Source organism: Rhododendron vialii, chromosome 1a (assembly GCF_030253575.1).
Source record: "Rhododendron vialii isolate Sample 1 chromosome 1a, ASM3025357v1".
NCBI lineage: Eukaryota > Viridiplantae > Streptophyta > Magnoliopsida > Ericales > Ericaceae > Rhododendron > Rhododendron vialii.
In genome coordinates, this window is record NC_080557.1 from 40052489 (window position 1) to 40118491 (window position 66003).

Here is a 66003-nt window from a genome sequence, read left to right on the forward strand (position 1 = left end):
TTTTTACACTTGTCTTTTGTTCACACTCTAAGTATGAGGTGTAAGTATTGCCTCTAATGAATCCGATTATTTTTTTTCCCTTTTTTTTACTAGATACATATTAAAAAATATAGTTAAAAAAATAAGTGTTTCAATTATCAATCTGTTTGAACCGGTGCAAAGATGTTATTTTTCTGATCATTTCATCCTAAATGGTAATAATAAATTTTTGGCTCCAATGCTTTTCAATGGACACCTTAAGAGAGCCTTGAAACTAAATAATAAGTCTTAGGGTGTTTGTTGAAAGGCACTACACAAAAAAATTTATTATGACCATTTAGAATAAAATAATCAAAAAATACGATCTTCGCCCCTGGTTTAACTGAATTGAAAATTGAAGCACTTAATTCTTGAATTATATATTTTAATATAGGAATATTTTTATTTATAGAAGTTAAATCAATAAAATAAAATAATTAAATAAAGAAAGAAAGAAATTAAAACGTGGGGTAATTTATTGGGTTGGGGAAGGGGGGAGGGGAGGGGGTTGCAAACAGATGGTTTATAATAAATGGGGGGCGGGGCGGGCGGTTGTGTCAAGGGGGATTAGCAATTTGCAAACAGATGGTTTATAATAAATCAGAAAGTCTACGTTTACCGCACCGCTGTTGAGTGGCGTGGTGGGCCTCAGCTATCAATCACATATAATGATAAATTTATGGTAGTTGACTAGTTGTATGCACTTGTCATCGATCTTACTTAGATCTCCTTAGGTGTGGGTGGGAGTTGAGTTTCTAAGAGTTATTAAAAAAAAAAAATTCATAGAAATTATTAACATTTGCATATAATATAGATGGTTAGATCCCTTAGTTCCCTTAATATGCAAGAAAATCTAACCTCACCCTAATTATCTAATACTATTACATAGTACGTATATGCAAAGCCTTATGCAACCACGTATATGCAAAGCCTTATGCAACCTGGCCATCAACCTCCACGTTCGTGCCTTCAATTACTCCTTATATTATTTTTCCCTTAATGTGCTCCTTATTTATTCCTACACATGCAATAAATTATTAGGTCCACAAAGAGAGCACTAATTATAAACAGCTCATCTAAATGAAATGATTTTTGCTCTAAAAACCCAATATATCTGACGAAGATTACCACTAATAAAATAAGATGTAGAAGACAAGATAAGACATAAAAGTAAATTAGATGAATATTTAAAAATTACTAATAACTTTCATATATTCCTGATTTCACTCACACCACTACTAGAAAATGACATTTTTGCATTCTGAAAAATAAGTAAGTCATTGCATGATTACCTTTATTTCTGGAACAAAAAAGAGGGGGGAAAAATGTATTACTACAAGGATTTGAAAGTGAATGTCAAATAGTTGTAGGAGTAGTAAATAGAGCACAAAGCTAAAACATTGAAAAATGAAATAAAAGAAAAAAAATGTAAATGGCAAAAATAATTACTCAATGTCCCAGGACATTGTCACGTGGTGCTCCAACTCATCTCTCCACAGCACATTTAAGTAGTCCCTATCACAAAGTGTTAGTAGCCCACACATTGTGCAAGGGGAGAAATTTTTGGCTGCAAATCGGTACCACGTGGCACCTGTGCAGCACATCTGAGCCGTCCAAACAATGCAACCAACGGCTCAGATTGAAACACTCTTTTTCTTTCCTTTTTTTTTTTTTTTAAATCCGTTCGTTACCTTTCAATCTGAGCCGTTGATTGCATGTTTAGACGGCTCGGATGTGCTGCACGGATACCACGTCAGCCGTACCCTATTTGCAATTAAAAAAATTCTTGTGCAAATATTTCCGTTTGAAAAAATATATATATATCTCGTGCGAGGGAGAAATTTGGGGCAACACTTGACAATGCCTTTAAAACACTAATCTATCCTTTTTCTTCTCTTCATAGTCAACTGCAGGTTCAAGGCCGCTTGATCTAACAAGAAGAAATTTTTTTTTTTTTTTGGTAACTTTAACAAGAAGCAATTTCATTCCTCTATCTATCCTCAACACTTCGCCTAGCTACCAATCAAATCCATTCTTACTTGTCCTTCATACAAACGCAAACATGAAAAGAGAGCCATTAGGATGGCATCGGTTGATCTCTGTGGAAAACATCGACAATTGTGAAATTACCGTAACAGTTAGATATCGACACATTGTATCCGCGATTCTGACTTCTGCCTGTCTGATCAATTTATCGCTGGACTTGATTCTTTCATTTGATTTGACTATGTATTTAATTAACTTGTGTGCAATAGATTTTTCCCTAGTTATATTAGAGGCACACGGTTGATTATAATCTTTATTGTTATTAATGAATTTCTAACGTGTTCCAGAAAAAAGAGCCCCAAAAAAATTTTTTGAAAAGAAAGGAAATGAAAAAAAAAGGAAGGAAAATCTGTACTCCTATTTTCTTTTTCCCAATCATTTGTGAGAGTTCCCTTTTCCCAATTAATTTGTGAACAGAAAACCCGAACAGAGTAGGGAAAAAAAGTGAAAATTTTTGGCTTTCGTTTTCATTTTGAAAATTGATTTTCACATTTCTTTCTTTATATTCACACTCCCTTCTTTCAATCTTTCAATTTTCGCTCGGAAAATTCAACTCTGCTTCGGTAGCATTATCCGCAAAAAGTCTTCCTTCCTTACAGCATCTTCCCCGGTGGTCCCATGTGCGCACACGGCACTCCCGCAGTCCCACCTTCAAAAAAGAAACAAATGTACTCTGTTGTTGTTTCCCTTCCAAAATCCAGAACTTCAACGAGCCCAAATGGAGACATCTTGTTATGGGCGAGATGGCATATACAGATCACCTCGCTCTCCTCAGCTTCTACCAGAAGATCCAAACCTCTCAATTGTCTCATTCCTCTTCCGGAACTCCTCCTCTTACTCCGATAAACCCGCCCTAATCGATGCCGACACCGGCCACACCCTCACCTTCTCCCAATTCAAATCCACCGTCGCCAAACTCTCCCACGCCTTCCTCCAACTGGGTATCAAGAAAAACGACATCGTCCTCATCTTCGCCCCCAATTCAATCCAATTCCCCATTTGTTTCTTTGCTATCATTGCAATCGGCGCTATTGCTACTACTGTAAACCCGGTGTACACGGTAGCAGAGATTTCAAAACAAGTCAAAGATTGTAAACCAAAGGTTATTGTTACAGTACCCGAATTATGGGATAAGGCTAAAAGGTTTGGATTGGATTACGTTTTCATGGGTACTGAGAAAAATTCTGACTTGATTGGTACAAGCTCGAATTCGAAGGTTACATGGTTAATTGATTTGGTCAAGGATTCTGGGTCGGAGTCGGATTTACTTCCTGTGGCTGAAATTAAATCGAGCGATACCGCTGCTCTGTTGTATTCTTCGGGCACGACAGGGTTAAGTAAAGGTGTAGTTTTGACCCATAGGAATTTTGTGGCATCGGCTTTAATGGTTACTGCTGATCAAGATCTGGCGGGGGAGATGAACCTCTTGTTCTTGTGTGTGTTGCCTATGTTTCATGTTTTTGGACTTGCTGTGATTATGTATGCCCGGCTGCAGAGGGGGGATGGGATTTTGTCGATGGCGAAATTCGATTTGCAGATGTTTTTGAGGGCTGTGGAGAAGTATAGAGTGACACATTTATGGGTTGTGCCTCCCATTGTGCTGGCACTGGCTAAGAATAGTGCGGGGAGGAAGTACAATGTGTCGTCGGTAAGGCAAATCTTGTGCGGTGCAGCGCCTTTGGGGAAGGATTCGATGGCAGAATGTGCGAAGAATTTCCCTCAGGCTGTAGTTATTCAGGTACTTTTTGTAGAAACTTTACATCCATCTCAAAACCAATTGGCAATGAGTGGAGAGGTCCCAGATGTTATTAAGTGATCACCCATTCCACTCCCAAGCAATGTGGGATTCTATTTCCTTAACATCCCCCCTCACGGGCAGCCGCATTTGAGATCTGTCACGTGTGGCCACTTTTTGGGTCCTATCATCGTGCAGCCTTTGTGCTGGTCTGTCATCGTGGGGTGTGGATTGTTAATTTTTTAAAATGTGGGGTGGAACGGGCCCCGCTCTGATACCATGTAGAAACTCTATATCCATCTCAAAACCAATTGGCAATGAGTGGAGAGGTCCCAGATGTTATTAAGTGATCACCCATTCCACTCCCAAGCAATGTGGGATTCTATTTCATTAACATCCCCGTGCAGCCGCATTTGAGGTCTGTCACGTGTGGCCACTTTTTGGGTCCTATCATCGTGCAGCCTTTTTGCTGGTCTGTCATCGTGGGGTGTGAATTGTTAATTTTTAAAATGTGGGGTGGAACGGGCCCCGCTCTGATACCATGTAGAAACTTTATATCCATCTCAAAACCAATTGGCAATGAGTGGAGAGGTCCCAGATGTTATTAAGTGATCACCCATTCCACTCCCAAGCAATGTGGGATTCTATTTCCTTAACACTTTTGGTCTGAATCCAATAGGGTCTGAAGTTGAAATAGCTCAAATCTTATCCAAATTCAAAAAATCAGACATCGGTTTCGAAAATCTGAATCCTTTCGAATTATATATACTAATGATTTTTTAGTCTAAATCCAATGGAGTACTTATTTTGGAATCATCTATACTTAATATTTGTACATTTAAATGTCGAATTTGGATTTTATTGGATTGGATTGGAGTTATCAGAATTTTTCGGATTGAATTGGATCAAATCCGCCTATGCAACAATGTTTTTCTTTTTAATTCGTATCCGCATAAAATTGTATATGTGAGTGAAAGAACTTAGATTTATCTACTGATTTTCAAATCATTCCATTTTAGCATCTGTTTGTCATTGTTAAATTATTCTCTCAACTTGAGCTATAAGAGCATCCGCAGTGGAATAAGCAAAAGTGAATAATCAAAACATGCCATAGCAGATTTTGATTATCCATTTAGAGGTTGCTAAAAGTTAGCAACGTCAAGTCTCACATTGGTTATTTTTTGCTCATAATCAAAATCAATGGGACCATTGCTTCCATCCCTGAGTTTTCCCCAAACTTTTCCCCCTCATTTCACGTAAATCTTTTGAAAAACTAGTTTATATGAAAAACAAATTTTTTTTAAAAAATATTTGTTCTTGAAAAAAAATAGTTTATCAAACAGTTTTTGGAAGAAAAAAACAGTTTAAGTTAAAAACAGTTAAATAAAAAATAGTTTATGAAAAAAAGTGTAAATAAAAAGTTTTGTGTAAATACAATTTTTTTTAAAAATAGTTTTAAAAAAATTGAAAAAACAAATAGTTTTAAAAAAATTGAAGAAACTGTTTTTATAAAAAAAATAAAATTAAAAAAAAAGTTCATATAAAGACCTTTTTTTTTTTTTAGAAAAAGTTTCTAAAAAGAATAGTAGGAATAGTTTTTTATAATTATTTTTTGAAAATATTGTTGAGAGAGAGAGAGAGAGAGAGAGAGAGAGAGAGAGAGAGAGAGAGAGAGAGAGAAGATTTTTATGTGATGATGGGTGTGCTTGATTGACAAAATGTGGGGATCACTAAATTTGATTTATCGCCAAAATGCTGCTAGTTTTGATTATTTAAAAGCCAAAATTTGATGAGTTGCTAAGAGCATCCACAGTGGAATAATCAAACGTGGATAATCAAAAGTTGCCACATCATCTTTTTGTTATCCATTTAAGAGTTGCTAAGGTTAGCAATGTAGATGTTCACAATGACATAATCAAAATTGAATAATTAAAACTTGCCACGTCAAATTTTCAACCTATAAAAATCAAAAAATTGTCACCATATAAAACAATTTTTTTTAAAAATAGTTTTCAAACTAATAAAAAAAGGTTATTAGAATTTCAAAATAATTTTTTGAAAACTTTTATTTTGAAAAAAAAAACACTTTTTGGAAAAAGTTTCTAAAAAAAGACAATTTTTTTTAAAATAACAATTTTTGAAAAAAAAATAGTTTTAAAAATAGTTTTTGAAAAACAATTTTATTGTTTTGCAAAAAACACAAAAACTTTTTTTAAAATATTCTTCTTAAAAACATTGGAGAGAGAGAGAGAGAGAGAGAGAGAGAGAGAGAGAGAGAGAGAGAGAGAGAGAAGGTTTTTGGTTATTGGCAAAATATTGCTAGTTTTGATTATTCAAGGGCCAAAATTTGATGAGTTACTAAGATGTTGTCAAATTTGATTATGTCACTGTGATCACTTATTTGAAAAAACATTGTTAACTTAGCAATCCTATAGTTTTGGTTATTCCACTGTGGATGCTTTAAGAGGTTATTAAGTTTGGTTATTTCAATATGAACTCTTTTTTAAGCAAATATTGCTAATTTTAATAACTTTTTATTTTGCTTATTCCACTGTGGATACTCTAAGTCCGTTATGAGAAAACAATGCTCATAAAGACACCGATGAATGTTTTTCTTGTTATTTAACTTCAGCACAATGCAGTGGTCATATTTTGAATTTTGGAATATTGCTCTGATTGGTTGTCATGACTCATGAATGACTTTACTACTTGCTCATGCGATTTTTTTGTGCGGATTGGGATTGCCAAATGTGCTCTAATGTCGAAAGAACTCTTGATTTTAGGGCTATGGAATGACAGAAACTTGTGGGATTGTCTCAATTGAGAATCCAAAGTTAGGTACTCGACATTCTGGTTCAGCAGGACTCCTTGTTCCAGGAGTGGAAAGTCAAATAGTTGGCATAGATACTCTCAAGCCTCTTCCTCCTACACATTTGGGTGAAATATGGGTTCGGGGAGCTAACATGATGCAAGGTAAAGTATTGCTAAGTTTTGCAGTTTGGTAATTAATGTGCTCTTAATTTGAATACGTAGACAAAACAGTCTTCAGGTGGTACTTCCGGTTGAGAAGTTACTTAGAATGCTGTCAAGCTATCAGTATCTTCGGTTTCATAGTTAGGAGCACAAGGAATAATTCATTATGAATTAAGACATAAGAAACTGTACTACAAGACGGAGGAGGAACTTTAGGACACCCTTAATTGATTGTCTAAATCAAAAAATCAATATTTCTATTATAACAATTGCAAAACCTTACAGAAACAAGAAATAAAATGACCATAATTTTAGGTATTCCTATTGAATTTTAATATCTTGAAAGAGGCATCAATTTTGAGCGGATATTCAGATCCTTAATGAGTTTTACAAAGTCCTTGCAACTGCTGTTTTGCTAGTACGCTCAATGCATTTGCTTGCGTTTACATTCAAGAAAAGTTATTTCTTAAACTGCAAATTTTTTTAGGTTATTTAAACAACCCAGAGGCCACCAAACTTACTATAGATGAGCAAGGATGGGTCCACACAGGAGATCTCGGATATTTTGATGAGGAAGGACAATTATTTATCACTGGCCGACTTAAAGAGCTCATCAAGTGCAACGGCTTTCAAGTAACCTTTTTTTACTACAATTTACGCATCATTCGGCTTGGTAGTTTTCTTTTCTAGTGGTATCAAATACTATCTTTTATCGTCCTTGTCGAATCCGGATCCTCTGTTAGCATTTACCTGTGAGGATCATGTGAGGGTTTTGCTGAAAGGCTGACAACACATTAATGAAAAGATCCAATGGTTCACAATAGCCCTCATTATTTCTAAATAAAACGTCACCGTTTAGAGGGTAAAATCCTAACGGAGAAAATCCCCTGATGTTATCTTCTCTTCTTCGTTCCTTCCCACAATGATAGCAAAGAAACTCTTCTCAGTTCTTTCCCAATGCTGATCGGTACCTCCATTGTTAAGGTTCCATTTTTTGTTTTGTACACCAATCCCCGAAACCAGTGTTAGGGTTCCATTTTTGTTTTGTACACCAATCCCCCAAATCAAGGTCTCTCTTGCCCTTTCCCTGTTGAATCTTCGAACGGTCGGGTTCGAAATCAAACCCCAAAAATGGCAAGAAAATTATAAAATGTTCCAGCCACAAGCCGTGGAATGCAATTCGCGGAGTGGAACGGAGGAAGACACTAATTAGCGTTGGAAGAATTGGTTGAGAACGGAGAAGAAGGTTCTCACCGGAGAAGAAGGAATTAACGGCTGTGGAAGAAGATTTCAACGGTTCGGATTTTCCTCCGTTAAAATTTTATCCCCTGAAGCAGCATTGTTTTGTTTACAAACAAAGAGGGCTGTTGTGGACCATTAGATCTCCTCATTAATACGTGTTGTCACCTTCTCAGCAAAATCCTCACACGATCCTCACAGGAAAATCCTCATGGAGGATCTGGATTCGTCCTTGTCTAGCTAATTTGCGGGAGGACCTACAGTAATTGAGATTGTTCTTTTATGATGTGTTGTATAACGGAAAATGATATTGGCACTCCAAAAATTGATGGAAGCACTCCAAAAAAATAAAGGAAAGTGGCTTTAGAATTACACTAGTTTTGGAGTGCCGGCATCAATTTTTGGAGTGCCAATGTCATTTACCAAATTAAAAATTTCATGATAGTGAGAAAAGACGGAAGCACAGGTGGGCTTATGGGGGCGACAGCCTCCCAGTTGTTCCGAATTTTCATAATTATCCAAGTATTTTGTTGTTTAAATATCAAAATTATACATGGTGGCGCCCCATCGAATAAAAATATATAGTGAACCAAAAAGGACATTTTCAATTATGAATATTGTTAAAATGCATATTTCTGATGGAGGATAGGTTTCTCATAAATGTTTTACTAGTTATATTTATTGAGAAGAAAATTACAGCAAAAATTAGTCTCAACTCAATCATAGATAACTTTTGGATTTAAGGTTTCATTAAATTACATTTTGATACATGCTTGAGCTACAACGTATTGAGAAACTTTTTATTTTTTTTCACCTTTTAGTTGTTTTTGATTTGTTAAGATCACCTAGATTTATTGTGTTTGTTAGCTCCAAAAAGCCGTTCTCTTTTGGTTGGCAATTTCATAGACAAATCACACATTTATTTGTATTTCGTATTTATTGATTATTGGGTACTATTTGGTCATTTAAATATATTATATTTTTGAGCATCAAAATTTCAAAATCTCTTTGTTCATGTTGTGGCCGGCTCCGTCGCGTAGAAAATTCTGGGAGTAAGCCTCTTTTTTTGCTTGTGTGTCCGTGTTTCTTTCTTCTTCTTTCTTAAAAGCAGTATTGTCTTTCTTTGCATGTACAAGCATCAGATTGGGTTATACTTACAGGTAGTCCTATGATACACCCCCTAATAAGGGGTGTACCATACGCACCATGATTTTAAACCATTAGATTTAAAAATGAATAATCTGGACCACCCATTTATTAAATCAATTAATAAAATAAAAAAATGACTTAGCAGGTAATAAGTTATTCACTCTTCCTTGACTCTCTCTCCCTCTCCCTCATTTGTAAAATACTGCAAATTATATAATATAACCATAATTATTATGATAACACAAAAAATTGGCATTTTCTTAGCACAATGTGTCGTACCAAAAGAACATTTAGAATTGTGCATTCAATATATATAAAACCAATTTCTCTGTTGTAATTGAATGTACGGTTGACTTGCAACCACGACACAATAATGACGATCAAAATCATTGATTTCGTTATATTTGTTGATTAAATAATTCACGTAATTTTTTGGTTCAATAGGGTTTAGAAAGCCCTCTCATTGGCACCCGAATTCAATAGTAAAAAGATTTTTTTTGTCTGATTAAGGCTCTAATGATAAGCGATCAACTTCATTCTTGTATCTGGATACATTAAATTTTTTCGATTACGCAGTTGTCGATGTCTAATATTGGTGACAATATTGAATATCGTATGACTTGATATTCTAACAGTTATGACCGATCATTCTAAAAATATACTCGCTAACGACGTTTAGTTATAGTATGATATTTTGCCGATTATAACTATCGTTAACTGAATATTCTGATTGAATTTTTTTATACGACACGTTGTGGATATGAAAACGTTAATTTATGGTGTTGTCATAACAAATTTGATTATATTACTGAATTTATGGTTTGGTATTTTGTTGATTATAACTATCGTTAACTGAACATTCCGATTGAATTTTTTTCATACGACACGTTGTGGGTATGAAAACGTCAATTTATGATATTGTTATAACAAATTTGGTTATATTATTGAATTTGTGGTATGATATTTTGCTAATTATAACTATCGTTAATTGAACATTTCAATTGAATTTTTTTATACGACACGTTGTGGGTATGAAAACGTCAATTTATGGTGTTGTCATAACAAATTTGGTTATATTACTGAATTTATGGTTTGGTATTTTGCTAATTAAAACTATCGTTAACTGAACATTCCGATTGAATTTTTTTTAGATGACACGTTGTGGGTATGAAAACATCAATTTATGGTGTAGTCATAACAAATTTGGTTATATTACTAAATTTGTGGTATTTTGGTCTTGTTACAGAATATTTTAATCAATTTCCTTTGCTAGTTGTGGGCAAAAAAATGCCAAATTATGGTATTGTCATAACAATTATGGTTTGTTATATAATTTGTAGTATTTAAATATATTTTCTTTTGATACGACACGTTGTGGTAAGAAAATGACAATTTTAGGTGTTGTCATAACAAATTTAGTTATTTTACTGAATTTGTGGTATTTTACACATGTATTTTGTTTGGGTATAACAATTGTTGATTCTGGTACGACATATTTTGATTTTGTTACGGAATATCATACGTGTCAAAGAATTTTTAGTACGACTCATTGTGGTAAGATAATGCCAATTTATGGTATTGTCATAACATTTGTGGGTAGCATTATTTAATTTGTGATATTGTACACATATATTTAGTTAGGGTACAAGTAATATGGTTTCTGGTACGAATAATTATGGTTACATAATAACAATATTTTTTAACTATAGATAACCTACTAATGACCTGTTCAACAGGCAAATTTTAATGTAGAAGTCGTAACTAGTATAAAAAATATGCATTAGAAAAACAAAAAATCGTCATAATGAAAATCACAAATTGTCATAATTGAAACATACGGTATACTCTGTGTACCATAGCTTTGCCCTATACTTACTTCATTAGCAGGAATGAAATTGCAAGTACTACCAGTTCCACCCAGGATTGGGAAATCCTGTAGTGCAAAGTCCTGGCCTGCAAGACACACTCTGTAGGGCGCATATGGGTCATTGATCTTTACAATGAATGGTTGAGATATAATTTTTAATTATGATCAGTAAGAATCATTTATTACTGGTTATAATTGATTTTTGATCTGGACCATTGATTGATGAGATCGATAGTTGTGTGTCGCTCTACATGCGCACTACATAGGAGTGCACCACAGCACCCCCGGATCCGTTCAACCCATAGGATATAGGCATTGCAACCTAGCGCTGTAGTTGTAGCTCAAGCGGTTGTGAGTGGACACTTTGGTGTCATTATGTGAGGTCTCAGGCTCAAATCGATGGAATGACGTTGGTTTGTCGTAGTAATCTATCTCTACTAACATTCTATCGTGTGCCAACAAAAAACAAACAGGCATTGCATAATTATGTTTTAATTGTATTACATTTGTTGTATTCTGATGCAGTCATTCACATTTTGTTTGGCTACTCGTAAAATTACATGATCATGGATTTATTTTTTTTTTTTTGACAAGTACATGATCATAGAGTTGCACTCGAATAATATGTAGTTCATCATGTTTTCATGTTCAATTTTACTATTGCCAGATTGCACCAGCAGAGCTCGAAGGGTTGCTCGTTTCTCACCCCGAAATACTGGATGCAGTCGTTTTTCCGTAAGCAAACATACAAATTTTCTACAACTGCAAAACACGTAACTCATGAAAAATGTAACTTTTAATCCGGTACTTCTTCCCTTTAGGTTGCCCGATGCTAAAGCTGGTGAGGTCCCAGTTGCAAATGTTATCCGCTCTCCCACCAGTTCTCTTACAGAAGAAGATGTGAAGAAATTCATTGCAGACCAGGTAGGATTACACCACTAGATAATCAATATGTCATATGCAGTAGATCACAAGCCCAAGTCAAGTGGTGATCACTAGAGAGATTTCTTTGGTAGGACTAATTTGCGAAAACTTGACACTTTGGTGATCTGCCTCAATTGGTTAAAATTAAAGACTTTAATGTTGGAATATGTGTGAAGTTAAACCCCCACATCCCTCCGAAAGAAAATTTAGTGGCTCATATACAAGGCTTGGTCTTTTGAGCGAGTATGAGTTCCGAGCAACATTAGTAGTTTCTAAGTACTCTTTGATTGAAAGGTCCCAGCTAGGCCTTCTAAAGTACACATAAAGATGGGATTGAGAAATGGGATTCAAGTTCTCAATATTGTTTCTTAGAGTAGGATCACATGGACCGGGGAGAATTCAAGGCTGAATATTTTGGCCTCTGTGTTGACTAATTAAACATTTTAAAAATGCGTAAAGTAAGTTTATTTGTTGTTGTTCTTCTTCTTCTTCAGGTTGCACCTTTTAAAAGATTGCGTAGAGTTAAATTCGTGGACAGTGTTCCTAAAAATGCTGCAGGAAAAATTCTCAAAAGAGTGCTCATTGAGGAAGTTCGGTCCAAGCTATGAAATCCTTCAGTATTGCCTGAAACAAAGAATATGGTTCAACTGTGTATGCTGTGATTGCTTGTTGGTTCCCATGGTCTTTAAAAATCCAAGTTTCACCTGTTTTGTTCAAGATTGGTGTATAAGGTTGTATAACCCTCCAATAAACTTTTACTGAAGTTTGTGACCACTTACATTGTTAGAATCATTGCATATACTAAATTATATCGTGATCATATCGTAATATTGAGATTGTGATTTGATTGTAATTGATTACGATTTCATTATAATTAGGATGATTCCCTTCCGTAGTTAGGTTCAATACTCTTGTATAAATAAAAGCCTCATTGTACGGTTTCATTATTGAATTCAATAAATATTTCTTCTCTCATATTTAACATACATATATTTTGCAATGTATGTAAATGAGTGGGCTAGTCCGGTCCAAGCCCATCGGATTCGGCTGAAATTCATGCTAGAGCCAAGCCTGCCTATGTGAAAAAATATAGGTCCAGACCCAATCCACGATCCTTACATGTTCGGGTTAAGAGCTTGGGTTTGAGCTCAGGCACCGGCTATACAGGGTCTGTTTTTTAGAACTTTCTTTTGTACGAGTAAACTGTACGTTTTAATTTTAGAATGTATTTGTTACTTTAATTACTTGAAAATGAAGTGACTACACGGTTTTAAAGTTTGCACTTTTAACACTTGGGTTTGTGGTTTCTAGATTAAAAACAATCATATCATATACAACTTTGTTCTTTGTTCTTTGGACGTGTACGACTTAAAGAATTATAGACATATTCCTCATGGTGGGCTAAGATCGGGCATTCACGGGTTAAAACCTTTGGACTTGGGACCGGGTTAGCTGGGTAGCCCAACATGCCGTGCTTCAAAGTAGGGCAAGGCTTCAAAACTTTTAGCCCAAGCCCTATCCATTGAGATCGGGTTGGTAAGGGCCGAGCTGAATTTCAACTGGCTCGGGGGGCGTCAGGCCACAGGGCCAGATTTACACCCCGCAGTAGTATCAAATATGACAACATACGAATGTTTAAGGGAAAATGACGGCCCGGGACATGTTTTGATAATTAATACCCGTTAATGACAAACTAAAAACATTTGTTAATGCTGAAAATGTCCTTGAAGGGTATTAATTATCAAAACACGTCATTGGCCGTCATTTTCCCAATGTTTTATGTGATGCTTATGAATGAGTGCATGATAAACCTTGTTCTATGTTTCCATTCAAGGTGCGGAAAGAAAACGTTGACGGTGTCAAGGCAGTCTTGAAATTGGAACAATGGAACGGCAGAAACACATGTGAACTTCTTGTAGAATTGAATTTAAAAGGCAAAATGAGAGAATTATTTAGACAAACTGATGATGTGCTTGTTGTAGAATTAAATTTAAAAGGCAAAGCGAGAGAATTATTTAGAGAAACAGACGATGTCGAGGCTGTCTTGAATTGGAACAACAACAACAACAACAAAAAAAAAAGGTTTGCTTATTGTGGAACTGAAGTTGAAAGGAATAATGAGAGAATTATTTGGAGAAAGATGGTTTATAAATCAGAAAGCCTACATTTACCGCACCAATTCACCGCTGCTGAGGGGCACGGTGGGCTCCAGCTATTAACCATACCAATAATGTTAGGGTCACTTCTCTCCACCACTCCTCCTACCACTCCTGCTGAGTTGGCATGTCCAACTCAGCCTAGTAAAAACAAACAAAACAAAACAAAAATCAAATCCATGCCCATTTCTAAATTGCTAGCGGCCCAGCGCCGGCCACCGACCGCCACCACCATTAGCACCTTCATGACCATCGACCGTTTTTCACACCAATAATGTCGAACCGTTATTTAATTATGTCTGTTATGGCATTCAACGTCACATTTGCAAGTCTGTTTTTAGAGCGGTCACAGAAAGTGGTCTTGTGTAACTAAATCCCTAAGGGCACTCAGGGCCCAACAATCTCTCCCTCATGATAATGCTCCCGTAACTTGAACCCATGACTTCCTGGTTCTGATACCATTTATCGGACCACTTTTCCACCATCTCTTCTAAAATCAATTGGTGTTAGGGAGGTCTTCAATTAAGTCTTTTATGACATTCGACATCGCACCTGCAAATATGTTTTTAGAGCGGTCACAGAGAATGACATTATATTATTAAATACATAGGGACACTCCGAACCCAACAAATAAGAGGTAGAAGACAAGATAAGACATAAAAGCAAATTTATACAAATGATAATAATAACTTCCATTCTTGATTTCACTCACACCACTGCTAGAAGATGACATTTTCACTCTGAAAAATAAGTAAATCATTGCATGAAGTTGGAATCAAGATTCGTTTATCACTGAAAATTTGCTACACACCAAAAATAAACAAGATTAGAAACTTACTGGACCAATTTCAGGCGTCTGGAAATTGGTAATTGAGGCTAGTATTTTTATGGAGAATATTATATCCTTAAAAGCAAATTCGTCCCCCACACCAGTGCTCTTGGGTCTCTTGAACGTTTGCCTTCCAGGATTATCCGATTTTCAAAGAACGGAAGTAGCACTAGAATCTGTTCAACTGGAAAATCAGGATGTGCAGAACTCTCTCAGAATATGTATTTTATGAGTGCAGGTATTTTCGTAACTTAAATGGGAGGAGATGGATCCTATTTATAGAGAAGTAGGCACCCCAATGAAGAGGAACGATGACTGTTCGGAATGGTGTTAGAAAAAGACGCAACTGTTTGAAGTGATCTCAGTCGAAGAGACACCACTGTTCGAACTTGTTTTGGCCGAACCAACACTACACTTCCCTATTTTCCAAAGGCGCAAGTTGCCAAGGAAAATGAAGTGTTGACACCCATTGGTTTAGTTGCCACATGTTGGTTTATAACCAACTCTAAATTTAATTCAAAAGCTTAAATAAATGAAGTAACTAATTTAATTAATTACTTCAAGTACCCAACAAACTTTAAGCCTTAGAATCTTATGAACCCGTTGTCACACACAGCCCGGTTCGGTGGCAAACCAAACAATTTCAATCACTCCATATTTATTTATCCATTGCAGGACAAATAAATTATAACCAAATCAAATGATTTATTCTGGAGTCAATTTCCAACTCACTTACTTCCAACATGAAGTACCTTTATTTCTAGAAGCCAAAAAAAGAGAGGGAAAAAATGTATCACTACAAGGATTTGAGAATGAATGTCAAATAGTTGTAGCCTGTAGGAGTAGTAAATACAGCATGAAGCTCAAACATTGAAAAATTCAATAAAAGGGAAGGAAAAATAAGGGTAAACGGAAAAAAATACTCAATACTCCAGGGTATTGCCACATGGTGCTACAACTTATCTCTCTACCGCACATTTAAGTGGTTCCTATCACAAAGTGTTAGTAGCCCACACTTTGTGTGAGGAAGAGAGAGTTGGGGCAATACTTGACAATGACTCTGAAACACTTGCCATGTTCGTTTTAGAATTTGGATTTTGAATTTTGGGTAATGAGTGAAGAGATATATAGAGAGAAATGAGAGTAATAATTGAAAGAATATTTATTGAAGACTGTGTGTAGAGAAAAAGTCCAAAATTCAAAATTCCAAAACGAACGAATCCAAAACGGGTTGTTAGCCTCTCAAAGTCAATAGTCTCGTAAAATTTTCAGGTACGGAGAAATGTTTGACCAAAATTTTACATAACTTATACAATACAACCCAAACATGAAAAGAGAGCCAGGAAAAAATAAAATAAAAGTAAATGATATTACAAGACTATTGACTTTGAGAGGAATAAAAGTACAAAATAAAAGTAATTAATGCAGACACTCCAAAATCAGTGAAATTTTAAAGTTACTTATCTTAGTTTTTTGGAATGCAAATATCATTTTTAAAAATAAAACATGAAATAAGAGCCCAAAAATAGAGAGAGAGAGAGAGAGAGAGAGAGAGAGAAGGAAATGAAAAAAAAGAGAAGAGAAAATTTGGATTTTCTTTTTCCCAATCATTGGTGCACTTCTAAGAATTCCTTTTTCCCAATCATTTGTGAATAGACAAACTGAACAGAGCAGGGGAATAACAAACGTCATATCATTAGACATCATACGGGAATGACAAACGTCATATCAATATTCCCTCGGAAAATTCAACTCTGCTTCTGTAATCTGTAGTAGTATAATCAGTAAAAAGTCGTCCTTCCTCCAGCATCTTCTCCGGCACTCCCACCTACAAAAAAAAAAGAAGAGAACAGACATACTCTGTTGTTGTTTCCTTTCCAAAATCAAGAACCACAACGAGCCCAAATGGAGAAATCTTGTTATGGGCGAGATGGCATTTACAGATCACTTCGACCTCCTCTGCCCTTACCCAAGGACCCAAACCTCTCAATGGTCTCATTCCGGTGCTCCCATGTGCGAACACGGCACTACCAGCTACGAAAAAGAAGAAGCAGACATAGTCTGCTGTTGTTATCTTGTTATGGCAGAGATGGAATATACAGATCACCTCGCCCTCCTCTGCTCTTACCCAAAGACCCAAACCTCTCAGTGGTCTCATTCCTCTTCCGGAACTCCTCCTCTTACGCCGATAAACCCGCCCTAATCGACGCCGACTCAGGCCACACCCTCACCTTCTCCCAATTCAAATCCACCGTCGCCAAACTCTCCCACGCCTTCCTCCACCAATTGGGTATCAAGAAAAACGACGTCGTCCTCATCTTCTCCCCCAATTCAATCCAGTTCCCTATCTGTTTCTTCGCAATCATCGCAATAGGAGCTATTGCCACCACTGTTAACCCTGCGTACACGGTATCCGAGATTGCAAAACAAGTTAATGACTGTAAACCTAAGGTTATTATTACCGTTCCCGAGTTATGGGATAAGGTAAAAGGGTTTGGATTGAATTATGTTATGATCGGTAGTGAGAAAAATTCTAACTTGATTGGTATTAACTCGAATTCTAAGGTTACATGGTTAATTGATTTGGTTAAGGATTCTGGGTCGGTGTCACTTCCTGTAACTGAAATTAAATCGAGCGATACCGCTGCTCTGTTGTATTCTTCAGGCACGACAGGGCTAAGTAAAGGGGTAGTTTTGACCCATAGGAATTTTGTGGCATCGGCTTTAATGGTTACAGCTGATCAAGAACTGGCTGGAGAGATGAACCTCTTGTTCTTATGCGTGTTGCCTATGTTCCATGTTTTCGGACTTGCTGTGATTATGTATGCCCGGCTGCAAAGGGGGGATGGGATTGTGTCAATGACGAAATTCGATTTGGAGATGTTTTTGAGGGCTGTGGAGAAGTATAGAGTGACACATTTATGGGTTGTGCCTCCAATTGTGCTGGCTCTGGCTAAGAATAATGTGGTGAGGAAGTACGATGTGTCATCGGTAAGGCAAATTGCGTGCGGTGCAGCGCCTTTGGGGAAGGATTCGATGGAAGAATGTGCGAAGAACTTTCCTCAGGCTGTAGTTATTCAGGTACTTTTTGTCCTAAGATCTATTGGCAGTGTCGACTATGAAAAGATATGAATGTTTAACGTGGGCATGCCAAATTGCCAATGAACCAGATTTGGTCTGAATTCGACAGGTTCTAAGCCGAAAAAACTCAAATTTGATTCGAATCCGAAAATTTGAATCCATCATGTTTTTATGGGTAGAATGATGAAAATTTTAATTAGTATTGACTTTTCCAATTTGCCCTACTTTATGTAGAAAAGAAAGAATGAAAGAGTAATATTGTACAACTTTTTATGTTTTCTTATCAAAATGAACATTCATGGACATTCATAAAAGAAATGGACCAGCAATTTGGGACAGAGTGAATATATACAAATGATATTTTAGTATAAACACAATGGAGTACTTATTTTGGAATCATCTCAATCTCAAGACCTACTATTTGCACATTTAAATGTTGAATTCGGATTTTATTGGATTGGATTTGGATTATTAGACTGGAGTTATCGGAATTTTTTGATCGGATCGAATCCGGTCAGTTGACAGGCCTAATTGAATGTGATGCTTATGAATGACTTTGCATGATTAATTTTTTTTTCTAGGTCTCCATTAAGAGTACTAGCAGTCAGGCCACACACATGTGTGCAATTTTCACAATTAAATTCCCACCTCCTTAAAAACAAAACCAACAGGAAAAAGCGCAAACAGAACAACATTCTCTTCACATTTCTGTTGCGGGTGGGATCGAGTTAATCCCAACATTGGGAGTAGTTATAAGTTATGGCTATTTTTGAGAATCCAAAACGTGAGTCAACCCCACTTTTGAGTTCATACCAAAAGTTTCTCTCCCTTTATAAATAGAATAGTTGTATACTAGATAAAAATTTGAAAACGAGATTTAAGCCGACTATCTATGCATCATGTTTTTCTTTTTAATTCATATCTGCACAAAATTAAATACGTGAGTGAAAGAACTTAAAATTATCTACTGGGTTTCAAAATCATTCCATTTCAACATCTGTAGTTGTCATTACTTAAATTATTCTCGTAGCTTGAGCTATCAGTCCGTTACGAGAAAACAATGCTCATAAAGATACCAATGACTGTTTTTCTTGTTATTTAACTTCAGTTGTGGCCATATTTTGAATTTTTGGACGTGACACTATCACCTCTCTCTCTCTCTCTCTCTCTCTCTCTCTCTCTCTCTCTCTCTCTCTCTCTCTCTCTCTCTCTCTCTCTCTCTCTCTCTCTCTCTTTCTCTCTCCTCTAACCCTAGCTTTGGCCGTCGCCGCCTGGGGGAGGTGCGTCTTCTTCCCTCCTCCCCTAGGCCTTTTTCTCTTCCCTTTCCCTTTTCTTTCTCCCTCTCTCCCCTTTGTCTCCTTCATCGTCGTCGTTTTACTGCCGTTTTCACTGCCTTGGCTCTCATTTCCTTTCGGGTATCTCCGCACCACCCGCTGGTTTCTATCTTTGGGGGATTCCAGTATCAGTTTAACGGCGAGGGTGGTGTGTGGGTTCCAAAGATGATCTTGCTTTGACCCCGTTCGTTTTACTCCTGGGTATCTCAGATCAGCCTAACGACATGGGGTTTTAGCGACAGATGGTGGTCGTTGATGTAGATGCAATGTGTGGCTGCGTCTGGTGCTTTCTTTCGGTGGTTTCGGCGCGCCGGATTTCACTGGAGCCTTGGATTTCTCGAGGGACATTGTGTTGGAGTTGGTGTGGTTCTTTTTCATCGGCCCAGGTGGGTTTTCAGGTGAAGGTTTCTCTTCTTAGTGGTGATTGGCGGTGGGATGGTGGCGGCTGTTCTGGGGATTGTTGGGGCTAGGTTTTTTTTTTTTTTTTTTGTTTTTTGTTGCAGGTTTTGAAGATGGAGGCTTGAGGTTGTGGGAGTGGGGCTACTGTGGTGTGGATCGGGCAGTGGTTCTGAGTTGGGTCGTGGTTGGTTGTGGTGGCGTGGCTGAAGTGGGGTGGTTGGGCCGTATGGTGGTGGTGGCTTGTTGCTGGTGAAGGGTGGTGATAGAGGCTATGGGTGGGTTGCGGTGGGGCAGCCTGTTGTCGGGTGGTCGGGCCGTTCTTTGGGGTAGCAACAGGGGCTTGTTTCCCGGGCTCCGGAGACTGTAGAAACTTTATATCCAACTCAAAACAAATTGGCAATGAGTGGAGAGGTCCCAGATATTATTAAATGATCACCCATTCCACTCCCAAGTAATGTGAGATACCAATTGGCAATGAGTGGAAAGTTTCCAGATGTTATTATATGATCACCCATTCCACTCTCAAGTAATGTGGGATTTATTTCCTTAACAGAGACGGTGGTGGCAGCGGCCCGTCTCACTCCAAGTGGCTGCGGTTGGTGGTGAGTAGGGTTGCTATTTAGGCTGGCCCATGTTATCTATGGGCTGGTCTTTGGCTAGGCCTATGTTGTTTATGGGTTATGCCTTTTAGTTTTTGGGCTACGGTTTTGGTCTTTGAGCGTATCTGTTGTATTTGGTTAATGGGTTTCTTGTGGGTTTTATTGATATATTTATACTTTTTCAGACCTGTTAGGTGTTCTGGGCTAGGCCCATTGGGTGCTTTCTCCGTTGGTTTCTTGCCAACTTGAGTTTGCTTTGTAATCCTTTTTTCTTATCAATCAAATTTTTGCTTCGCTTTTCAAAAAAAATATTTTGAATTTTGGAATATTGCTTTGATTGGTTGTCCTAACTCATGAATGACTTTACTACTTGCTCATGCGATTTTTTTGAGCAGATTGGGATTGTCAATTGTGCCCTAATGTCGAAAGAACTCTTGATTTTAGGGCTATGGTATGACAGAAACTTGTGGGATTGTCTCAATTGAGAATCCAAGGTTAGGTACTCGATATTCTGGTTCAGCGGGACTCCTTGTTCCAGGAGTGGAAAGTCAAATAGTTGGCGTAGATACTCTGAAGCCTCTTCCTCCTACACAACTGGGTGAAATATGGGTTCGGGGGCCTAACATGATGCAAGGTAAAGTATTGCTAAGTTTTGCAGTTTGAAAATTAATGTGCTCTTAATCAGAATTCAAATACCTCTATCTTTCAATAAAGAAGTAGACAAAACAGATATTGAAATTTAATATCTTGAAAGAGGCGTCAATTTTGAGCGGATATTCAGATCTTGAAAGAGGCGTAAAGAGGCGTCAATTTTGAGCGGATATTCAGATTTTGAAAGAGGCGTCAATTTGGGATCCGGTTGTCAAAAGTTGGCTGATGATCAAGGGATCGTCGTGTTGGTTTGTGAGGATCTGGAGTTATAAGCTCTGCGAATCTAGGTCTCCTGATTATTGTCTCCGTTTGGGATAGTTAAACCCTCTTTAGTTGTATGTTTATCTCTTATCAATGAATTCCACATAGTCAAGAAGGAACAATACAGGGCCGGGCCAAAATATATGCTGATGGTGTTTTGCCAAGGCTTATATTAATTTCTTCCAATTCCTTGCAACTGCCGTTTTGCTAGTACGCTCAAAGCGCATTTGCTTGCGTTTACATTCAAGAAAAGTTAGTTATTTCTTAAACTGCAATTTTCTAGGTTATTTCAACAACACAAAGGCCACCAAACTTACTATAGATGAGCAGGGTTGGATCCACACAGGAGATCTTGGGTATTTCGATGAGGAAGGACAACTATTTATCATTGACCGACTTAAAGAGCTCATCAAGTGCAATGGCTTTCAGGTAACTCTTTTTTTTTACTACAACTTAGACCATCTACAATGAGAATAATCAAAATCAATAACCAAAATGTGCCACGTCAGCATTTAATTATCCATTTAGTTCATAATGAAACTTAACAACCTCTACCTCCACATTGGTTATTTTTGCATCCCTAACCAAAAAAAACCCCACAATACACAATGCACTATATGTCCAATCGCAAACGAGTTCCAATCACGTATCCGACCACACCAAATTATTCGTCTCGATGAAACGATTCCAATGTAGGGTGTTTTTGAGTTTTTGAGTTTTGAGTTTGGTTATTGGGTTTGGTTATTGAGTTTTGATTATTGGAAAAAGTTGTTAAGTTTGGTTATGGAATGGTTGAAATTTGGTTATTTGCTAAAAAACTTGTAACTTTGCTTATTACAATGTGAGGTGTTTTTTGAGCATTATTGTTAAATTTGCTTATCTACACCTATTTGTTTATTACAATGGAGATGCTCTTACGCGTCATTCGGCCTTGGTAGTTTTCTTTTTAGTGGTATCTTTTATCGTCCTCTTCTAATTTGCAGATGGATCTACAGTAATTAGGTAGCATGGCTGATCAGTGCTTCCCATCTTGAGTGGGATTGTTCTTTTATGATGTGCTGTATATTTAATAATTTACCCAAATTAAAAACTTCAAGGCCGGCGTAGTGAACAAAGACCGAAGCACAGATGGGCTTATGGGGGCCACAGCCTCCCTGTAATTCCAAATTTTCATAATTATCTGAGTATTTTTTTGTTTATATATCAAAAAAGACATTTTCAATTATGAATATTGTCAGAACACACACTTCAGATGGACAATGAGTTTCTCACTAATGTTTTAGTTATATTTATTGAGCAGAAAATTACAGAAAAAATTAGTTCTAACTCAATCACAATTGACTTTCGGATCTAAGGTGTTGTTAAATTATATTTTGATACATGCTTGAGATATAACGGGCATTGAGAAAATTTTATTTTTTCACGTTTTAATTGTTTTAGGTTTCTTAAGATCACCTAAATATTGTGTTTGTTAGCTCCAAAAAGCCATTCCCTTTTGGTTGACAATTTTATAGACAAATCACACATTTATTTGTATCCCGTATTTATTGAGTATTGGGTATTATTTGGTCTTTTCAATATTTTATATTTTCAAACATCGAAATTTAAATTTTTTTTTGTTCATGCTGTGGCCGACCCTAGAAAATCCTGGTACTGAGCCTTTTTTTGCTTGTGTGTCCGTGTTTCTTTTTTCTTAAAAGTAGTATTTCCTTTCTTTACGTATGCAAGCATCAGATAGGGTTATACTCATTAGCTGGAATGAAATTGCAAGTACTACCAGTTCAACCCATAGGACAGGCATTGCGACCTAGAGTTGTAGCTCAAGCGGTCACGAGTGAAGTACTTAGGTGTTGATGTGTGAGGTCTCAGGCTCAAATCGATAGAACAACGTTGGCCTCCAGTAGCTCGTAGTAATCTTAACTCTACCAACATCCTATCGTTTGGCTCAAAAAAAAAAAAAAAAAACCACATGCATTGCATTGTGTAGTTATGTTTATATTTTATTACCTTTGGTTCCTTCATATGCCATTTTTCTTTTTCTAAGATGGAAAGGAATGTTGCGATTGGACTTTGGAGGGACATTTTTTCGTCAAATTACATGATCATGGTGTTGCACTCGAATCCTCTTGTAGTTCATCATGTTTTTATATTCACTTTATTTTTGCTAGATTGCACCAGCAGAACTCGAAGGGTTGCTCGTTTCTCACCCAGAAATACTTGATGCTGTCGTTTTTCCGTAAGCAAACATGCAAATTTTCTACAACTTTATAACACTTAACTCATAAAAATGTAACTTTTTAATCTGATACTTCTTCCTTTTAGGTTGCCCAATGCTAAAGCTGGTGAGGTCCCAGTTGCGAATGTTATCCGCTCTCCCACCAGTTCTCTTACAGAAGAAGATGTGCGTAAATTCATTGCAGACCAGGTAGGATTACACCACTAGATGATCAATATGTCATATGCAGTAGATCACATGCCCAAGTCAAGTGGTGATCACTAGAGAGATTTCTTTTGTTTTGTTTTGTTTTTTTTTTTTTAAGAACAGTCAAGCAATTCATTTCAATATCCAAATACAAAAACTTACATCACAATAATAGGAATGAACCAAAACTACTGAACTTAAGACAGAAGCCATTGCGAAAGCAACATCCATGGCTCTAGGACACCTTGTAAAAGCAAACCTACACTAGGTGTCGGCCGCATAAAGAATCTCATCCACGACTAAGTAGAAGAGGATCCAACGGGAACCCCAGCTCAAACCATGGTAGAATAGCCAGGATGCAATCATCAATCAAAAGCAAAAACCCAAACTTGCACATCTGGAATAACAAAACATCAACTTTATTACCTCACCACTGGCCTCAATCTACCAGATATGGGAAACCAAGGAGGAGACGATCCAAACTAGGTACACCCACCACCAGTCGGGGACCCGATTGCCGCTCAGCAACACTTGAACCACACCAAGAATGGAGCCAAGAAAACCCTGGGAGAGAAGAGGGAACAGAGGAGGGGAGAGGGGAAGAGGAACCCCCCCCCCCCCCCCCCCCCCCAAACAACCTTCTTAAGGTTCTCTCACTAGAGAGAGATACCTATTGGCAACGAAATTTCTTTGGTAGGAGTAATTCACAAAATCTTGACAATTTGGTGATCTTCCTCAATTGGTTAAAAAATAATGAAATGTTGGAATATGTGTGAAGGTAAAGCCCCACATTCCTCGGAAAGAAAAATTAGTGGCTCTAATACAAGGCTTGGTCTTTCGAGTGGGTATGAGTTCCAAGCAACGTGTGCTGGGCCTTTGGTGCTATTTTGGGCTCCTTGATTCTCTTGTGAGGTTTGAGCCTTTAGCGAGTGGGTTGGCAGACCTGCATGTATGCAAACCTCAGAGGCTCAATTTCCTAACATGAAATTGGCTGATACTATGATGAGAGAAGGCAGCATATGTATCACTAATGATTAAAAAAAAGGCAAATGTATCATCACAAGAGAAGTTGATTGTTGTAATGATTGCAAAATAGTAGGTTGTGTTTGCCTAAACATTTAGTTTTTGAGTACTCTTTGATTGAAAAGGTCCCGGCTAGGCCTTTTAAGTACACATAAAGATGGAATTCAAGTTCTCAATATTGTTTCTTACGATATATAACACGGACCGGGGAGAATTGAAGGCTGAATATTTTGGCCTCTATGTTGGCTACTATCATTCATCATTTACCTTTCTCAACTAAACATTTTAAAAATGTGTAGAGTAAGTATATTTGTTATTCTTCTTCTTCTTCTACAGGTTGCATCTTTTAAAAGACTGCGTCGAGTAAAATTCGTGGACAGTGTTCCTAAAAATGCTGCAGGGAAAATTCTTAGAAGAGTGCTCATTGAGGAAGTTCGGTCCAAGTAATGAAATCCTTCAATAATGTCTGAAACAAAGAACATTGTTCAACTGTATGCTGTGGTTGCTTGTTGGGATCCCCACGGTCTTTAAAAATCCAAGTTTCACCTGTTTTGTTCAAAGATTGGTGTATAAGATTGTACTATAACTCTCCAGTATACTTTTATTGAAGTTTGTGACCGATAATTTGCCCTTTAGATGTCTTGTATTTATGCCTGTGAATGTGTGATATATGGGGTATCCGCAAACAATGGCTCAAACATGAAAAAGGATATAGTATGACGGGGGAACACAATAAAAAATCAATTTTGGCTTTTCATATGAATATATTATCCGCAAAAAATGGCCCGAACAAACCTCTCAATGGCCGAGATGGAATATACAGATCACCTCGCCCTCCTCTGCTCATACCCAAAGACCCAAACCTCTCAATGGTCTCATTCCTCTTCCGGAACACCTCCTCTTACGCCGATAGACCCACCCTCATCGATGCCGACTCCGGCCAAACCCTCACCTTCTCCCAATTCAAATCCACCGTCGCCTAACTCTCCCACGCCTTCCTCCACCAACTGGGTATCAAGAAAAACGACGTTGTCCTCATCTTCTCCCCCAATTCAATCCAGTTCCCTATCTGTTTCTTTGCAATCATCGCAATAGGAGCTATTGCCACCACTGTAAACCCTGCGTATACGGTGTTGGAGATTGCAAAACAAGTCAATGACTGTAAACCAAAGGTTATTATTACCGTTTCCGTGTTATGGGATAAGGTCAAAAGGGTTTGGGTTGAATTATGTTATGATCGGTAGTGAGAAAAATTCTAACTTGATTAGTATTAACTCGAATTCGAAGGTTTCATGGTTAATTGATTTGGTTAAGGATTCTGAGTCGGCGTCGGATTTACTTCCTGTGGCTGAAATTAAATCGACCGATGCCGCTGCTCTTTTGTATTCTTCGGGCACGACAGGGTTAAGTAAAGGGGTAGTTTTGACCCATAGGAATTTTGTGGTATCGGCTTTAATGGTTATTGCTGATCAAGATATGGCGGGGGAGATGAACCTCTTGTTCTTATGCGTGTTGCCTATGTTTCATGTTTTCGGACTTGCTGTGATTATTTATGCCCGGCTTGCAGAGGGGGGATGGGATTGTGTCAGTGGCGAAATTCGATTTGGAGATGTTTTTGAGGGCTGTGGAGAAGTATAGAGTGACATATTTATGGGTTGTGTCTCCAATTGTGCTGGTTCTGGCTAAGAATAGTGTGGTGAGGAAATACGATGTGTCGTCGGTGAGGCAAATCGCATCCGCTGTAGCACCTTTGGGGAAGGATTCGATGGAAGAATGTGCGAAGAATTTCCCTCAGGCTGTAGTTATTCAGGTACTTTTTGTTCGAAGATGAATACAATTGGCAATGTCGAATATGAGAAGATAAGCATGTTTAATGTAGGCATGCAAATGGACTGGATTTGGTCCGTATCCAGCAGGGTCTCTGAAGCCAAAATTGCTCAAATCTGGTCCAAATCTAAAATTTCAGATATCTGATTCAAAAAACTGAATCTGATACGAATTATATTAATATATACTAATGATATTGTAGTCTAAGCCCCATGGAGTACTCATTTTGGAATCATCTCATTCTCAAGATCTATTATTTGTACATTTAAATGTCAAATTCGGATTTGGAAAATGATTTGCATATTCTCCTTTTGTCCAAGTGCACTATATTTTTTTATCTTCATTCATGTAGAATTACAAAACTATCCTTCATACATTTTTTCCTTCACAAATGAAAAGAAAATCATGTAATTTCACATCACTACAAAAAGAAAAAAAAAGAAAAAGAGTGCACTTAGACTAAGGAGGAGGGTGAAAATCAATTTTCTTCAGATTTTTTTGTAATGGATTCAGATTAGATTGGAATTATCGAAATTTTTTATCGGATTGAATCCGATTCATTGACAGACCTAGTTTAATGTGGTGCTTATGAATGATTGTACATGATAAACCTTGTTCTACGTCTCCATTAAGAGTATGTACAAGCGCTTGAGGCTCACGTAATGCGTGTGGAAGTGGTAAAGAAGAAAATATGCAATTAATTATTTCAGTTAATAGGCAGATACTAAGATTGAAGTTGAAACAAAAATACAATTAACACTCTTCAGATTTGACCCAAGAATGAAAAGTAGAAATATGAAAATCTTATGTCTTTGGAAGGATCATCCAACTAAAGCATGAATCAAGTGATCAATCGAAACCGTTTGTCGGGATGCGGGTAACTGCTTTAGGCTTTTGATATTCCATTTTTACCCTTTTCGAATGCTGGAATTGAAGTTAGAATATGTGGATCTGAGTAACTGTTAGGGATTTTTAAGGAAATAAAAAAATGTGAGCCAGCCTCAAGGAAAGTCCATACCAAGTGGTGCTCTCCCTTTATAGATAGAAGAAGATAGAATATATACTACTGGATATTAATTTGAAAACAAGATTTGAGTTAGCTATGCAGCATGTTTTTTTCTTTTAATTCGTATCCGACACAAAATTGCATATCTAAGTGAAAGAACTTAGATTTATCTACTAGTTTTCAAAATCATTCCATTTCAGCGTCTGTCATTATCATTGCTTAAATTATTCTCGCAGCTTGAGCTATAAGTCCGTTATGAGAAAACAATGCTCATAACGATATCAATGAATGTTTTTCTTGTTATTTAACTTCAGTAAAAAGAGGTGGCCATATTTTGAATTTGAATATAATCAAGAATTCAAGTTTTTGTCTTGTTTTTTTTTTTTTTATTCATGTTAAACGTAATTATAATAGGATTGCCCATTTTGAAGGCAAAAAATGCCCTATTAGATGCTAGGAAGGCATACTGGAGGGGCAACTACCCCCAATGGCTCTTTGACCTAGCACTTGAAGATTTTAGGGCCCTTGGCCCACTATGAAGTTCGCAATAAAACATTCTCTGTTTCCGGGAAAAAAGTACTCCTACATAATTGGAATTTGGAATATTGCATTGATTGGTTGTTGTGAATGACTTTATTACTTGCTCATGCGATTTTCTGTGAGCGGATTGGGATTGTCAATTGTGCTTTCTAATGTCGAAACAACTCTTGATTTTAGGGCCTTGGTATGACAGAAAGTTGTGGGATTGTCTCAATTGAGAATCCAAGGTTAGGTACTCGACATTCTGGTTCAGTAGGACTCCTTGTTCCCGGAGTCGAAAGTCAAATAATTGATGTAGATACTCGGAAGCCTCTTCCTCCTAAACAGTTGGGTGAAATATGGGTTCGGGGAGCTAACATGATGCAAGGTAAAGCATTGCTAAGTTTTGCAGTTCCGTAATTAATGTACTCTTAATAAGAATTCAAATATCTCTATCTTTCAATGAAGAACTAGACAAAATAGATATTGAAATTTAATATCTTAAAAGAGGCATCAATTTTAAGCAGATATTCAGATCCTTAATTAGTTTTACGATGTATGTCAAGAGGAACAATACAAGTCCAAAATATGGTGATGGTGTTTTGCCAAGGGTTACATTTAATTTTTTCCAATTCCTTGCAACTATAATTTTACAAGTTATTTCAACAATCCAGAGGCCACCAAACTTACTATAGATGAACAGAGATGGGTCCATACAGGAGATCTTGGGTATTTTGATGAGGATGGACAACTATTTATAATTGACCGACTTAAAGAGCTCATCAAGTGCAACCAATGTTCTGAATACCGTATCGGCCAAGGTACCGATTTTCCTACTGGTACGGTACGTACCGGTACCGGTCAGATACCGGGTACCGTTTCGAATTTACCGCAACTACAATATATATAATAATTATATATAATTATAATTCAAAAAAATCTCCCATACTATGCAATTCATCATAAAATACCTATGTGTTTGCATCTTATCCCACATTGCCTAGTTACAAAACTCTTTTCCATCTTAAATGACTTTGCACACTATGGGATGTGGTCGAAGGCAATTTGGAAAAACTGATTTGAAAACCAATTAACGATTTGAACCTCGCGCACGTACTATGGTTAAGCCCACGTTTTGCCAAAATTCTGAAAAACTTTTTTTATTTTTTTTGGGGTTAAGATAACCCCAAAAAAATATTCTGAAACGTTTTTTTTTTTACCAGAAAATGATTAAATGACAGTAAAAAAAAAAATGCTCTGCAAAATCTCGACAGGAATTTTCGGTACGCCGATACCGGCCGGTATTTTCCGAGATGACCGGCACCAGGTAGTAACGACCGGTATTTGGTCCAAAACGGTATTGGGGGGTTAAGGTACCGGTTTCTCTCAAATCCGGTACGTACCGGCCGATACGTTACGGAATTGATAACATTGATTGCAACGGCTTTCAGGTAACTCTTTTTTTTTTTTTTTTTTTACAAGTTACGCTTCATTAGGCATTGGTAGTTTTCTTTTCTAGTGCTATCAAATATCTTTTATCGTTTCCGTCTAATTTGCAGAAGGACCTACCGTAATTGGAAGCGGGGACTGTGTTGTGCATCATTTGAACCATTCATCTCGATAATTAATGGTCCAGATTTTAAAAAAACTTTTCTGGAAAAGAATAACTCTTTTTCGGAAAAGTTCTTTTAAAATCTAGACCACCAAAAACACTTTTAGATGGTTGAAATTGCACAGCACGCCCCCCGTCCTAATTAGGTAGTACGACTCAACAGTGCTTCCCATCTTGAGACTTGGTTTGTTCTTTTATGATGTGCTGTGTATTAATTATTTACCCAACTTGAAAACTTCATGGTAGTGAGCAAAGACGAAAGTACAGGTTGGCTTATGAAGGTCACGGTCTCTGAATTTTCATAATCATCTAAGTGTTTTTTGTCTAAATAACAAAATTATACATGGTGGCCCCCCACCAAATAAAAAATAGTGGACCATTTAGGACATTTTCAACTATGAATATTGTCAAAACATATACTTCGAATGGAGTTTCTCGCTACTGTTTTACTGTAGTTATATTTATAGAGGAGTAAATTACAACTAAAATTAGTTCCAACTCAATCATAGATGACTTTCGGATCTAAGGTATCATTAAATTACATTTTGATACATGATTGAGGTAAACGTAGCTTTTATTTTTCAACTTTTAGTTATTTTTCGTTTGTTTAAGATCACCTAGGTATTGTGTTTGTTAGCTCCAAAAAGCCGTTCTCTTTTGTTTAGCAATTTCATGGACAAATCACTCATATTTATTTGTATCCCGTATTTATTGAGTATTGGGTATTATTTGGTCATTTAAACATTTATATTTTTGAATATCAAAATTTCAAAATCTTTTTGTTCATGTTGTGACCGGCCCCTCGTGTAGAAAATCCTGATAGTGAGCCTCCTTTTTTTTGCTTGTGTGCCCGTGTTTCTTTCTTCTTTTTTTCTTAAAAACAGTATTGTCTTTCTTTACGTATGCAAGCATCAGATTCGGTTATACTCAAAGTGCGTCATTAGCTAGAATGAAATTGCAAGTACCACCAATTCAACCCATAGTACAGGCATTGCAACCTAGAGCTATAGCTCAATCGGTCATGAGTGGGCACTTAGGTGTCAATGTGTGAGGTTTTAAGCTCAAGTTGACAGAATGACGTTGGCCTGCAGTAGTATCTAATCTAGGGGTGGCAAATTAAATCCAAACTCATTAATCAACTCAAACCCACCCACTAAAAAATAGACCAACCTAACCTATTTATTAGTTGGGTCAGAATGGATTCAACCCATCTAACCCATTTAGTAATTGGATCTTAAATGGGCTTGATGGGTTAACTTAAATGACTCAATAAGTCATGAACATGACCCATCAAAGAAAAATAGAAAAAACACAATATAAATTGAAATTAGCCCCTCTCGATCTTGAGAAATTTCTAGGTGCCGGTGGGTACCACGTCACCCAGCTGACGTGGTGCCAAGCACCCACATCCGAGCCGTCCAAAAGTGTATTGGACGGCCCAGATTAAACCACTCTCTCCTCTCACCCCACCACTCTCTCTCCTCTTTCTCCAAATCCGAACCGTCCAAAGCCGAAATGGATGGCCCGGATGCACCATGCGGGCACCACATGATACCCGCTCAGCAGTGAAATTTTTTTCATCGAGCGGGCACCACGTGGTACCTGCACGGCACTGAAATTTTTTTCATCGATCTCATTATTCCTCCACTCGACTCCGACATAGAATTCGCCTGCTAATTGATAGCATCCAGTATTAATTGTTAGAAACTCGAAGGGAAGGTTAGTGTAACTACCCCTGCTAATTTATTTGTTATCATTCCCCTGCCATTTGCACTTTTAATTTTTCTACTGCATGGCCAAGTCGAGTTTCATAATGTTCAAGCTCGGCCCTTTTATTAAACGAGCGTAAAACTCGAGCTCAGGCTCAAAAGAGCCGAGCCTATACAAACGAGCCGAACTTTTGCGAGCCGAGCGCTAGCCGAGCTTTGGAGTGTCGATCTCAACTTCTTTAGAAAACCAGCCAAAAACTCATGCTTAAGCTTGGCTCGGTCACTAAAGAGTCAAGCCGAGCCATGAGCTGTTCAGCTCGGTTCATTTTTGAAAAGTTTATTTTTTTTTTTCAAACAAAACTTTTGGAGTTGGCAATAGTCATTCTTTTTTTTCTTTTTTTTGATCTAGTCAATATATTCATTCGAATCAATTTTACTGGATGCTAAAATTTCAACAGAATCTCCATTTAGTTCAGTCATTTTAGTATACAGGGGTAATTTGATTTTAACCCTACTAACATCCTATCATGTGCCGAAAAAAAAAAAACCACAGGCTAGGCATTGCACAGTTATGTTTATATTTTATTACGTTTGGTTCTTTATATGCCATTTTTATTTTTTCTAAGATGGAAAGGAACGTTACGATAGGAGGGACATGTTTTTCGTTGCATTCTGATGATCAATCATTCACATTTTGTTTGGCTACTCGTAAAATTACATGATCATGCATGGTGTTGCACTCGAATTATCTGTAGTTCATCATGTCTGCATGTTCAATTTTATTGTTGCTAGATTGCACCAGCAGAGCTCAAAGGGTTGCTCGTTTCTCACCCTGAAATACTGGATGCAGTCGTTTTCTCGTAAGCAAACATGCAAAATTTCTACAAGTTTAAAACACTTAACTCATGAAAAATATAGTACTAACTTTTTAATCCGGTACTTCTTCCTTTTAGGTTGCCCGATGCTAAATCTGGTGAGGTCCCAGTTGCGAATATTATCCGCTCTCCCACCAGTTCTCTCACAGAAGAAGATGTGCAGAAATTCATTGCAGACCAGCCAGGTAGGGTTTACACCACTAGATGATCAATTATATACTGTCATATGCAGTAGATCATATGCCCAAGTCAAGTGGTGATCACTAGAGATATTTCTTTTGGTAGGCGTAATTCCCGAAAACTTGACAATTTGGTGATCTCCCTCAATTGGTTAAAATAGAATGAAATGTTGGAATGTGTGTGAAGTTAAAGCCCCACGTCGCGCGCTCTGAAAGAAAAATTAGTGGCTCTTATACAAGGCTTGGTCTTTCGAATGAGTACGAGTTCTGAGCAACGTGTGTTGGGCCTATGGAGCTATTTTGGGCTCCTTGATTCTCTCGTGATGTTTGTGCCTTTGGCGTGTGGGTTGGCAGACCTGCACGCATGTATGCAAACCTCTCAGGCTCAATTTCCTAACATGAAATTGGCTGCTACTATGATGATAGAAGGCAGCATATGTATCATTAATGATTAAAAAAAAGTAAAGGCAAATGTATCATCACAAGAGAAGTTGATCGTGGTAATGATTTCAAAATATATAGTAGGCTGTGTTTGCCTAAACATTAGTTGTAGTTTCTAAGTACTCTTTGATTGAATATAATGTTAAAGGATAGTTGACCAATCATTCATCCATGATTAGTGTCGTGATTTATGGCTGTAAATTAGTGCACATGTAAATTATGTCTAGGCATAATTTTAGGATATAATTCTGGGATATGATATGTCTATAAGATATGGTTAGGATATTCATGTATATATAGCATTCTACACATAATGGAATACAGAATACAGAAGAACCACGCATAGTCGGCAGAGCCGTCTCGCTCGATTGATGTTCTATGGTGGATTGTTCTACGGTGCTTGATTTCGCTTGAAAGACTCGCAGGTCAGTTCACTTGCTGCACTCTGGAACTCCAATTCCATGTTGAAAACTGCAATTTCCCTCTCTCTTTTGGCTTCTATTCTATTTGCTTGCATGTATTGTTGAAAGAAAAAATACATACGGGTCCTTTTTGCTTTCAGTCTCTTAGTTAGGAATATTCTTATCCTGTAGTAACAGTGATCAATTTGAATGACGGCTGCTTTGTTTCTTACACTTGGCTTCAATTGGCTTGTTCAATTCATGATGAAGACTTCAATCTCATATGTTGAAAAAACAAGGGCACCAACTGTTTGTTTAATTGCCTCAAGGAGTATTTACTTTCGAAAATGATCCAAAACCCAAGCTAGGTGTTACGAAAGATTTTAAGCATAAATCCATTAACTGGACTAAAATTTTCCAACGTATGTCCTTTAGGCTTTAATTACTTTATTAGGTAACTAAGTTTAATTATGGTTAATTAAGTTTAGGATAGTCAAGGGAGTTTTCATCATTGGTGCTTCCATGTAGAATTGCAGATAATTCAATGGACGATGAATCACAAGAATTGCGGAATCGACGGAGACGAGAAGCATTTGCTAATAGACGGCAATTGCTTTTAGAACAACCTTCTTTTTCACTTATTCAAATGTTGGCATATATTTGAGAGAACCTGTTTTTTCTCATGGTCAATTATACGTTGCTTTATCACGAGCAAAAACTGCTGCAGCTGTCAAAATCCTGATTGAAACAGGAAAAGGAAAGCACAATATTCCCGACAATCGAACAAGAAATGTTGTGTATCAAGAATTGCTAATACATGCAAAGTGTCTTTAACAGTAATGTACATTCCTTCACATTTATCGATCTTTCTTTATAATGAGATTCTAAAGTAAAAAAAGTAGCGGTATTGGTTGGGAGTTTAGTTTAGTTTAGTTTTGATAGTAGGTAGAGAGAGAAATAGCGTAATGATTGAAGATATAGGTAATGATTGGAGAGAGATAGAGAGAGATGAGAGAGTAATAATTGGAAAAATAGGGTAATGATTGGAGAAAGAAGTAGGGTAATGATTAGAAACAAAATTAAAACTAAAACTAAGTTGGAGTCCGAACAAAACTAGAGATTTTTTCCTAACATAACTTATATTTTTCAGGATGGCTGACCGGATAACACCAATCAAGAATATCAATAGAAACACAAAGAATTAGACAGTGAAAGTCAAGGTCCTTGAAAAGTGGAGGCCAAGATCTGCTCAACATAGTCCAGTCAAGTATCAAAAATTGATCCTAGCTGATGCAGAGGTATGAAAAAGAGACATTTCTTCATTTTGAATGCCAATTCTGACATGACATCCAACATGAGCTGTTTTGTGTATTCTCTCATAAACTATATGACAATAAACTCCCTAATTGTAATGCAATTCATATAAATTACAGGGAAACAGAGTTCAAGCAATGATCTATAACGACAATATCAAAAAACTAGAAGACACGCTACAAGTTTACAACACCTACATGATTTCCAATGCAACCGTGAAATTTACTGCAATAAAGTATCGAACCGTTGATGCTGATTTTGACTGGCAATGGACGATTGACGCAAGCACACTGATTCAAACTTTCGACAAATCTCTATCTCATGAAAAGCTTCTCAATATTGATTTCATACCATTCGAACAGTTTGGCCAGTATGTTGATAGAAAAGCCGCAATTGGTAATCCTTAGTTTATTGATAGTACACTCATTCACAATGTATAATAAGTCATTTGATTAACCTGTTTCTTGTGAATGAACAGATATATTGGCAGCTGTTGCACGAGTCCACACTCCTAAGGTGCTTAACAAACCTGGAAATCCGAAGGCACAGGAGATCATTATCATTAATCAAGAGTAAGCATACTCAAACTTTGAAATTATATACTTCCGTTCAATGACAGAAATTATATATCTCAAAAGTACTACATTAAAGTCATACAAAAGCTCATGTTGTATGATAGGATGAAGCCAAGTATCTTAACCTTCTGGGATGATTTCATAACATGAGAAGGAGCACAACTGTTAGAGAACACTGACCCAGATCGGGATTCACGTCAAAGTTACTAAATACAATGGTTTGTCCTAAATTCATTAGATTTACTTATAAGACAAACCATAAAAAAAAATTACATAAGACTATTTTGTACAGGTGTTTCACTGTCAAGTTGAGCAGGAAGTTCTTTTGTTATAAATCCAGACCCCGGACAACCATATCTATGTTATCCGGACTCCGTTTAAGACGAATTTTATATCAAAATCCATGTACTGAGAGCCTACTTTTCAACGGTGGTGGTATCGTGATCTAATTCTAAACCTATAAGATGCTATGATCATTCTAAGACAGGCTGGTTGTTGAATGTGTTACCTTTCGTGCCAATGTATGACCTCCTATTTTAGGCCTTATCAATTACAGTTTCCTTACTGCTTTTTCCGCACCTCGAGATCAAATTTTAATCTGCTTTGGTCTATTTTGGAATGCTGCAACAATGCTTGAGAATCATGCTGAACAATATTTCTTAGTTCATGGGAAAACACTCATGAAGTTAGACATATGATTACAGTTATACATGATTATCCAAGGTTGTAATGCCATTTTATATAGGTGAAAAGGGAAACGTATTGGATCCAAGGCAAGATGTCAATTGTATCTTTGGACCAAAACTTCTGGTACATGTCCTGCAGCAACTGTCGAAAAGCTTCGTTTGCCGAGCAAAAAAAAAAAAAACTGTCGAAAAGCCATCAGTGCAAGAGAGGAAACTCTATTTGATTGCTTCCAGTGCAACAGCAAAAAAGTTATGGCAAAACCAAGGTTAGAAATATCCACATTAGCAAACTTTTCTACCAAATCTGCAGCTACATTTACATTTTCCAAAAACGCAGAGTCAAATTCGAAGTACTATTGACCGATGCTTTTGGTTCAATGACTGCAACAATGTTCGAGAATCATGCTGAAGAATATTTCTTAGTCGATGGGAAAACAATCATGAAGTATGCGGCAGAGGTAAGTTTCAATTCTACAAGTTACATTAAATTATCAAATACAGATTTCGATTGGACTGCTGAACAACCAATGCTCCTATTAACAGAACGACGAAAATGTTGTTGCTATCTTCCCAAAGTTGGCCATAGAAAATGAATACCAAATCCAGTTAAAACGACGCAAATACCCATCTCATGGTGTCAAGGTTCTTGCATACAACATCAACAGCATCAAACCAGCCTTGAATGAAGATAACTCAAAGCAAAATGAACCAACAAACACAGGAAAATCTTCAGGAGCTGAAATCTATCAATCGCCTTAACTGCTACAGTAGCTCTTATGAGGCATTAGGCCTTCCTTTTGGTAACTACTTAAGTAGCTCTTATGAGGCATTAAGCCTTCCTTTGGTATCCCTTCCAACTACTAGGTGTTGGTGTCTAGCCTTTTGATTTACAGTTCCTTGCCAGCACCACTGCTGTATATAGCTAACGGTAATGATACTTTGTAATAGAAGGCTCAAGGCATTGTGCCTTCATTTTGGAAACAAATGTTGTATATATCTAACAGTAATAATACTTTGTAAGAGCAGGCTCAAGGCATTGTGCCTGCATTTTGGTAACAAATGATGTATATATCTAACAGTAGTGATACTTTGTAATAGCAAGCTCAAGACATTGTGCCTTCATTTTGGTAACAACGGTTGTATATATCCAACAGTAATGATACTTTATGCTCCAATTTTTTTCTATTGGGCCTCAATTGTGCGCCTTGCGTGCAATCCCCGCAATCCCCACACTAGTGTGTGTGTGTTATATATATATATATATAGAGTTAGGTTCCGGTGAGGGATCCCTCATTCTAATAAAATGCGGTACTCCCCTTCCCGATTGAATTTCGATGATCCGAGCCGCTCAAAGTGATCAGAACGTGATTTTAAGGGTCTCCGTGTGAAATCAGCAAAAAAAAAAGACCGGGAAGGGCTTCATCCGAGCAGTTTTCATTGAACGGTTCAAAAAAAATTGCTCGGATGACGCCCTTCCCAGTCATTTTTTTTGCTGATTTCTCGCGGGGACCCTTAAAACTACGTTCTGCACACATTGAACGGTTCGGATTTTCAAAATTTGATCAGGAAATGAAAGTCCCTCATTTTGTTAAAATGAGGGATCCTTCACTTGAAAATTCCTATATATATATATATATATATATATATATATATATATATATATATATATATATATATAGAGAGAGAGAGAGAGAGAGAGAGAGAGAGAGTCCGGATCCAATGAGGGATCCCACACGGTGCTACCGTGCGGGACTCCCCTTTCCCGATCGAATTGCGACGATCCGAGCCGCTCAAAGTGATCAGAACGTAATTTTAAGGGTACTTGCGAGAAATCAGCAAAAAAAATGATCGGGAAGGGCTTGATCCGAATAGTTTTTTATTGAACGGTTCAGTAAAAAACTGCTCAAATCAAGCCCTATAAGTGCTTCATCCAACCATCTAACTTTTCATTCAGATTTTCAGATAATGAAAAGTTATATGATTAGATTGAGCACCTATAGGTATTGGATTGAGATTATTTTTTATGGAAACCCTTGAAAAAATATTTTACATTTAATGAACGGCTTGGATGATTTGTGTGGGACCCGTGGTGGGCTCCACAACAAAATCTGTGCACAATCTGTGCACAGATTGTATGTGTGTGTAGACTTTCTGTTAAACCATATTCTCTTCTTTGTTCAGCCCCGCTATTAACTAACAACACTCAAAATTAGAAGTGAGCATGGATCGGATTGGTTCGGTTTCATAGTAAATCAAGAATCAAATCACTATCTACGAATTTGGAAAACCAAACCAATCCATAAAAAGGATATGACCAAACCAATCCAAACCATTAAACTATAGTTCGGTTCGGTTTTGAATCACGGTTTACTTGAAAATGAGATATCATCTTCGTAAACTATTTAAAGTATTCAAATTGTGGAGATAATTAAGAATTGGTTTTCATTAATAAAAGGAAAATGCTAATGACACATCAATGTGTCGCATGCCAACCATATCTCTCTCACATGCATGTGTGGGAATTTCACAATATATGTAGGGACCCACTAGAGACCCACATATATGTAAGAGGAGTGTGATTGAGGTGTGACAAATGATGTACCTCTAGCATATGGTAAAATCATTATTTACTGAATGAAGCATAATATATTTATATACCATGTGCTTTTGGTGTACCACAATTATAGGAATGAGTTGTGACATATAGAAGTTTATACTAAATAATTTTGGCAGTAAATGAATATTAAATAGGACGGTTGATTGAATAGATTATTAATTTAGGAATTAGTTGACAATATATAACTCTCATATATACTTGGTGTATCTAAATTAAATGAGTAATATAAATATAGGGTTCGGATTGGTTTGGAACCGAAACCATTAACATAAATCCATAGACCAAATCATTTAACGCGAATTCTAATTTTTTGAAATCGGAACCAAACCACACTACTAAAAAACCAAACCAAATCATTCGGTTTGGACTGGATTCGCGGTTTGACTGATTTTTTGCTCACCCCTGCTCAAAACCCAATTCCGACACTAACTGCTCTGAGGCCCCGTTCCAGAATACCTTCTTAAAAAATAAGTACTTATTTCATATTTTCAAACTCAAAAATAATGTAAATGAAAAATAATTTTTCAATTTTTTTTGCACCGTATTAAAGATCTCAATGAGATCTATCAAACAAGATCCATATTGATAGAAAAATAATTTGCGTAAGCACATGATTTTTAAGCTTGAAATTGCCTTCTTAAAAAATAAGTACTTATTCTTCTTTCCGGAACGGAGCCCCAGCAAACTAGGACGGTACTTGTCTACTTATCAAAAAAATACGGTCTTAGTCAAATGAATTGAGAGAATTAAGCACGAATTTTAATTAGCAGAATCGCGTGAAAAAAGGCATGCTTGTTATAGATTTGGATTCAAAAGGAAAAACGAGAGAATTGTTTAGAGAAAAAACAAATGGTTGCTTGTTGTAGATTTGAATTTATTTAAAAGGCAAAACGAGAGAATTATTTAGAGAAACGGATGGTTTAAAAATATTTGGTAGTTGTCTACAAATGTCATCGATCAATATCTCACTGGAGATCTCCTTGAGCGTGGGAGGGAGTTGAGTTTCTAAAAAAATTAGAAATTTTTTTTTCTAAGAAATAAAGAATGACTTGTGAAGCTTTCTCATGACTTCAATACATTTGTATATGATACGGATTAGATACAAAGAACAATGATCAAACAAAAAAAATAAAAAATAGAGATAGAGATAGCTAGATAGATCCCTAGTTCTTTTAATACTAACCCACCTTAATTATCTAAGTACATTACTTGCAAGCATTATGCGATCAATCAATTTCACCTTCTTTTATTTTTATTTTTTTCTTTATGTGGTACTTATTTATTCCTACACAATAAAAGCTTACCCACCTCCTAATAAAATATTAGGCCCACGAAGAGAGAACTTAATTAACTCATCTAAATGAAACGAGTTTTGCTCTAAACACCCAATAAAATGAAGATTATCATCACTAATAAAATAAGGGATGTTACGCTCGAAAATTTTGAATTTGTAGAAGAACGAAATAATACAAGAAATTCAAGAAAATTAGATAAATATATATACTCCTATAAAAGAAGACAAGAAAGAAAATTACCTCTCTACTCCCTTAGTCTCGATGGTGACCTTATTCGTTTGGGTATTGAGGGAGATTTTTAAGAATAATAAATGGTGAAAAAGAGATAAATAAATAAAAATTATTGGAGAAGGTGCGGAGAGGTTTTAAAACTCCAAAACAAACAAGTCCCGAACTTGAAAAAAGAGAGAATCGACGATACACTTTTAAGAGTTCCCTTTTCCTCCTGCAATCTGCATCTTCTCCGATCTGCTCCCATGTGCGCACGGCACAAAGAAAAAACAAAAGGAAACTGACATATACAGTGTTAATACTACAACAAACCCAAATGGAGATATCTGCAGGTACGTTATGGGCGAGACAGCATATACAAAACACTTTCGGTCCCGACGTTTGAGTTGTCCAAACTTAACCCCAAGCTTGATTGTCAGAAGTAGTAAAAAACCATACAAGCTTGTATGCAAAGGCGGAACCAGGAATAAAATCTACCTTAGGCTAACCCAAATTACATATATATAAACCAAAAAGAGGCAAACTTATATATAAATACGTAAATGTTCAAAAATAAATAAAAGAGAAGTACAAAAAAAACGTACACTATCGAAGTTGTACCCTAAGATGTTTCACAAAATAGAAATCATCTATTATCAAATATGAGTAGATGTCTTGGACAAGATCTCTTTCGATGTACATAATTATAGAATCCACTAGAAAATCATCCTCCATTTTTGTTGCGCAAATTAGTTTTCACATGCTTTCGAGTTCGTCCGGTTCGGAGTATCAGTCCAGTTGCCAATCAAACCCTTTGAGCATCGCTGTTGAAATCGTTGCTTCAGGCCTTCAGGGCATTTGTCTAGGTGTAATAGATGACAGAACGGGGATTACGATTGACGAGGGAGTGACAAAACGTAGTGCATTATGTGTTTTTATCTCAGCAATTAGGCTAGGCTGTAAAAAATGGGTTGGGCTAAATGGGTTAGGCATTGTATGGGCTGTGTTTTTACATATAATTTTTTTTTTTTTTTTGGTTTTTTGAGGACCACCTAGGCTACAGCCTACTGTAGCCCATACACAGTACCGCCCTTGTTGTATGTCAAAAAAAAAAAAATTCAGGTGAGCTACTGTGACGGACCCAGAATTTACAAAGGGTGGAGGCACATAACCTGAAGGAAAAAAATTGAAAATTAAGCATGATCATGTGACACACACGCCCATCATTGAGTTAAAAAAATAATTAAAAGATAAATCAAGAGCCCAAGTCTATTTAACAAATAAGGAGTAAAAATCCTACTTTATTTACTCACGTTTTAACAATGTATTGTAGATTTTTTTTCTTTTTTTTTTTGAAGATAATTGAACAATATAGATACAAAATCCTTTCCTATATCATTTCTAACCAAATACGTATTAAAACATTCAATTGCAAATAAATAAAATTTAATTATGACCCTTTAGAATTAAATGATCAGATAAATAAAATCTTCTCACCCATTCAAACGGATTGAAATTTGAAGCACTTAATTTTTTAACCATATTTTTTAATATATAAACTGAAGGTTGAAAAATTAAGTGTTCCAAATTTCAATCCGTTTGAATGGGTGAGAAGATTTTATTTATCTAATAATTTAATTCTAAAGGGTCATAATTAAATTTTGACTCTAAAACTCTCGTTGGTTAGTCCTAAGAGATATTTGATTCTACGACTTTTTAAGGGTTAATCAACGAGAGCCCTATAGTCAAAATTTAATTATGACCCTTTAGAATTAAATGATTAAAAAATAAAATCTTCTCATCCATTCAAACGGATTGAAATTTGAAACACTTAATTTTAAAGAAAATGCTGTGTCTAGTGGGACAGTGGAGAAGAAAACGCGTGTCAGTAGATATTTAAGGTGGAAAGCACCTGCGGATCAAAAAATAAAAAAGGTGGGAGGCACCACCTGGCATTGCCCTTGGGGCAACGAATAATTTCTCCGTGTATGGAGAGAAGGAGAGGAGGAGAAACGAAATTGGAAGGACTATCAGATAAACCTGTCTACTATGCCAACTGCTGGGCGAAAATTTTAAAAGATGCAATTGGGACACGACCCCAGCTGCCCTATTTTGGGTCCGCCCCTAGGTGAGCAACCAAACTATATAGCCTGACCTTGCCAGGACCTATATATTGTTGTTCCAAGTTAACTTTCATAGCTTCAATTAATTCGGTTTGTTGATTTGTTTGCCTCCCGCACAATGGCTTAAGATTCGATTGTTGAAGTCAGATTGCAAAAGAAACTTTATGAATTGCCTAGTATGGCTTGCCTCTAACTGAATCGGAAAGAAAATTAGTCAGATTGCAAAAGAAACTTTATGAATTGCCTAGTATGACTTGCTTCTAACTGAACCGGAAAAAAAATTAATTTGAAGTGTTCATAAGCTGATCCAGATACTCATCATCGTCGAATTAAAAAAAATGAATTAATATTTAAGTGACAACCAGTAACCAAATTAAAATTGACAATTTTTATTTTTTTTTAACCATAACCTAACCAATAAACCTCCGAGAACCAGACCATAACCTGACCAATTTTTACGGAGTATTTTGCTGTTCGGGCGGTTAATTTTGACCAACGGCAACTCCTTTTTTTTTTGAAGAGAACGGCAACTCCTTATTCCTGCATCTTCTCCTATGCTCCGTGTGCGCACACGGCACAACTACCCATAAAGGACAAACTGACATTACTCTGTCAATACTTCTGTAATAGTAAATACTATACAACCATCTTCACAACCATTCCAAAATCAAGAACTACAACAAACCCAAATCAAATGGAGATATCCGGTTACGGGCGAGATGGCATATACAGATCACTCCGCCCTCCTCTGCTCCTACCCAAAGACCCAAACCTCTCAATGGTCTCATTCCTCTTCCGGAACTCCTCCTCTTACCCCGACAAACCCGCCCTCATCGACGCCGACTCCGGCCACACCCTCACCTTCTCCCAATTCAAATCCAACGTCGCCAAACTCTCCCACGCCTTCCTCAACCAATTGGGTATCAAGAAAAACGACGTCGTCCTCATCTTCGCCCCCAATTCCATCCAATTCCCAATCTCCTTCTTCGCAGTCGTGGCAATCGGCGCTATTGCCACCACTGTAAACCCTTTGTATACGGTACCAGAGATTTCGAAACAAGTTAAGGATTGTAAGCCAAAGGTTATTATAACCGTACCTGCTTTATGGGATAAGGTTAAGGGGTTTGGATTGGATTATGTTATTATGGGTAGTGAGAAAAATTCTGACTTGATTGGTATGAGCTCAGATTCGAAGGTTACATGGTTAATTGATTTGGTGAACAATTCTGGGTCGGTGTCTGATTCGTTTCCTGCGGCTGCAATTAAGTCGAGCGATACGGCTGCTCTGTTGTATTCTTCCGGCACAACAGGGCTAAGCAAAGGAGTGGTTTTGACCCATAGGAATTTTGTGGCGGCGGCTTTAATGGTTACTGCTGATCAAGAACTGTCGGGGGAGATGCACAACTTGTTCTTGTGTGTGTTGCCTATGTTTCATGTTTTCGGACTTGCTGTGATTATGTACGCGGAGCTGCAGAGGGGGGATGGGATCGTGTCGATGGCGAAGTTTGATTTGGAGATGGTTTTGAGGGCTGTGGAGAAGTATAGAGTGACACATTTATGGATTGTGCCACCTATTGTGCTTGCTTTGGCTAAGAATAGTGTGGTGAAGAAGTATGATCTGTCGTCTTTGAGGCAAATTGGGTCCGGTGCAGCGCCTTTGGGGAAGGATTTGATGGCTGAATGCGCGAAGAATTTTCCTCAGGCTGTAGTTATGCAGGTACTTTTCGTCGGAAAATGAACACTAAACTAGTTGTACTAGAGTTTGAGTTCCAAGTGTGATTTGTTTTGTTGGAACACTATGAGAAGATATGAATGTTTAATATCGTGCTTATGAATGACTGTGCATGATAAACCTTGTTACGGGTCTCCATTAAGAGTGTATAGACTGGATATTTATTTGAAAACGAGATTTAAGCTGGCTATGCAACGTGGTTTTTCTTTTTCTTATCCGCTCAAAAATGCATATGTGAGTGAGAGAACTTAGATTTATCTACTGGTTTTCAAAATCATTCCATTTCAACGTATGTAGTTGTCATTGGCTTGAATTGTTATCGTGGCTTGAGCTTATAAGTCCATAATTAGAAAACCATTCTCATAAAGATACCGATGAGTTTCTCCTTGTTATTTAACTTCCAAATTCCAATATGATTGAAACTTTATTAGAAATGAGGTTGTCATATTTGGAATTGGGTATGCTGCTCCGATTGGTAGATATGAATGACCTTACTACTTACTCATTTAATTTTTGTTAGCCAATTGGGATTGTAAATTGTGCTTTAATGTACAAAGAACTCTTGATTTCAGGGCTTTGGTATGACAGAAACTTGTGGGATTGTTTCAGTTGAGAATCCAAGGTTGGGTCCTCGACATTCTGGTTCAGCAGGACTCCTTGTTCCAGGAGTGGAAAGTCAAATAGTTGGCGTGGATACTCTGAAGCCTCTTCCTCCTAAACAGCTGGGCGAAATATGGGTTCGGGGAGCTAACATGATGAAAGGTAAGTATTGCCAAGTTTGGTAGTTCGGTGGTTGTCATCCAGTTCATCAGAATGTAAATATCTCTATCATTCAGTCAAAAAGTAGACAAAACAGAAATTGAAATTTGCTAAGTAGTTGCTGGTTTTCATCTTGGAAGAGGCGTAAATTTTGAGCGTGTATTCAGATCCTATTGAGTTTTGTAACATACCAGGACGTTCTCATCTGGACACTGAGGAAAGCAAAATAGTTGCAATGTGATGGGCTACGTAAAATATACTGTAATCGCTGAAGATTTGACTTTTTAAGGCTATCATATACTTTTCAAGAAATTTTAGGTAACATCTCATTCTTTCAGGGGCACTATTGAGTCAAAGTCTCTTAAAGAATGATGCTTTGGTAACATGAGTAGTGGTCGAGTGTTTGGGTGTGTTGCTTTTTGATATTTGTTTCTCTCACAAGACTCATCAAAGGCCAAGGATTACATCTAATTTATTGCGCTTAGCCACTTACCATGTCACTGCGGTTTGGCTATGAGTCTATGACGCTCAAGGCATTTGCTTCATTTACATTCAACAAAAGTTAATATGAGTTCAACTGTATTTTTTTCAGGTTATTATAACAATCCACAGGCCACCAGAGCTACTATAGATAAGCAAGGTTGGGTCCGTACAGGAGATCTTGGGTATTTTGATGAGCAAGGACAACTATTTGTTGTTGACCGAATTAAAGAGCTCATCAAGTACAAAGGCTTTCAGGTAACTTTTTTAACTACAACTTATTTGGCCTTAATTGGTGGGTTTCTTTTACTTATATCAAATGGTAGTATCTTTCATCGTTCTCATCTAATTTGCGGAAGCACCTCTGTAATGAAGCAGTGTGAGTCATGTGGCCGAGTGCTTCCTGTCTTGAGCAGGATTGTTCTTGTATGATATGCCGTCCTTGAACTCATATTTTACCCTACTGGAAAAGTTCGTGGTAGTAAGCCTCATCTTTGTGTTTATGTGTCTCTGTTTCTTTCTTATTTTTGTCCTCAAAGCAATATTGTCTTCTTTATGTTTGCATCAGACTGAGTTATACCTAGGGTACTCACTTAGCTGAAATCTTAAGTAGCAGTTCACCTCATAGGCCTTGCATAATTATGGTTTTATTACCCTTGGTTCTTCATATGCCATTTTGCTTGTGGGAAGGAGCTTTGCGATTGGAAGACGTGTTTTCACAACCATCTTTTTTTTATCGGCAAAAGAAAATTTTATTGATAGAATAACCAAGATGTTTTTCACAACCATCTGGTGATTAGTCATTAACATGATCATGTTTTTGCACTTGAGTCATCGTATGGCTCATCATGTTATTATGTTCTTTTTTATTCATGCTAGATTGCACCAGCAGAGCTCGAAGGATTGCTTGTTTCTCACCCTGAAATACTGGATGCTGTTGTCATTCCGTAAGCAAACATTCAAATTTTCTACAGCTTTAAACCTGTTAATTCAGGAAATTTGTAACTCTTATTTGGTACTTTATTCCTTTTAGGTTCCCCGATGTTGAAGCTGGTGAGGTCCCGGTTGCATATGTTGTCCGCTCGCCCACCAGTTCTCTTACAGAAGAAGATGTGCAGAAATTCATAGCAGAACAGGTAGGGTTACACCGTTAAGTGGCCAGTATTTCATAAATCGTAGATTGCATGCCCAAGTCGATGTTCACTGGAGAGATTTCTTCAGGAATTTTCCAAAACCTGACAATTAGTGATCTCCGTTGATAATTTAGAAGAGTCAATTGTCTGAAAAGCTAAAGCCCCAAGTCGCTCTAGAAGAAAAATTAATGGCCTCTAGCATGCCTACTGGTAGGTAGCATGGATAGATGATGATGTGGGAGAAGTTGATCGTTGAAATAGTTGCAAAACATGTAGTATGTAGTATTTGGCTAAACATCTGTTTCTGGTACTCTTTGATTGGGTAACATTCCGGCTAGGCCTTTAAGTGTAGCCTTAGTACACAAAGACAAGTTCAACTTCTGGTGGTTGGTTCTTAGACTATGGTCCAGGAGGAGTGGGAGAATTCTAGGCTACATGTTTTGGTCTCTATGTTTGCTGTTATTGACCATTTCCCTTTCTTAACTAACCAAATCAAGAAATGCTTAACAAGCAAGTTTCTTTTCTTCTTCAGGTCGCACCTTTTAAAAGATTGCGGCGGGTAACATTTATAAACAGTGTTCCAAAAACAGCTTCAGGGAAGATTCTCAGAAGAGAACTCATTCAGAAAGTCCAGTCCAAAATTTGATATCCTTCAACAAACATGCATGAAACAAGTGGTTTTGGGAGAAGTCAGCAATCGTATGGCGTGGTTGCTTGTTGGCCCCCGACGATCTCTTAAAATCCAAGTTTTGCCTGTTTGGTTCAAAGAGTGGTGTAGGACGATGTATGATTCTCCAATAATTCGCAGTATATGGCAATGAAGCTTTTGTCTCATATCTATCCGATACATGCCTTCATTCAGATTAAGTGCATGAAATTATGTTTTGTTCGAGGAGAAGTGCACCTTTGCCGTTCAGTTGTCTTGTATTTACTCCTACTATTTATGCCTGTGTTGTGTGATACCTGAGGCAGAGGCACAAGACAAATGTGAAGTTCCTGATCTTGTTTTGGCAACGACTCCAGGAACATACAAGTATTTCAGAATCGAAGAAAAATGTTGTTTCTATTGATTTCAGTGTTCAAAAAGATATACGAATAATCTCATTCTCGATATCACAATTTTCAATATAATTATGGAGATTTTATTTTTTCCCATGGTGTCGGCGGACACCACAGATTACTACCTGCCGTCGCCACCGGTTTGAGTACATGAATTCCAAAAGCATTTGTTATACCAACTCCCTTGGCTTTCTATGTAGAAGAGTAGAACCTCAACTAATATCAACTTTTATTGCTATTCATAATCAATTGAACCATATCCATTGTACAGTTCCCCACACCACTGAAAACCGAATTCACAACTAACTCCTTAAACCCAACTCACCAAACAAACACAGAATTAATCGCAAGAATTGAGAGAATTAGGTGAAACAGAAACTTTAATTAATAGCCACAGAAGCAAAATGCCCCGAAGAGCCTGCCGAGCGGGTGCAGAGCGGCCGATCTGAGCCATTCATCTCGGCACAGACGGTTTGGAATATCGAATCTGAGTGTATACAAATCGCATACAAATCTGACTCGTCCATTGCTCAGTTAAGATCCAAGTCGTCGATTGCCGAGATGAGCGGATGAGCGGCCGGCCGCTCATCACCGCTCTGCAGGGAGGCATCTCCCATTCGACTCCGAAATACTATATGTACAACTGTTCCTTGTGTGAAGTTACGTAATGTAATGTAATGTAATCCGTTTTAGACCACCGGTTTCAGAAAATTCACATGCAAAGCTTCGATAGGCATTCAATTTTGAATTACTTTTTAAAAATGGTCATTGACAAATGTGTCTTTGACCGTGTACTTAGCTTAAATTGAAGTGTAATTAGTATTATACTCCGAACCCTAAACTCAGGTGTAATTTATTAAGTATTATACGAATTTAATTTAATGGCCGTAACTCACGATGTATATATCCACTACCCACCAAAGGACGTCAGTCATGCCAAGCCGAGAATGATTTTGTTCACTGTGAACATTACATTCCCTCCGATCGGTGAAAAAAGGTTGGATCCCAGCACGTTAACTTCATTATTACCAAAAAGTGTATTGATCTGGTGGACGTATATTCATCTCTTTGTGTAGTGGACTGAACGATACGGCTCAGACCATGTGTCACAGCGAGACAGCCCGGAGCCAAGACAGAATGACCCGAGCTGTCGCCCAGAGACTCTCCCCCATATCCACCGAAGTAAGCTCAAGGCCGAGCCACTCAGGCTCGGTGGGAGCCGAGTTCAGACAAAGGGACTCCACTCTCAGATCTCGTTCCATCAGCTCATTGCCTTGGCAGAAGGACGAACAACCTGGGTTCGGCCGAGGCCAAAGCTCGGACATAGCATCTTGCTTCGTCCTTCCTCTTCAGGGGCACCTCGGACGGCACCGAGTCTCCAAAGCTCGGCCACGTTCAGTGTCACGTACCCCCACGCGGAGGAAATGATTATGCCAAGAGATAATGATCGATTGACGCACGTGGGGTGCCAACTCAACCTGGAAACGGTTATCAGGCCTTATCGGTGATATCACGGACACACGGACACGTGTAGGGCGAATTCGCGTACTTGGAAAGCAAGCAAAGAAGACTTTATAATTAAATACCCCTCGATAGCAGCCCTAAAGAGATGCATACTTCTCCCCTAGAAAAACCCTAGTACTTCCCCTTCTTGCTCTTCACATTTTCTCATCTACACACCAGATGGTCATTGCGGAACTCCTCCTATGTGGTCTCTAATCGTGCTTCCTTGTGCAGGCTAGGTGGAAGCTAGGAGTTCTCACTCTCACTCGAGCCACACTTCCAGAGGAAGCGAGCCGCGTTCATAAAAGTCCCACACTTTGTAAGTTACTAATGCCATAGGCATGAAAATTATTTACACCAAATGTCATTAAGAACAAACTAAAATCGAATACTAATTCCTATCAAGTGTAAGTTTTTCGTTTTGGTTTATTTACCCGGGAAAGTTGAAAATTAGTCGAAAGGGAAACGTCATGTGCAACATGCCAAGTCCAACACCACCTTCAAAAAGTCAAGACTCTTGAAAAGAGTGGTGGCACCTTTAGACACACAGGGATGACAGTCTTGGAAGATTTGTCAAGAAGATTTGAATATCGTGATCGGTCAGTGAGTCCGTCTCAACAAAAGCCGACTCTTTTAAAAAAAAGAAAAAGGAATGACCATAACATTTAAGAAAGCTTTCTCTAATAGTAATAAACAATCACTTAAAGTGATTTATTCATTATGCTAATAACAACATAGGCTACACTATTCTCTTATTCATTACATAACCATATCACTAGCATAATAATATTAATACTCGGCCCATCTCTCTAATCCTGATTACCTGAAAAGAAATATTTCAACAACATAAGCAACTACTTGTATGAGATTATGAATTATCAGAGTTACATGATCTACCATAGAATTTATAAAATTCTTTTTATCGAATAAAAGCAGGAAACATAATTCAGTTTTTTATGTCTTGAACTGTAATCAAAATCATAACTTCAGTTTTTCTCGTCTTAAACTGTAACCAAAATCAAACTGCATATAACATAATACGATATACCATCCAATGATTTCTATAGGTACTGAGGGAGCGACCCCCAATGCGTATACAGTGAATTGATCAATTCAGACGAACACCCGACTATGCCTCTTTTCATTATGCCCTTATTACATCGTTTCCACTAGTATCTTTAACGTCCCCTAGATTCAAAGACATCGTTCAGATGTATCAATAATACTTTTTCATATACTGTTTAAATCATCATAATTCCATGGTATATTTGCTACAAAAGAATTCAAATGTTAAATAACAATACTTTTGTAAACCAAAAATATAAATTTTACAAAAAATTCATGTAACAATGATAATTCATAACTCACCTCTTTGATTCCGAAATTAATGGTAAGATCTATTGAACCTTCTGAAAATTCCCTTCCTCTTTCTTTCTTTTTTCTTCCCCTCTCTTTTTCCTTCTATTTATTTGCTAGTGGTGGTGTGTGCCGTGTGTGTGTGTGTGTGTGTGTGTGTGTGTGTGTGTGTTGTGTTGTGTTGTGTGAGGTATGTGCTGATATGAGTGTGGTATTTATAGTAGAAAAGTTAAGAGAATAACCCAAGCATATTCCTTCCTTAATTAACCTTATGTGGAATAATTCTAAGGATATTCTTTTGTGCCCAAGCATATTCCTAGAATAATAAAAATCTAGAGGTTTGATGCCGAGAATATTCTTAAAATAATAAAATCTAGGATTTGATGCTGAGAATATTCTTTTGATGCTTAGGATAAAATCTAGGGATACCTAGAATATTCTTTCTCCGGATTATTCTTCTTAAACTTCACAACGTTACGTCTCGCGATCAACTCATGCCTCAAATTTGATGCCGCAATGCGCCATTTGGGACAATATCTAAACATCTTTTTTAAGAAAACATACATAGGAAATGAAAATTTTAATACTGTAAGCTTCAAGTCATACAACCACTGCTTAGTGCAGTTGATCAGTCATTGTCTCTCCTTTGTGGAAGGTCTTGGGTTCGAGCCTCACAGAGGGCAGGTCCTTTAAGGAACCAAGGCTATGGATAGCTTCTGGTCTCCTCGTGCTAACTCTAACACCCTCACTAACACCCACTGATGTATATCGCCGTGGCAAAAAAAAAAAGAAGCTTCAAGTCATATATATTTCCTAAATCCTAACGGTAAACAGTTCACTAAATGTTAACTCCTTACTATTTTATTTTCATCATTTTTATCATCTTACTTGTATTTTTAAAAGTCGGGGTGTTACAAGATTGGTGACACATTTTTTCATTTTTGTGATTCGGACCAACACAAGCATTCACTAGGATGCTGGGAGCGTGCTGCGCGGCTGCTGGTGCGGCCTTGCCAGCATCTGCCCGACGATCGGAGACGTCCACTGCGTAGAGCTCGTCGAGTATTACAAGTATACCAAAAATCAACCCGATCAAATATCGTTAAATACTTCATCGGAATACATATAACTTGAAAAAAAATGAATCCTAATGGATACGAAATTCTAGATCAAAACCACTGAATCCATTCTTTTTGAATTATATGTGTTCCGATGAGGTATTTAACGATATTTGATCGGGTTGATTTTTGGTACACTTGTAGTACTCGATGAGCTCTACGCAGTAGACGTCTCCGATCATCGGGCCGATGCCGGCAAGGTGGCACCGGCTGCCGCGCAGCACGCTGCGCAGCACGTAGCTGTGCAACATGCTCCCAGCATCCCGCTCACAAATGGCAGAGGTGACGCTAACTTTTTTTGCTCGACAAAAGAAAAGATTTTATTAAACTTGAAAAAGAATACATCGAGTAGAATGGAAGGGAGAACCAAAAAGTTCACCGCAACCCCAAAGGAAAAAAGAGAAAAGCGCACGGCTCCGTTTGTTTCGATGTAAAATGTTTTCCATTTAAATTTTTTTTTCAAAAAATAAACTTCAAACTTTTATTTTTCGGTTTTTGGTTGGCACTAGAGGTGGCAAACGGGCGGGTCTAAACAGGTTTGGACGGGTTAAAACGGATCGCATGTCAAATATGGGCGGGTCGAATATAGATCAAAAAGTAAACGGGTTAAAATGGGGTCGGGTCGAATATGGGTCAAGCCAAACCCAAACCGCCCGACCCAACCCGTTTTCTTCTTTCTTAAAAAAAAAAAAAAAAAACTAATTCCCCTATATCAAAACTCAGACTTGCTAAACAAAAATACCACATCTACAAACCTTTCAAAATCAATAAGAAAAAAAAAACCCAAGTCATGCCTTAAAAAAAAACACGAAATCATCTCTGATTTTACTATTAAATTATTGATGCTTGTACAAGAATATGGGTACAGAATGTGGTTAGTTTATGTATGCAGAGAGAGAGAATTACGAAGAGGCAAAGCCACCGCATAAATTTGGATTAAAAAGTTAAGTGATTTTTTTTTCCATCTCTATTCAAATCTTTTTTGTATTTGCTTGTTTTGCGACAAACTTTTTACCCCCTTTTTTTCCCCTCCCCCCTTCCTTCTTTTCCTTCTCCATTATCTTCCCCCGATATGGGTTGAACCACGTTCATAAATGGGCAAAACTCCATGGGCTCTTTCAACAATATAAGCCAATTGGTTTTTTTTTTTTTTTGTCTTTATTTTTTACTTATTTTTGTCTTTTTTAAAAAATTATGAGTTTTGATCAAACTTTTTTTACTTTTTCGGCTCTCTCGTCAAGACGAACCAATAAGTCATAAAAGTTTAATGCAAAACTAACAAATGCAATTTTTTTTGAATAAAGATGAAAAAGATCGGAGCCGTTTAATTTGATCAAAATATGTTTTTAAGATATTTGTCCCTAAATTTGACAAAATAAAAACTGAACGAATTGATCAAGTCCTTATCGATATCTAAGTGAGTTGATTTTTTAATAAGAGTTCTTAAAAATATGTTTTAAACTAATTAAACAACTCCGATTATTAGCGTATTTGGGTCAAATTCTGTGTTTAAAACTGTGTCCGATTATTCAAGTAATTAACTTGCTTCTTTACCCAAAAAAAAGTAATTAACTTGCTTGTGGTTTTCCAGAGAGAGAGAGAGAGCTTTTTTTTCCAAATCAACTAACATGCTGTAAATTTTGCGTGAAGCTTTGAATTTTTTTTTCAAAAACAACATATAGGGATTTCACACATTTGAGGAGTATTTTCCAAATCAACTAACATGCTGTACAATGCCCACATTTTGCGTGAAGCCTTGAATTTTTTTTTCAAAAACAACATATAGGGATTTCACACATTTGAGTAGTATAACAACTCTTTTGGAGAGAATGAGTCTTTAATTCCAACCCATCTAAATCCATTATACAATATAGGCGGGTTGGGTTGGATTATAAGTTGGCGGATTTGGGCGGGTTAAAAAATATGAGTTGAGTTTGCCACCTCTAGTTGGCACTTGAAAATATTTTCAGAAATCGACAAAATAGTGTAGAGAGAGAGAGAGGAGGAACTTCAACAGTGAAGAGATTTGAGAATATTGGAATTGAACATGGATCAGGACTGACGATCGAAAAAACTGAGCAGTGAGAATTGCAGTAGAAGGCAGCGAATTCATTTCGAAAAATAACTTACAGAAGATTTAAGGGTAAGTCATTTTCATTCAATTAATAGAAAATGTTTTACATGTAAAATATTTTTCTCATTTTTTACACAACCAAACACCAAAAAAATAAGGAAAACATTTTACCGGAAAATATTTTACGCCCAAATAAATGGAAACACTCAAGGAATGAATACACCTAAATTACGAGTCTTCTAACACCATCAAAATTCCTTTTAAAATCTTTCATCGTATACACCTTTAGAAGCCGTGGGGTAGCCTGGTACCTCATGCTAAAAAGTTACCAGATGGACTCTTCTCTCTCTCTCTCTCTTACCTAGGGATGGTGTTGTGCAGCAGCCGCACCTCTCTCTCCAAACTATGGAAACTCAAAAGTTTATGGCAAGAAAATCTCTCTCTCTCTCTCTCTCTCTCTCTCTCTCTCTCTCAAACTCAAAAGTTTATGGCAAGAATTGATGTAGAATTCGATTTAATTATTAACGGCAAGGATTAATTACTACATAAATGTTTCAAGAAGTACGTATATAAACCAATAAGCCATGAATGTTGTATGTAACACTCCTATATTTAGGATTCTATTTCATTAAAAGCTTGGGTTTATGGATATGGATTTTAGAGTGTCTTTTTAATTGACCTCATGTACAGATATATCTATATGGACTGTGGATATATTTGAATCTTTATTTTTTTTGTTGAAAATGAATGATTATATTTTTACTAATGTGAAGTAGTTTCTCTGTAAAACGATTGAAATTTGGATATGTGAATGGCCCCACCTATCATAATTTTTAGAGTTGCCACTAACTAATGAGGTTTCAAAAAAAAAAAAAACTTGGGCTAGCTAGCTAATTGATCTAATCCCTTGTGGCTCTTTAATATTCTATTGTTTGTGTGCCAGTAAACTCTCTCTATCATATTTTGTTAAGCGTTCTTAAAAAATAAGTACTTATTTACAATTTTCAAACTTAAAAATAAATGTATTATGAAAATAATTATTTTGCACCGTTGAAAAGATATCATCAAAATCTATCAAATAAGATCCATATTGCACAAAAAATTATTAGTAAGTCGATTATTTTTAAACTTGAAAAATGCAAATAAATACTTATTTTTTGAGAATCCTTAGCGGAACACACAAAATTGAAATTCCTACTCTTCCTTTGAAAAAAAAAAGGTTGTGCAAATTCCCGTACGAACGGACTCAACAAAAAAATTAATAGCAAGAAACCTAGAGTCGAACTCTAGACCAAAGACTTTCTGAGACCGAAGATAACACATTTTTGATAACTCAAAGTCAGTGCCGATGATAGAATATATATGGTGGCAGACCCAAAGCAAACAGCTTCAAATGTTAATTAGGTCTTCTGTATGTTTGAAATACAAACTTTTCGAAAGACAAAACTCATCCGAAAAAATCTCAAAACTTCAAACCATAAGAATATGATGCCGATCAAAAAAGGGAAGGGAAAAAAACCCTACGAGTGGAGTGCGAAAATCAATCCCTCTATGTAATTGATTTTCGCAGTACTCCACTTTTGGAGTGCAGATGATAAATTTCGAAGTTCGAAGTGCGAAAATCAATTTTCTAACATTGACAGTGTGATTCTCGTCAAAATACCGTTTTGTATTCCGCTGTTGTGATTCTAATTATTTGATTGTGTGCGTGTATTTTGGTAGATGTTTGCAACTAATTAGAACGTCCCATGAAATGATCAGTGACATAAGAAACCTACAACTGAGATGCTCCACCATTGAATCTCTCTTCTTTGGATAAGATTGTTACAACCATAACTAACGAATATTTCTCTGTGACAAGAAGCCGAAACCTCAAGTTATCACTCGAGGCAACATCTTCTGTGCCGAAAACCTATGTGCCTCTGTGCCGAGAGATTTTCCAACCTCTAAATTTGAAAACATAAAATATAAATAAAAAAAATCACGCAATCAAACGGCCAGAAAATCTCAAGTCATCACTCTCAACTTGAACACAAATAAACAATGAACATTCACTTAAAGATTTTCATATTAAAGAAATTGAATGAAGCCATATCTCAAAGTCGTCGATCACTAATTTGTTACGAACATAGATGACCTAGGTATTTGAGGTAACTGCTGATCAACAATATATGTTCTTGAATTCGCACTTGGCCATGTATCCTTCACTTTGTTAGTCTAAGATTTTAACTACCAGATCGGTACATGTAATGGCAGCGGTCAAATGATACGTAGCAAATTGTAGCAATTGTAAATGTTTAGAACATACCGTATGTTTGAAAACAAAAACTTCTAAAGTGCCATGACCCTGTAACAGTCGAGTATCGACTACAACGGCCGTGAAACCAATTTGTGTATCGGAAACAAATCGATGCGTTATGGGAACTGGCGGCCGATACGCATGTGATTTTCCATCGATCCAATTGGTATATCGGCCGGTGTGTAACTGGTACTATCCAAAGAGGCAAAAAACGTTGGTGTTTTCTGCCATACCCGAAGGGTCAAGTACTTCCATATGCTCTACCATTATGTTATCCTCAGGAATTCACGTACACAATTGGAAATCTAGGGTTTCCAGTAGGTGTTTAATTACTTCTCAGCTACTGTAAAATTGCCAGTAGGGTTAATCCAGAGTCCCATGCCCCCTACAAAACCACTTCCACGGTTCGATCTATGAGATCATCGTGTTATTGTGGAGTGGTTTTGCACATTTTCAAAAGTCATGTCCACAGTCATATTATGTACTAGTATTAAAGTGTTCTATTAATTTGAGCAGTAGCACCGTGTAATTTATGATTTCTGGGCTTCAGGTGTTGATTATAAACCAAATGGTGATCCAACAACTCAAAATCACGCGCGCGCGCACAAGAGGTTATTTCAGAAGTAGTCGTATTTGAGGAGTCGAGAGAGAGAGAGAGAGAGAGTTCAATATTTTTATCCTTGTATGTCAAGAATGAAATTTCTTTTGCCGATGAGAGAGAGAGTGAGTTCAATACCTTCAGACGCCTAGATAGAGTGTCCTGTGTCCATAAGTCCATTCCTTGAGAACACCTGCACGTAGCTAGGTTGATGATCTGTCTCAAAATGAGAGAGAGAGAGAGAGAGAGAGAGAGAGAGAGAGAGAGAGAGAGAACCATAAGCATAAAGTAAGAGTCGTCGTAAACTTAGTAGAAGAGGGAAAAAGAGATTTTAGCATACCTCGTATGTGAGTTTCAACTCTAACATGCAATTTGGATCAATAATTTTGTGGAGGAAACAAATATAATTCTCTCTCTCTCTCTCTCTCTCTCTCTCTCTCTCTCTCTCTCTCTCTCTCTCTCTCTCTCTCTACAACCCTTTCTAAAGACACACTCAGGAGACAATACTGACGATGACACAGCACTAAAATCCAGACCAAAATGGCATTCAGCTGCAGATGCACCTGCACCTCATGATCCTCTGTGCACCAGACCATCATCTGATTTACAGAGCGCATGTATGATCAGGTGCAGGTGTAAATGCAGATAAAGGCTACATCTTGGTTTATTGTTTTGAATTTGATCACAGCTCATGCATGACTCGCCCCTCTCTCTCTCTCTCTCTCTCTCTCTCTCTCTCTATACCCATCGATGTACACTTAATTAAAATGGAAAAGTCACACATAAAAATCTACTCATCATGGGGTATATATAGAATCAGCCAGATATTAATTATGTGTTGATGAGCAACTCTACGTACGTGTGCCTATTACGTGAACTACGTATCCCCTTCCTATGCCCTACGACATTTTCAGTTTATTTTATTTAATTTTGAGGTTGAGCTTCAACCCTTTTAGAATTATATGGAGTGCAACACATATACGATGAGTGGAATTGGAAAATCCTGCGGTGCACTCCCCTATAATGCATCCTGTAAGGTAGCTTCGAACCGTATTTAAATAATTAATTGCCGAGATGGACTGCCCCACAGGGTGCACTACAAGAAATGCCCTACAGAATTTCCAGATCACGATAAGTACACTTATATGTAACTCACGGTATCGAGGCTAATTAACGCATGCCTTAACTAATTCTTAGAGGACAATTCACATTGTTTATAACAAGCGAAAGCCCCGACCAATTAAAGTCTAAGACTTATGTTACCTAAAACATGGGTCATACCGATACCGGTACAAGGAGCATGAACGAAAAACGTGGTACGTCGCATGCTTGAATATTGATACACTATGGGTAGTCTTCTATGAATTATTTATACAAATCACATCTCTAAGAGCATAGTAACCAAATTTGTTTACATTTTCTCTTATCAAAATTCCACTCTCTCTGGATTTTTACATTAATAATTAGATATTATGGAAAAAAGAACTTTGGGATTGCTTTGAATCGCTAAATTTACCGGTTTGAAATGGAATTGTACCTTTCGAAATGTGCACATCGTAATTTAATTCACTTGGGCCGGTATCCGCGTTCCCTGCACGCACAAGCCACTCATCAAGATAAAATCCACATGCACTTTGCTATACTTGTGTCTCTTTTACTATTTTGAAATAAAAGACATTTGAAAGTGTCCCAGCATTGACTTCCAAAAGGACACATAATCCATAAAACATATACCTAACTCTTGAAAAGCCCAACAAACACACATTAATGGGACCGACGAGAAATCTTCCCGTGCCGAATAGATACGTTCCAAGTGATATCTGTTTGGCATATTTGGGCCTTTCAGTATAATTTTGAATGGTTCGGATTGAAATTTTATCTCTCCTTTCACCTGAACATTTTCTCTCTCCAAATCTGAAAAGTTTAAAAATGCAATGGACATTTCGAATCTGTCGAGCGGGCACCACGTGACACCTAACTGGCATTGAAAAATTTTCCGAGACGCATTGAGGACGCCGGCCCCGCCCCTTGTGGCCTTGTCTGTTTCCTTACCCAAAAATATGGCCTTTAAAAATAGGGGCCACGTGATGCATGGCCCGTCGAGCACGTGTGATGGGATGCACCCACTAATCAGAGGATGACACGTGGTACGCTACGACGTACAGTCCACCTGAACTGACTGGGTCGCCTCGTGGCCTCGGTCTTGCTTTATCTAACTAGAGTAATGGAGTGAGAAGATTTTTAGTGTCGAGCGGGTACCACGTGGTGTCCGTTCGGAGCATCGGGCTATTCATTTTGCTTTTGGATGGCTTAGATTTGGAGAGAAAAAAAGAAGAGAGAATAAGGAGGGAGAGTGTTGAGATGAGAGGAGAGAGATTGTTTTAATCTAGATCATCCAACACACTTTCGGACGACTCGAATGTGTTGCTCGGGTATCACGTCAACTGAGTGACGTGGTACCCACCCGACACCCAAAAATTTCTTATGGTTTGGGAATTGGGCATAATGTGCCAATTGCCATAGTGGAGTAATTATTGGGTGGGCACCACGTGGTAGTGTTGTAGTCATGTGTAATCTTTCAAAACTATCATGCGCTCTTTAGTGTTGATTCTCGCATTATGCCCGCGCTTTCAACCATTGCTCTTACGATTTTTTATGTCTTGTTCTCTTTACAATTCAAAAAGAATTTTTCAAAAGATTTCTCCTATTTTCAACGTTTCTTTCTTTATCTCTCTCCACTTATTACCCTTACTATTTTTCAAAAAAAATTTCAAACACCAATCCAAACAAATTTTGAGATGTGTTTTCAAATATGCTTTTACACTCGCGCCTTTCAATTCTTGCTCTCACGAATTTTAGTAATTTGAGATGTGTTTCAAAAATACTTTCACACTAGCTCGCGCTCCTACCCTCGGACAAACGCTTACATGCACGTGCACACAAATTACATGACTTAGTACGGTGCCCCATAAACACCCAATAGTTTTTTCTTATAGTTTTTCTTGTGACACCCATTACAAGATGATTTCTTTACTCCCTTTCTTTGAAATTTTTTTTTAATACATACGGTGATTATTTGTAATGTCCCCTTTTATGGTGGGAGACCTACACATATAGTAATAAAAAATAAAAATAAAAAGACCTACACATATGGAATTCATATGATCATGTGAGAGGGCGTCGCAAGTTACTATTGCAGTATTCAAAAAAAAAAATTTTCCTTTTCTTGCTGGAAGATTATTTTAGCTCACTAGTAATTTTTGTACCTCCAAATTAAGAACCTTGAAAATGCTAAATATTGAAAAATTCATGTAAAATTCCGAGCAAAAATTACTCTTGACAAAGTTTAGCCAGCACTATGCTCAACTAATGGAGCAAGCCAATGACAAGTATTGTGTCTAACCAAATGGAGATTCTCCAAAATAATAGTAACACTTACTTTTTCATATAATACTCAAAACACAATCATCTCTCACTTTTATTTCTAACGTTAAAATATTAATTTGTCCATATTTTTATCAAATAAATTCAAAATTGGTCATATTTTCAAAATATCGTTGATATGTTTTTAATGGTTACTTGTAGTGGGCTGGACTGTGGGTCAGCTTGCTGGGCCACTCGAAGGGCCCAAATCGGGGGAAAGCCTAATCAAACGCAACTGCCAACGCCCCGGGGCTTCGTGGGCGGGTCGAGGTGTTGAATCGGTTCTTGAAGGGTCGCATATGGATTGATCAAATTGCATTTGACATCGAGCTGTCCGATCACGGCACGTGGCGTCGCTTTTGGTCAGGTCATGTACTCCCCCGATAGTGTGGCACTCGGCAATAATCATGGGTGAGCCCATACCAAATGGCAGTTATTTGTGACGTCACAACCGGCACGTGCTCGGCACAAGCTACCTTAGAGGTCAAGGCAAATAACTCACTATATAAGGTACAATGTTTAACCCTAAAAGAGATACACCGTCCTTATTCACTTATTAAAGCTTTGTATTTCCCTTCAATTGAGGCTTACTTAGCCATTAGAGTGTCTGTCGATCGGTCTATTTCGACCGACTAAGCACTAACGTGGTTTCTTGCATTGCAAATTTAGGTATGGACATGATCTGTCATGCCATTGATGAAATCTTGCGGAAATATGAGATAGCTTCTGGCCAAATGGTGAATAGAGATAAGTCCTCTTTGTTTTTTAGTCCTAATACTCCAGCGGCCGTGAAACAGGGGATCTTGGAAGCTCTTAATATTCGCTTTGAGAATCATGGTGGAAAGTATTTGGGTTTACCATCTATTATTGGCAAATCGAAAACCGGTGTCTTCCAGTATGTTAAAGATCGGGTTATTGCCAAACTTAAGAGTTGGAAGGACACGGTTTTGAACTTGGCTGGGAAAGAGACCATGCTTAAATCTGTTGCTATTACGATGCCAAATTTTATCATGCAATGCTTTCTATTGCCAAAGCGAGTATGCAAGGACTTATGCAGTGTGATTAGGAAATTTTGGTGGGGCTCGAAGGAAGGTGAGAACAAAATCAATTGGGTTAATTGGAATAAGCTTTGTGATAGTAAATTGCAGGAAGGGCTTGGCTTCCGTGATTTTCATGATTTCAATTTAGCATTTCTTGCTAAGCAAGGATGGCGTTTGGTTAATGGCCCTGATTCTCTGTTCCAGCGTTTGTTCAAAGGGAAATACTTTCATCATTCCTCTTTTTGGGAGGCCTCCTACCCAAAGTCAGCCTCCTGGGCTTGGAGGAGTATTTGTGCGGGTCAAACAGTGTTGCAAAAAGGGTGGAGATGGTGCGTTGGTGATGGTAAAACTATTAGTATTTGGCGTGATCCTTGGCTTCCCCGTTCACTTAACTTTCGTGTGCTTAGTCCCGCTCCACCTGTGGATTCTCTTTATCACAGTGTCACTTGGGTCTCTGATCTTATTGATGAGGAAACTCACTCTTGGAATATCCCTTTAATCAAGACTTTATTTTCTGATATTGATATGGAAGCTATTCTTTCTATTCCAATTAGCTCTCAAGGGGCTCCGGATAAAGGGATATGGCATTATACAGATGATGGTTTATTTTCAGTCAAATCAGCATATCGCTTGACGAGATCTAGCAATATTCCGCACAACTCTAGAGAGAGAGGAGAATCTAGTTCGGGCTCTTTACAGGATGGTATTTGGAGACTAATCTGGTCCTTACGAGTTCCCAATAAAATTAAAATGTTTTTATGGCGATGCTCTCACAACGCTCTTGCAGTGTTATTTAATCTTTTCAAGAAAAAGATTGATGTTTCTCCTTACTGTCCGAGGTGTAATTCTGCTTTTGAAACTATCGAGCATCTCATTTTTCAGTGTAAATCATCCAAAGAGGTGTGGAAAAATTCCCCCTTTGCTAATGTAGTCTTACCATCTTGGGATTCTCTCTCATTTACTGAATGGTGGATTTGTATGATCCAATCTGTTCGTAATTCTAGTGGAGTGGAGGATCTCCAGGCTATTTTAGCCACTTTGTGCTGGATGTTATGGAAGGGGAGGAACACTACATACTTTGATAAAAAGCTATGGACTTGCTCTGCTATAGTTGACAAAGCGATCACCCTTTGTGAGGAGTTCAAAGCAACTACAGAAACGGTCTATTCCGTCCTTAAGCTCTCCACTCCAACCCACCCCTCGTCCTGGCTTCCCCCTCCACCTAATGTTATTAAACTTAATGTTGACGGTGTAGTTAACAAAAAGAATGGCATTTCTGGTGTGGGTATTGTAGCAAGAAACCATCTTGGTGAAATTTTGGGGTTCATTTCGATTCCTTTTGCTGGTTTCTTATCGGCACGTTCTACTGAGGCTTTGGGATTTTGTGAAGCCCTTGTCACTGCGGCTATTAAAGGATTTGCTGAAATTATTGTTGAAGATGGCTCGTTGGAGGTAGTTCAGGCTTTGATTCAAGATGAAAAGTCTCTCTCTGATTGTAGCTCTATTCTTGCTGATTGTGTAGAGCTTTTTCCTTTATTTTCATCTTGTTCCTTTATTCATGTTAAGCGTTCTTGTAATAGGGTAGCTCATTCATTGGCTAAGCGTTCCCTATTAGGTGCTAGACTGGAGTGTTGGGGGGGTCCTGTCTCCCAACATCTCGCTAGTCTTGCCCGTGATGATTTTCGGTCCTCGGACCGCTCTTTGTCTTAATAAAATCATCCCTTCTTCCGTGGAAAAAAAAAAGATTGGAGGGAGGAGCTCATTCTAGATCCAAAGACCCACAAGAGAAGATCCAACTAGAACACCACCTCACATTACTAATCGTATTACCATTGGATTATAATCTCAAAAAATTCCACATCATTTATCATCGTGTATACGAAGAATCATGTTTGATTTTGGAGAATCATGTTTGGTTCTTGATTTTGGAGATTGATTTTCAGGATATTAGTTGGAGATGGTCTAAGAAACAAGCTTGTGTTTAGCGGAAATTCGCCATCAATTATGTACTCTTGCTGGGCTATCAAATCTTATTCATTACTATCACTTTAGGCATTGATATATACAACTATAAAGAGCGGACCTCGGGTTGGTGTTGTGTAGCTGTGCTGCGTCTTATATCGGCAACCAACGATTGAGAGTTGTTTATTGTCAAGATGAGATCCGAACCCTCAGATGCACGATCCGACGACTCGGATGTGCGCAGCACGGCACTACGCACATCTCTGCACAGCACCATCCTCCTCTACACAGCACCATCCCCATCCTCCTCTACACAGCACCATCCCCATTCGATAAAGAGCAACTTGCAATAGTAATCATTCATTCATTAATTAGAAAAGACAATTGTGACCGGGATCACCGTGGCTCCCTTCCTAAGAAATTGAATCATGAGTTTTTTAAAGAGCAACTTGCAATATTAATCATTCATTCATTAATTAGAAAAGACAATTGTGACCGGGCTCAACGTGGCTCCCTTCCTAAAAGAAATTGAATCATGAGTTTTTGCATTCTTTTCGCCTTTTAAACCATCATGATCATGCAAAGCCCAAAGCTAGCTGCCGTGCGAAGGTTCTGATGAATTATACAATTAATAGAGGGTTTTTTTTATCTCAACAAAAGAAAATTTTATTATGAACTCAATAAATACATTTGGAAAAAAGGAAAGAAAAGCAAAAAAATAAAAATAACCGAAGAAAGAGGTGGAATCACATCAAAGCAAAAGAGATGCATCTCAATTAGGTTAGCACCCAAACCTTTTGCAACAAATCAACAATCGTGTGCACTTCCCACTCCATACTGACATACATCCAACAAAGTATTAATGGCATGGATCCAACCAAAAAGCACCCAAATAGGACTACAAACGAGTCAAATCTAGCCGGCCTCCAAGTTTCCAACGGTCACATTTTTTTGCACAGGCAAGTTTATCCTAACCTCTATGTGCGTATCATGGTTGAGCACACCATAGAACTCATCGCCAATTTCAGTTGATATATATATATATATATATATATATATATATATTTTTTTTTTCTTTTTCTTTTTCTTTTATCTCTCAAGTCATGTCTGACAAAATACACCTTATTAATCCACGCAAATTCACCAACATGCTCGAGCGATCAATCCAAGGGGATTACCTTGTTGTCAACGTGTGGAACTTAAGAGTTCGCTTTCTTTTAAATTTCAGGTTTGAAACCTCATAGGCGCGATATATTAACTTCTTGTAACTTTTCCTCGACTTTAATCAGAGACTCCGCTAGTAAACGATGGAATTGATCCTTCGAGAAATACTACTCGTCAACACGTTCGTGAGTTAGCCCAAACATCTTGATCGTGACTATACATTTTACATTTGGTTCCCATATAATACATCCATGTAGAACTTAGTTGTCCAGATCACTTGTGGGCCTAAATGACGCAGGCAACGGTCCTAAAATTGTGCACGTTGCTCTGATTGAGGCCTAGCCTTTCTTGAGCCCAATAGCTGGGGACCAAGTTAAGAAAAGGTTTCGGCATGGGGTAGAATTGGGCCGTCCCTGGTGGCTCAAGAAATTAAAGTAAGGCATTGGGCTCATCAAGAGCACAAGTAGAATTTATAGAAAATTAATCTTAGGTTCATTATGTAAACTTTATAAGTTTCACAAGTCCACCTATTAATTTTATAAAGTTTTAAGTCCATTTTAGAGTACCTTAGGGTAGGATAGGGTACTCTAGGATTTAGGCACTTTCAAATTTTAGGGTGCACTTTTTTATTATAGGACAGGGTACCCCAGGATAGCGACTAGCGTAGGGTACCTTAGGGTTTAGGCACTTTTAAAGGGTTTTAGGGTGCACTTTTCTATTATAGGGTTTTAGTGGTTTAGACACTTTTATAGGGTTTTAAGCACTTTCATAGGATACCCTAAGGTTTAGGTTGTGTGGACTTGTAACTTTACAAAACTATTAAGTCGACTTGTAGACTTATGAAATATTTATAGTGGATCTATCACTAAATCTCCCTAGAATTTAATTTCACTGCATTTTCCATTTCCATTCATCACGAGATTCTAGATTCAAACATAGCATTAGCCTGTCTCAGAAACCTAGCATTAGCCATTAATCTGTATTATCATGCATAAAAATGAGCATTTACAAGCGTTCAATCGACCTGATTCTTTTTCCCTTTATAAATTCAGAACTCTTAACACAATTTAACTTGTTTGGGAGGTCAGGAGTTCGAGTTTCTCCATCTGCGTGTGAGTGTTTTTTCCTTAAAGGGCTTTTCCTACCTAATAATGGGCTTATTTCTTATATTAATTGAGTTGTTGGGCTTTGTTATCTCGTGGACTCTCACAATTGATGTAGTGTCCCGGTTAATTTGTAATCTGTACTTCATATCTGATGTAAAATTATCTCTTCTATCAATTGAAAAAAAAAAACTTGTTTGATTCATGACATGTCATTTGTCATTACAAATGACATATGAATGCATTTGTTTGGCATGACATGAGCACGATGTTATTCGCATTAATTGGAAGTTATAGGGTACTCTCAAAAAACATGGAATCGTCCCTCTAATCATCATGAACCAATTTTATTTCTTCACAATCTTCCGTCACTTTAGGAAATGTAATTGACCTGTTGCAGATTTTTTTTTTTTTAAACGAGGATGATTGGGTTAAACACCGAAAGGTCATTTCTAAGAGAAGGATATGCATGATAGTTAAGTGATTTATCGGTTCCTCACTCATGTGCTTGTGATCCTCTCGAGGATTGAGCATGAACGTGAGAGGGATTGCCGTCGCAAAAAAATTCATCCCATTTCAAAACTAAATGAGCAATATTCAACCCCAACCCTTTTCAAAACTAAGTAATTAAAGGTTAACGATTAGAGGATAAAATGGAAAAATGAAGTGATAAGACATGTAACGACTGTATTTTCTTATTAAGTTAAAATCACCAAAAGAGACCAACAAATTTGGAAACGGAAGTAGTAGTTAGATGTGATTTGATACTCTAATGTCTATGGCAATAATCACCTGAAACACTCGCTATTTTCAAAGACAATTGACAAACACACAAAGATTCGATTATGAATCCTATCTCCCATCCCTACCCACCTCAAGCACAAATGCTCGATCCACAGCAGCTAACAAATCTAGTTGTTTCGTGGTTCAAAAATTGTCGAATCTTGTCTCAATCATCATTTTAACGTGACTCTTTGAAGTACGTTTATTAGCTTAATTGGACGAGACATTTAATACACGTTATCCTTGGTCGTTATTCCTGGATTCATGGGAGAGTACCATTTTATAGGATGTTATTTGTCACTTATCACGTGCTATTAACAAT

The 66003-nt window shown here is 37.4% G+C and overlaps 4 protein-coding genes and 1 pseudogene across 8 annotated transcripts; all 5 read left to right on the plus strand.

Moving 5' to 3' along the window:
• Positions 1–2577: 2577 nt before the first annotated feature.
• On the plus strand, positions 2578–12937 carry LOC131308476 (probable CoA ligase CCL7). The gene is made up of 6 exons (XM_058335422.1): positions 2578–3802; positions 6583–6772; positions 7260–7405; positions 11695–11762; positions 11849–11951; positions 12446–12937. The coding sequence occupies exons 1-6, from the start codon at positions 2783–2785 to the stop codon at positions 12557–12559; spliced, it is 1641 nt and encodes a 546-aa protein (XP_058191405.1). The 5' UTR covers positions 2578–2782; the 3' UTR covers positions 12560–12937.
• A 3862-nt stretch (positions 12938–16799) lies between these two features.
• On the plus strand, positions 16800–25330 carry LOC131308441 (probable CoA ligase CCL7). The gene is made up of 6 exons (XM_058335379.1): positions 16800–18017; positions 20794–20983; positions 21545–21690; positions 23430–23497; positions 23584–23686; positions 25043–25330. The coding sequence occupies exons 1-6, from the start codon at positions 16842–16844 to the stop codon at positions 25151–25153; spliced, it is 1794 nt and encodes a 597-aa protein (XP_058191362.1). The 5' UTR covers positions 16800–16841; the 3' UTR covers positions 25154–25330.
• A 35-nt stretch (positions 25331–25365) lies between these two features.
• LOC131331524 (probable CoA ligase CCL7) lies at positions 25366–28478 on the plus strand (annotated as a pseudogene).
• Positions 28479–34428: 5950 nt separating this feature from the next.
• Positions 34429–37051, plus strand: LOC131323920 (replication protein A 70 kDa DNA-binding subunit D-like). Of its 4 annotated transcripts, XM_058355757.1 has the most exons (7): positions 34429–34573; positions 34709–34985; positions 35068–35161; positions 35910–35990; positions 36031–36116; positions 36188–36308; positions 36394–37051. In XM_058355757.1, exons 4-7 carry the CDS (start codon positions 35943–35945, stop codon positions 36607–36609), a joined length of 471 nt encoding a protein of 156 aa, XP_058211740.1. In that variant the 5' UTR covers positions 34429–34573; positions 34709–34985; positions 35068–35161; positions 35910–35942; the 3' UTR covers positions 36610–37051. The 4 variants fall into 4 exon arrangements, with proteins under 4 accessions (XP_058211740.1, XP_058211747.1, XP_058211750.1 ...); XM_058355764.1 differs by lacking the exon at positions 34709–34985; XM_058355767.1 differs by lacking the exons at positions 35910–35990; positions 36031–36116; positions 36188–36308; positions 36394–37051 and adding an exon at positions 35269–35356.
• A 5574-nt stretch (positions 37052–42625) lies between these two features.
• LOC131318458 (probable CoA ligase CCL7) lies at positions 42626–50304 on the plus strand. Of its 2 annotated transcripts, XM_058348256.1 has the most exons (6): positions 42626–43812; positions 44400–44589; positions 45179–45324; positions 45946–46013; positions 46100–46202; positions 46732–50304. In XM_058348256.1, the coding sequence occupies exons 1-6, from the start codon at positions 42790–42792 to the stop codon at positions 46843–46845; spliced, it is 1644 nt and encodes a 547-aa protein (XP_058204239.1). In that variant the 5' UTR covers positions 42626–42789; the 3' UTR covers positions 46846–50304. The 2 variants fall into 2 exon arrangements, with proteins under 2 accessions (XP_058204239.1, XP_058204247.1); XM_058348264.1 differs by lacking the exons at positions 45946–46013; positions 46100–46202 and having other exon boundaries at positions 42664–43812.
• The last annotated feature ends 15699 nt before the right edge of the window (positions 50305–66003 follow it).

What these genes read in the sequence shown, in the direction of transcription:
- LOC131308476 (XM_058335422.1), top strand. Translation starts at nt 2,783, where the DNA reads ATGGAGACATCTTGTTATGGGCGAGATGGCATATACAGATCACCTCGC. An exon ending in TCAAGTGCAACGGCTTTCAA is followed by an intron (nt 7,406 to 11,694) that starts GTAACCTTTTTT and finishes TACTATTGCCAG; the next exon opens with ATTGCACCAGCAGAGCTCGA. An exon ending in AGAAATTCATTGCAGACCAG is followed by an intron (nt 11,952 to 12,445) that starts GTAGGATTACAC and finishes CTTCTTCTTCAG; the next exon opens with GTTGCACCTTTTAAAAGATT.
- LOC131308441 (XM_058335379.1), top strand. Translation starts at nt 16,842, where the DNA reads ATGGAGAAATCTTGTTATGGGCGAGATGGCATTTACAGATCACTTCGA. An exon ending in CTCAGGCTGTAGTTATTCAG is followed by an intron (nt 18,018 to 20,793) that starts GTACTTTTTGTC and finishes TCTTGATTTTAG; the next exon opens with GGCTATGGTATGACAGAAAC. An exon ending in GTAAATTCATTGCAGACCAG is followed by an intron (nt 23,687 to 25,042) that starts GTAGGATTACAC and finishes CTTCTTCTACAG; the next exon opens with GTTGCATCTTTTAAAAGACT.
- LOC131323920 (XM_058355757.1), top strand. Translation starts at nt 35,943, where the DNA reads ATGTCAATTGTATCTTTGGACCAAAACTTCTGGTACATGTCCTGCAGC. An exon ending in TCTGGTACATGTCCTGCAGC is followed by an intron (nt 35,991 to 36,030) that starts AACTGTCGAAAA and finishes AAAAAAAAAAAA; the next exon opens with AACTGTCGAAAAGCCATCAG. An exon ending in TCATGAAGTATGCGGCAGAG is followed by an intron (nt 36,309 to 36,393) that starts GTAAGTTTCAAT and finishes TCCTATTAACAG; the next exon opens with AACGACGAAAATGTTGTTGC.
- LOC131318458 (XM_058348256.1), top strand. Translation starts at nt 42,790, where the DNA reads ATGGAGATATCCGGTTACGGGCGAGATGGCATATACAGATCACTCCGC. An exon ending in TCAAGTACAAAGGCTTTCAG is followed by an intron (nt 45,325 to 45,945) that starts GTAACTTTTTTA and finishes TATTCATGCTAG; the next exon opens with ATTGCACCAGCAGAGCTCGA. An exon ending in AGAAATTCATAGCAGAACAG is followed by an intron (nt 46,203 to 46,731) that starts GTAGGGTTACAC and finishes TTTCTTCTTCAG; the next exon opens with GTCGCACCTTTTAAAAGATT.